At 46.1% G+C, this 55,262-nt stretch overlaps 1 protein-coding gene and 1 long non-coding RNA gene across 2 annotated transcripts; both read left to right on the top strand.

The window, feature by feature from the left end:
• The first annotated feature begins 14,942 nt into the window (after nucleotides 1–14,942).
• On the top strand, nucleotides 14,943–15,308 carry LOC149985335 (uncharacterized). The gene is made up of 2 exons (XR_016490847.1): nucleotides 14,943–15,043; nucleotides 15,146–15,308. It is a non-coding gene; the product is annotated as an uncharacterized LOC149985335 (long non-coding RNA).
• A 14,953-nt stretch (nucleotides 15,309–30,261) lies between these two features.
• lnp1 (leukemia NUP98 fusion partner 1) lies at nucleotides 30,262–53,494 on the top strand. The gene is made up of 4 exons (XM_090215913.1): nucleotides 30,262–31,835; nucleotides 46,998–47,255; nucleotides 47,644–47,727; nucleotides 53,035–53,494. Exons 1-4 carry the CDS (start codon nucleotides 31,647–31,649, stop codon nucleotides 53,212–53,214), a joined length of 711 nt encoding a protein of 236 aa, XP_090072039.1. The 5' UTR covers nucleotides 30,262–31,646; the 3' UTR covers nucleotides 53,215–53,494.
• The last annotated feature ends 1,768 nt before the right edge of the window (nucleotides 53,495–55,262 follow it).

The following is a 55,262-nucleotide window of genomic DNA, read 5'->3' as shown; positions in this document are numbered from 1 at the left end:
CAGCAATTCGCCCAAGCTTTCCCCATTTCTCCTTCTCCCAAATCCAGTCAGCTGATGTTCTGAAAGAGCTGCAAAATCTGGATCCCTACAAATCAGCCGGGCTAGACAATCTGGACCCTCTCTTTCTAAAATTATCTACCCGAAATTGTTGCCACCCCTATTACTAGCCTGTTCAACCTCTCTTTCGTGTCGTCTGAGATTCCCAAAGATTGGAAAGCAGCTGCGGTCATCCCCCTCTTCAAAGGGGGGACACTCTTGACCCAAACTGCTACAGACCTATATCTATCCTACCCTGCCTTTCTAAGGTCTTCGAAAGCCAAGTCAACAAACAGATTACCAACCATTTTAAATCTCACCATACCTTCTCTGCTATGCAATCTGGTTTCAGAGCTGGTCATGGGTGCACCTCAGCCACGCTCAAGGTCCTAAACGATATCTTAACCGCCATCGATAAGAAACATTACTGTGCAGCCGTATTCATTAATCTGGCCAAGGCTTTCGACTCTGTCAATCACCACATTCTCATCGGCAGACTCGACAGCCTTGGTTTCTCAAATGATTGCCTCGCCTGGTTCACCAACTACTTCTCTGATAGAGTTCAGTGTGTCAAATCGGAGGGTCTGTTGTCCGGACCTCTGGCAGTCTCTATGGGGGTGCCACAGGGTTCAATTCTTGGACCGACTCTCTTCTCTGTATACATCAATGAGGTCGCTCTTGCTGCTGGTGAGTCTCTGATCCACTTCTACGCAGATGACACCATTCTGTATACTTCTGGCCCTTCTTTGGACACGGTGTTAACAACCCTCCAGGCAAGCTTCAATGCCATACAACTCTCCTTCCGTGGCCTCCAATTGCTCTTGAATACAAGTAAAACTAAATGAATGCTCTTCAACCGATCGCTGCCTGCACCTGCCCGCCTCTGTCCAACATCACTACTCTGGACGGCTCTGACTTAGAATACGTGGACAACTACAAATACTTAGGTGTCTGGTTAGACTGTAAACTCTCCTTCCAGACCCACATCAAACATCTCCAATCCAAAGTTAAATCTAGAATTGGCTTCCTATTTCGCAACAAAGCATCCTTCACTCATGCTGCCAAACATACCCTTGTAAAACTGACCATCCTACCAATCCTCGACTTCGGCGATGTCATTTACAAAATAGCCTCCAATACCCAACTCAACAAATTGGATGCAGTCTATCACAGTGCCATCTGTTTTGTCACCAAAGCCCCATATACTACCCACCATTGCGACCTGTACGCTCTCGTTGGCTGGCCCTCGCTTCATACTCGTCGCCAAACCCACTGGCTCCATGTCATCTACAAGACCCTGCTAGGTAAAGTCCCCCCTTATCTCAGCTCGCTGGTCACCATAGCATCACCCACCTGTAGCACACGCTCCAGCAGGTATATCTCTCTAGTCACCCTCAAAACCAATTCTTTCTTTGGCCGCCTCTCCTTCCAGTTCTCTGCTGCCAATGACTGGAACTAACTACAAAATCTCTGAAACTGGAAACACTTATCTCCCTCACTAGCTTTAAGCACCAGCTGTCAGAGCAGCTCACAGATTACTGCACCTGTACATAGCCCACCTATAATTTAGCCCAAACAACTACCTCTTTCCCTACTGTATTTATTTATTTTATTTTATTTATTTATTTATTTTGCTCCTTTGCACCCCATTATTTTTATTTCTACTTTGCACATTCTTCCACTGCAAATCTACCATTCCAGTGTTTTACTTGCTATATTGTATTTACTTTGCCACCATTTTTTTTGCCTTTACCTCCCTTATCTCACCTCATTTGCTCACATCGTATATAGACTTGTTTCTACTGTATTATTGACTGTATGTTTGTTTTACTTAATGTGTAACTCTGTGTCGTTGTATGTGTCGAACTGCTTTGCTTTATCTTGGCCAGGTCGCAATTGTAAATGAGAACTTGTTCTCAACTTGCCTACCTGGTCAAATAAAGGTGAAATAAAACATAAATAAATAAAATAAATGATCAACATTCTCTGTATTTGATGACCCAGATGTGCTATCATTGAATCCCAGAGTGTGTGTCATGGCCTAGTTTCCATCTATCCTGGGTCACATTCCTTTGTGTAGCAGCCTGGTGCTGCCTGCCTGGTTGGACTGGTCTGGGAGGGCAACCGGCACAACCACTCGATCAGATCTCTGCCCTCGGGGCCATAAAGGCAGGCTGTCCTCAAACTCGACAGCACAGCAGCACCAACCTGCCATCAAGTCAACAAGGCTGTGTCCCAAATGGCTCCCTATTCCCTTTATAGTGGTCTACTTTTGACCAGGGTCTATAGAGCTATATAGGGAATAGACAGGGTGTTTCTTCGGACACACCCAGGGTCTATAGAGCTATATAGGGAATAGACAGGGTGTTTCTTCAGACACACCTAGGGTCTATAGAGCTACACTATCATTCAAACGTTTTGGGTCACTTAGAAATGTCCTTGTTTTTGAAAGAAAAGCAACTTTTTTGTCCATTAAAATAAGCGACTCCGGGATGCTGGCCTTCTAGGCAGACTTCCTCTCCAGTGTCTGTGTTCTTTTGCTCATCTTAATATGTTATTTTTATTGGCCAGTCTGAGATATGGCTTTTTCTTTACAACTCAGCCTAGAAGGCCAGCATCCCAGAGTCGCATTTTCACTGTTGACATTGAGACAGGTGTTTTGCTGGTATTATTTAATGAAGCTGCCAGTTGAGGACTTTTGAAGCCTCTGTTTCTCAAACTAGACACTCTAACGTACTTGTCCTCTTGCGAAATTGGGGGAAAAAGGGGTAAAAAAAATATATAATGCTATAACAATATACAGTGCCTTGCGAAAGTATTCGGCCCCCTTGAACTTTGCAACCTTTTGCCACATTTCAGGCTTCAAACATAAAGATATAAAACTGTATTTTTTTGTGAAGAATCAACAACAAGTGGGACACAATCATGAAGTGGAACGACATTTATTGGATATTTCAAACTTTTTTAACAAATCGAAAACTGAAAAATTGGGCGTGCAAAATTTTTCAGCCCCTTTAATTTCAGTGCAGCAAACTCTCTCCAGAAGTTCAGTGAGGATCTCTGAATGATCCAATGTTGACCTAAATGACTAATGATGATAAATACAATCCACCTGTGTGTAATCAAGTCTCCGTCTAAATGCACCTGCACTGTGATAGTCTCAGAGGTCCGTTAAAAGCGCAGAGAGCATCATGAAGAACAAGGAACACACCAGGCAGGTCCGAGATACTGTTGTGAAGAAGTTTAAAGCCAGATTTGGATACAAAAAGATTTCCCAAGCTTTAAACATCCCAAGGAGCACTGTGCAAGCGATAATATTGAAATGGAAGGAGTATCAGACCACTGCAAATCTACCAAGACCTGGCCGTCCCTCTAAACTTTCAGCTCATACAAGGAGAAGACTGATCAGAGATGCAGCCAAGAGGCCCATGATCACTCTGGATGAACTGCAGAGATCTACAGCTGAGGTGGGAGACTCTGTCCATAGGACAACAATCAGTTGTATATTGCACAAATCTGGACTTTATGGAAGAGTGGCAAGAAGAAAGCCATTTCTTAAAGATATCCATAAAAAGTGTCGTTTAAAGTTTGCCACAAGCCACCTGGGAGACACACCAAACATGTGGAAGAAGGTGCTCTGGTCAGATGAAACCAAAATTGAACTTTTTGGCAACAATGCAAAACGTTATGTTTGGCGTAAAAGCAACACAGCTCATCACCCTGAACACACCATACCCACTGTCAAACATGGTGGTGGCAGCATCATGGTTTGGGCCTGCTTTTCTTCAGCAGGGACAGGGAAGATGGTTAAAATTGATGGGAAGATGGATGGAGCCAAATACAGGACCATTCTGGAAGAAAACCTGATGGAGTCTGCAAAAGACCTGAGACTGGGACGGAGATTTGTCTTCCAACAAGACAATGATCCAAAACATAAAGCAAAATCTACAATGGAATGGTTCAAAAATAAACATATCCAGGTGTTAGAATGGCCAAGTCAAAGTCCAGACCTGAATCTAATCGAGAATCTGTGGAAAGAACTGAAAACTGCTGTTCACAAATGCTCTCCATCCAACCTCACTGAGCTCGAGCTGTTTTGCAAGGAGGAATGGGAAAAAATGTCAGTCTCTCGATGTGCAAAACTGATAGAGACATACCCCAAGCGACTTACAGCTGTAATCGCAGCAAAAGGTGGCACTACAAAGTATTAACTTAAGGGGGCTGAATAATTTTGCACGCCCAATTTTTCAGTTTTTGATTTGTTAAAAAAGTTTGAAATATCCAATAAATGTCGTTCCACTTCATGATTGTGTCCCACTTGTTGTTGATTCTTCACAAAAAAATACAGTTTTATATCTTTATGTTTGAAGCCTGAAATGTGGCAAAAGGTTGCAAAGTTCAAGGGGGCCGAATACTTTCGCAAGGCACTGTATGAGTACTAACAAGCTAGCAAGCAAGTGCTACGTATCAACAGCCATCGTCAGTCAATCCAGTAGGGGTTGGAAGCTATAATGAACTTCAAATAGTCTCTCATGTCGTGATATCGCATCCCGCCCTGTTCAGCTCCCTCGACCATGCTCGATTCGCTCAACGGTCCCCCGCCCACTCCGTTTCTCTCCCTTCCATTGAAAGTGAATGGCTTCCGATGTTTCACAGCGTGTAATGTAAATGGTATAAATGGCACTTGATGAAACATTTCAATAAAGGCATTATGTATGAGGAATACAATGTGTTGGGCTTTTCATTATGAGGACCAAAGTAAGCAGTAATTGTTTGCATTCCACTGCTGGCATACTTCTGAAGCTAAGCAGGGTTGGTCCTGGTCAGCAGCATACCACCCTGCATTCCACGGCTGGCTTGCTTCTGAAGCTAAGCAGGGTTGGACCTGGTTGGTCCCTAGATGGGAGACCAGATGCTGCTGGAAGTGGTTTTGGATGGCCAGTAGGAGGCACCCTTTCCTCTGGTCTAAAAAATATTCCAATACCGCAGAGCAGTGATTGGGAACACTGCCCTGTGTAGGGTGCTGTCTTATGGATGGGATGTTAAACGGGTGTCCTGACTCTCTCTGGTCATTGAAGATCCCATGTCCCTTATCATTAGAGTAGGGGTGTTAACCCCGGTGTCCTGGCTAAGTTCCCAATCTGGCCCTCAAAACCATCATGGTCACCTAATCATCCCCAGTTTACAATTGGCTCATTCATCCCCCTCCTCTCCCCTGTAACTATTCCCCAGGCTGTTGCTGTAACTGAGAATGTGTTCTCAGTCAACTTACCTGATAAAATAAGGGTTAAAAATATAAAGTAAAGATATATATGTAGTAGATAGGGTTGGACTGATATAATATCTTACAAGTAATCTCAACTACCTCTAACAATTTCACAACTACCTTATACACACAAGTGTAAAGGGATGAATGAGAATATGTACATATAAATATATGGATGAGCGATGGCCGAACGGCATAGGCAAGATGCAGTAGATGGTATAGAGTACAGTATATACATATGAGATGAGTAATGTAGGGTATGTAAACATTATATAAAGTGTAATTGTTTAAAGTGACTAGTGATACATTTATTACATTCAATTATTAATTATTAAAGTGGCTGGAGATTTGAGTCTGTATGTTGGCAACAGCCACTCAATATTAGTGGTGGCTGTTTAACAGTCTGATGACCTTGAGATAGAAGCTGTTTTTCAGTCTCTCGGTCCCAGCTTTTATGCACCTGTACTGACCTTGCCTTCTGGATGATAGTGGGGTGAACAGGCAGTGGCTCGGGTGGTTGTTGTCATTGATGATCTTTTTGGCCTTCCTGTGACATCAGGTGCTGCAGGTGTCCTCGAGGGCAGGTAGTTGAAGCGTTGTGTAGACTGCACTACCCTCTAGAGAACCTTACTGTTGTGGTCGGAGCAGTTGCCGTACCAGGCGGTGATACAACTTTCCACCTTCTCCACTACTGTCCCATCGATGTGGATAGGGGGGTTCTCCCTCTGCTGTTTCCTGAAGTCCACGATCATCTCCTTTGTTTTGTTGATGTTGAGTGTAAGGTTTTTTTCCTGACACCACACCCTGAGGGCCCTCACCTCCTCCCTGTAGGTAGTCTCGTCGTTGTTGGTAATCATGCCTACTACTGTTGTGTCGTCTGCAAACTTGAAGAGTGAGTTGGAGGCGTGCATGGCCACACAGTCATGGGTGAACAGGGAGTACAGGAGAAGGCTTAGAACGCACCTTTGTGGGGCCCAATTGTTGAGGATCAGTGGGGTGGAGATGTTGTTTCCTACCCTCACCACCTGGGGGCAGCCCGTCAGAAAGTCCATGCACGGCTATGATTATAATCGAAGAGAATTCCCTTGGTTGATAATGCGGCCGGCATTTAATTGTAAGGAATTCTAGGTCAGGTGAACAAAAGGACTGGAGTTCCTGTATGTTGTTAGGATTACACCACGACTCGTTAATCATAAGGCATACACCTCCGCCCTTCTTCTTACCAGAGAGATGTTTGTTTCTGTCGGCACGATGCGTGAAGTACTGACTCCGATAACGTATCCCGAGTGAGCCATGTTTCCCTGAAACATAGAATGTTACAATCTCTGATGTCTCTCTGGATGACAACCCTTGCTCAAATTTCGTCTACCTTGTTGTCAAGAGACTGGACATTGGCGAGTAGTATACTCGGGAGCGGTGAGCAATGTGCCCGTCTACGGAACCTGACCAGAAGACTGCTCCGTCTGCCCCTTCTGCGGTGCTGTTGTTTTGGGTCACCTACTGGGATCAGATCCATTGTCCTGGGTAGTGGTCCGAACAGAGGATCCGCAGAAGGGAAAGTCGTATTCCTGGTCGTAATGTTGGTAAGTTGACGTTGCTCTTATATCCAATAGTTCTTCCCGGCTGTATGTAAGACTGAAGATTTCCTGGGGTAACAATGTAAGAAATAATACATTAAAAAACAAGATAATGCAAAGTTTCCTAAGAACTCGAAGCGAGGCGACCATATCTGTCTGCGCCATCTTACCAGTCACATTCTCATTCACATCCTCATTCCAGTGGTTTTCCTTTATTTAGACTATTTTCTACATGGTATACTAATAGTGAAGATATCAAAACTATGAAATAACACATATGGAATAATGTGGTTACCAAAAAAGTGTTAAACAACAAATCTTGTGGACTACAGGAATAGGAGGACCGAGCATGTCCCATTCTCATCGACGGGGCTATAGTGGAGCAGGTTAAGAGCTTCAACTTCCTTGGTGTCCACATCAACAACAAACTAGAATGGTCCAAACACACCAAGAGAGTCGTGAAGGGGGCACGACAAAGCCTATTACCTCTCAGGAAACTAAAATGATTTGGCATGGGTCCTGAGATCCTCAAAAGGTTCTACAGCTGCAACATCGAGAGCATGACTGATTGCATCACTGCCTGGTATGTCAAGTGCTCGGCCTCCGACCGCAAGGCACTACAGAGGGTAGTGCGTACGGCCCAGTACAGCACCGGGGCTAAGCTGCCTGCCATCCAGGACCTATATACCAGGCGGTGTCAGAGGAAAGCCCTGAAAATTATCAAAGACCCCAGCCACCCCAGTCATAGACTGTTCTCTCTACTACCGCATATCAAGCAGTACCAAGTGCCAAGTCTAGGACAAAATGGCTTCTCAACAGTTTTTACCCCCAAGCCATAAGACTCCTGAACAGCTAATTCAATGGATACCCAGACTATTTACATTGTGTGCACCCCCAACCCCTCTTTTTACACTGCTGCTAATCTCTGTTTATCATATATGCATAGTCACTTTAATTATACATTCATGTACATACTACCTGAATTGGGTCGACCAACCAGTGCTCCCGCACAATGTTATCCGGGCTATCTGCATTGTGTCCCACCCACCACCCGCCAACCCCTCTTTTACGCTACTGCTACTCTCTGTTCATCATATATGCATAGTCACTTTAACCATATCTACATGTACATACTACCTCAATCAGCCTGACTAACCGATATCTGTATGTAGCCTTGCTACTTCTATAGCCTCGCTACTGTTATAGCCTCGCTACTGTATATAGCCTGTCTTTTTACTGTTGTTTTACTTCTTTACCCACATATTGTTCACCTAATACCTTTTTTTGCACTATTGGTTAGAGCCTGTAAATAAGCATTTCACTGTAAGGTCTACTACACCTGTTGTATTCAGCATTTCACTGTAAGGTCTACTACACCTGTTGTATTCAGCATTTCACTGTAAGGTCTACTACACCTGTTGTATTCAGCATTTCACTGTAAGGTCTACTACACCTGTTGTATTCAGCATTTCACTGTAAGGTCTACTACACCTGCTGTATTCGGCGCACGTGACAAATAAACTTTGATTTGATTTGATTTGAAAATATATTTCAGAATTTAGATTCTTCGAAGGAGCCACCCTTTGCCTCGATAACAGCTTAGCATACTCTTGGTATTCTCTCAACCAGCTTCACCTGGAATACTTTCCCAACAGTCTTGAAGTAGTTCCCAGATATGCTGAGCACTTGTTGGAAAGAAAAACCCTGGAATGAGTAGGTGTGTCCAAACGTATGAGTGGTACTGTATATCTAAAAAAAATCTTGCATATCTTAATTTAGTTCCACAATTATTCAAATAATATGCATAATAATGTTGTCAGTTCATATGAAGGGTTGTTACTTATAACCAGGATTGGCATTACAAATATGACATTGTTGTCAAGCAATTAGTATTTTGACAAACCATTGTTGTGATTCATCCTGTATTGTCCCCCCCCCCCCCCCCCCACACACACACACACACACACTCACTCCCTACCCTTCCCCCCACAAAAATCCACAGGCACAGACGTTCATGAATGGATATAGAGTTGTAGCTGTTTGAGAAGGCAGAGATTTGATTAACCAATGTCAAGTCCTAGCTGATGGCGCTAAGATACACCCCTCTACCCTGAAACACACACACGCTGGTCCCCAGTTGTGACCATTTTCCCAAAGCATCTCTGAGCAATCAGACCTTTTGATTATTATGTGCCACCAGGGCCATAATAATTTGCCCCCTCTCTGATTGTCTGAGTGTGACCCCCTCCCCATGAGTTACTGAAGCTAGTGTTGCCAGCACTGCCACCGGAATCCCCACCGGCTAGGTACAAGGTCATCAAGGTACTCATTAGCAGCATTGAGAAGTTCCTTGTATATTATGCTCATCCATCTGGGGGTTTTGGCTTTGTTGGACCAAGCCTGCCAGGCAGGCTGTCACGACCTGACCATATGGAGCCTTTCTATTCTCTGTGACTAGGGTGGGTAATCTATGTTTTTTTATTTCTATGTTGGCCTGGTATGGTTCCCAATCAGAGGCAGCTGTTTATCGTTGTCTCTGATTGGGGATCATATTTAGGCAGCCATTTCCCCACTGTGTTCTGTGGGATCTTTTTTTGAGTTAGTGCATGTGGCACCTCTGATGTCACGGTTCGCTGTTTGTTTCCTTTTTTTTGTTTGGAAATTTTGCGTAAATAAATATGTGGAACTTTAATCACGTTGTGCCTTGTTCCGTCTGTCCACACAACCGTGACAGAAGATCTCACCAACAAGGGACCAAGCAGCGTGAACATGAGGTGAGGAGGTTTTTCACATGGGAGGACATGAGAGGATGCGAAACCCTTCCTTGGCGGCAGACGGAAGAAAGGACCGTGACGACGCCAGGGTTTGCACCCACAGAAAGTCAAGGACAACCCCAACATGTTTTTGGTGGGGGCACTAGGGGTGGTCGGCGGAGCTAGCCGTCGAGCATAGGAGAGTGCCAGAGCATGTGTGGGAGTCGATAGAGGAAGGTAATGAGAGATACCGGAGAGAGGTTTTGGCAAGGAGTATGCTGCAGCGCTGGTGCACTGAAGAGTGCCTTCTCAGCCCGGTACTATCTGTGCCAGCTCCACACACCAGGCCACCAGTGCGCCTCCCCAGTCCAGTACGTCCTGTGCTTGCTCCCCGCACTCGTCCTGAAGTGCGTGTCACCAGTCCCGTGCCACCTGTGCTGGCTCCACGCACCAGGCTTCCGGCGACGGTTCACAGTTCAGAGCTTCCGGCGATGGTACCCATTCCAGAGCTTCCAGCGATGGTCCCCAGTCCGGAGCTTCCGGCGACGGTCCCCAGTCCGGAACCTCCTGCGACGGTCCACAGTCCGGAACCTCCTACGACGGTCCACAGTCCGGAACCTCCTACGGCGGATGCTGGCGGATCCGCGAGCGGAGTGGGTACTTCGCCCCACACTGGAGCCGACGCTGGACGCCCACCCGGATCCTCCCCTATAGAGTCAGGTTTTGCGGCCGGAGTCTCTGACCGCATTTATCTTTCTGTCTTCGCTAAATATAGGCTACTTGCAGTAGGCCTATAAAACAGATAAGGACTACTCTTTTGTGTGTGGGTCGCTCAGGTGGGTGTCTAGGGCACATGGTTGGGGACCGCTCCATCATGATAAGATAATAAATAGATAATAAATATAGTTTATCTATTTAAACAAAATAAAAATTTTTGCCTCATGTGAATACTTTAAAACAGGTTCTCCTCACCATCTCATTTCCTTCATCTGCACTGGTCTGAGGACACAGGACAGGTGTAGTATTTCACTGGTCTGAGGACACAGGACAGGTGTAGTATTTCACTGGTCTGAGGACACAGGACAGGTGTAGTATTTCACTGGTCTGAGGACACAGGACAGGTGTAGTATTTCATCAAACGAGACACTTCATTTTAACCAGTAGAGAATTTGAAAAGCTTTATTGAAAGAAGTTCATCACCCAAGTTTTATAAATACACAATACATGTATTATAAATATTATTATATTATATTATAAATGCAAGTTCAATCTGAACTGGTTGCATAATAAAAACAGGCAGAAAAAGGAGGTGGGAGAAAGAATGTCAAAGACACAAAGGGAAGAGATAAGAAGAACAGAGGAGCAGGGAACAGGTGATTAATTCATTACTAAACTTCATAATCTCTCAGTTCATCACAATTACATAATACCTTATCCTTATGGCTAACGTGACATGGTGTGATGAAAGAAACATACAGGAACTCAAATCCTTCTGTTCACCTGATTTAGAATTCCTCACAATCAAATGTAGACCGCATTATCTACCAAGAGAATTCTCTTCGATTATAATCACAGCCGTATATATCCCCCCCAAGCAGACACATCGATGGCTCTGAACAAACTTTATTTAACTCTTTGCAAACTGGAAACCATTTATCCGGACGCTGCATTCATTGTAGCTGGGGATTTTAACAAGGATAATCTGAAAACAAGACTCCCTAAATTTTATCAGCATATCGATTGCGCAACCAGGGGTGGAAAGACCTTGGATCATTGTTACTCTAACTTCCGCGACGCATATAAGGCCCTGCCCCGCCCCCCTTTCGGAAAAGCTGACCACGACTCCATTTTGTTGATCCCTGCCTACAGACAGAAACTAAAACAAGAGGCTCCCACGCTGAGGTCTGTCCAACGCTGGTCCGACCAAGCTGACTCCACACTCCAAGACTGCTTCCATCACGTGGACTGGGAGATGTTTCGTATTGCGTCAGACAACAACATTGACGAATACGCTGATTCGGTGTGCAAGTTCATTAGAACGTGTGTTGAAGATGTCGTTCCCATAGCAACGATTAAAACATTCCCTAACCAGAAACCGTGGATTGATGGCAGCATTCGCGTGAAACTGAAAGCGCGAACCACTGCTTTTAATCAGGGCAAGGTGTCTGGTAACATGACCGAATACAAACAGTGCAGCTATTCATTCCGCAAGGCTATCAAACAAGCTAAGCATCAGTACAGAGACAAAGTAGAATCTCAATTCAACGGCTCAGACACAAGAGGCATGTGGCAGGGTCTACAGTCAATCACGGATTACAGGAAGAAATCCAGCCCAGTCACGGACCAGGATGTCCTGCTCCCAGGCAGACTAAATCACTTTTTTGCCCGCTTTGAGGACAATACAGTGCCACTGACACGGCCTGCAACGAAAACATGCGGTCTCTCCTTCACTGCAGCCGAGGTGAGTAAGACGTTTAAACGTGTTAACCCTCGCAAGGCTGCAGGCCCAGACGGCATCCCCAGCCGCGCCCTCAGAGCATGCGCAGACCAGCTGGCCGGTGTGTTTACGGACATATTCAATCAATCCCTATACCAGTCTGCTGTTCCCACATGCTTCAAGAGGGCCACCATTGTTCCTGTTCCCAAGAAAGCTAAGGTAACTGAGCTAAACGACTACCGCCCCGTAGCACTCACTTCCGTCATCATGAAGTGCTTTGAGAGACTAGTCAAGGACCATATCACCTCCACCCTACCTGACACCCTAGACCCACTCCAATTTGCTTACCGCCCAAATAGGTCCACAGACGATGCAATCTCAACCACACTGCACACTGCCCTAACCCATCTGGACAAGAGGAATACCTATGTGAGAATGCTGTTCATTGACTACAGCTCGGCATTCAACACCATAGTACCCTGCAAGCTCGTCATCAAGCTCGAGACCCTGGGTCTCGACCCCGCCCTGTGCAACTGGGTACTGGACTTCCTGACGGGCCGCCCCCAGGTGGTGAGGGTAGGCAACAACATCTCCTCCCCGCTGATCCTCAACACTGGGGCCCCACAAGGGTGCGTTCTGAGCCCTCTCCTGTACTCCCTGTTCACCCACGACTGCGTGGCCACGCACGCCTCCAACTCAATCATCAAGTTTGCGGACGACACAACAGTGGTAGGCTTGATTACCAACAACGACGAGACGGCCTACAGGGAGGAGGTGAGGGCCCTCGGAGTGTGGTGTCAGGAAAATAACCTCACACTCAACGTCAACAAAACTAAGGAGATGATTGTGGACTTCAGGAAACAGCAGAGGGAACACCCCCCTATCCACATCGATGGAACAGTAGTGGAGAGGGTAGCAAGTTTTAAGTTCCTCGGCATACACATCACAGACAAACTGAATTGGTCCACTCACACAGACAGCATTGTGAAGAAGGCGCAGCAGCGCCTCTTCAACCTCAGGAGGCTGAAGAAATTCGGCTTGTCACCAAAAGCACTCACAAACTTCTACAGATGCACAATCGAGAGCATCCTGGCGGGCTGTATCACCGCCTGGTACGGCAACTGCTCCGCCCTCAACCGTAAGGCTCTCCAGAGGGTAGTGAGGTCTGCACAACGCATCACCGGGGGCAAACTACCTGCCCTCCAGGACACCTACACCACCCGATGTCACAGGAAGGCCATAAAGATCATCAAGGACATCAACCACCCAAGCCACTGCCTGTTCACCCCGCTATCATCCAGAAGGCGAGGTCAGTACAGGTGCATCAAAGCTGGGACCGAGAGACTGAAAAACAGCTTCTATCTCAAGGCCATCAGACTGTTAAACAGCCACCACTAACATTGAGTGGCTGCTGCCAACACACTAACACTGACTCAACTCCAGCCACTTTAATAATGGGAATTGATGGGAAATGATGTAAATATATCACTAGCCACTTTAAACAATGCTACCTTATATAATGTTACTTACCCTACATTATTCATCTCATATGCATACGTATATACTGTACTCTATATCATCGACTGTATCCTTATGTAATACATGTATCACAAGCCACTTTAACTATGCCACTTTGTTTACATACTCATCTCATACGTATATACTGTACTCGATACCATCTACTGTATCTTGCCTATGCTGCTCTGTACCATCACTCATTCATATATCCTTATGTACATATTCTTTATCCCCTTACACTGTGTACAAGACAGTAGTTTTGGAATTGTTAGTTAGATTACTTGTTGGTTATTACTGCATTGTCGGAACTTGAAGCACAAGCATTTCGCTACACTCGCATTAACATCCGCTAACCATGTGTATGTGACAAATAAAATTTGATTTGATTTTGATACCGTCTCTAGTGGTGTCTCCTAACCAGCCTTGGGCTCCCAGTCGGCCCGAAGGTTATCTTATAGCGGGTGAGGTGGCGATAACGGGACTGGGGGTTGGCATCCTCCCTCACGTCATAACATACCTGCAGACGAGAGACGGATGGAAAGAGAGAGAGAGAAAGGGAGGGGTTCACCATCACAGCTGATATAACCTAGAGGATTTAGGGAGAAGGGGTTCACCATCACAGCTGATATAACCTAGAGGATTTAGGGAGAAGGGGAGGGATTCACCACCACAGCTGATATAATCTAGAGGATTTAGGGAGAAGGGGGAGGGGTTCACCACCACAGCTGATATAACCTAGAGGATTTAGGGAGAAGGGGAGGGGTTCACCACCACAGCTGATATAACCTAGAGGAGTTAGGGAGAAGGGGTTCACCATCACAGCTGATATAACCTAGAGGATTTAGGGAGAAGGGGAGGGGTTCACCACCACAGCTGATATAACCTAGAGGATTTAGGGAGAAGGGGAGGGGTTCACCATCACAGCTGATATAACCTAGAGGATTTAGGGAGAAGGGGGGGGGTTCACCATCACAGCTGATATAACCTAGAGGATTTAGGGAGAAGGGGAGGGGTTCACCATCACAGCTGATATAACCTAGAGGATTTAGGGAGAAGGGGTTCACCATCACAGCTGATATAACCTAGAGGATTTAGGGAGAAGGGGAGGGGTACACCATCACAGCTGATATAAGATAGAGGACTTAGGGAGAAGGGGGAGAGGGGTGAAGTGAAGGAGAGAGGATGTTATTGAGAAAATAAGGTAGTTAAAACTTCTTATGGTGTCACGAATCCCGTTTCCAGAGTCTGTTTTTGCCTATGTTCTGTCCTGGAGAGTTTTTCCGGCGTCCTGGAACGCACCCTGTCTGGTTGCCGGGCAATGTAGCCAGTTGGGGTTTCTGATTACCCGCACCTGTATCCCATCAGCTATCTGCACACCTGGTCCTGATCATCATTCTCTCCTCTTTATAAGCCCGGACCTGACATCCATTCCCTGCCGGATCGTTAGCCATGAACAGTATGTTGTGCCAGAGTATCAGCCTCAAGTTGGATAGAAGTTGTTTTGTTGTTTGTTACGTATTGCTTGCCTTGAACTTACCTCTGTTTGTTCTGTCTTCAGTTACTCACCCGGATCATTTACCCCATTCCCGCCTGGTCGTCAGAAGATTCCGCTTCCCCATTGGATCCACCTATTTACTCCCATCAACTCATCACCGCTACCCGCTACACCACCTGGATATATCTACCCATTCACTTGTAAATAAATACTCACCTTTTTCCTACTCTCCTTGTCCTGGTCTGCTTCTGGGTTCGACTTTGAAGAATCGTGACAGAACGATCCGGCCAAGAATGAACCCAGCGGACCTGGATTCCGTTTGCCATGCCATTACCCAGCAGGGGAAGACATTGGGACAACACAAGACGGAGCTACAGGAGATAGCGGTTGCAATCCAGAAATGATCTGCTAGCTTGACACAGATCCAGGATCAGCTCAGTTTGCTGGCGATTCATTCACCACCTGTTTCACCCATCTCACCTGCCGTGCCTGATGCGTTTTCCTTCCGTGAACCCAAGGTACCGACGCCTGATAAATATGAAGGGGATTTGGGAAGATGCCGTTCGTTTCTTATGCAGTGTGGGTTAGTGTTTGATCTGCAGCCCCATTCTTACGCCACTGACAAGGCTAGGATAGCCTTTGTTATTGAACTGCTGCGTGGAAGAGCTCTGGAATGGGCTTCAGCCGTTTGGGAACGACAGGGGACCTGCATGTCTTCATACCAGGAATTCACGGGAGAGCTGAGAAGGCTTTTTGATCATCCAGTCCGAGGTAAGGACGCAGCTAAACGTTTGTTCACTCTTCGCCAAGGAGCTCGCAGTGTGGCAGACTTTATGATCGAGTTCAGGACATTGTCTGTGGAGAGTGGTTGGATTGAGGAGTCACTACAAGCGGCTTTTTACCAGGGGTTGTCGGAGCAACTCAAGGACGAGCTGATATCCTATCCAGAGCCTAGTGATCTAGACAGCTTGGTCACTTTATCTATTCGGGTAGATAATAGAGTCCGAGAGAGAAGGAGGGAGAAGCAGTGGGGCCCATCCAATCAATCAGCAACTCGGTTACCATTCGGTTCAGGAAGTGAACCAGAACGTATTGATCGTTATTCCCCACACGGGATTAGTGGAGGGGTCTTGCCACCAGATCCTGAACCAATGCAAGTGGGGCGACACGGGCTAACTAAGGAGGAGCGCCAACGTAGACGTGAGACCAACAGCTGTTTCTACTGTGGTAGCTCAGGACATTACATCTCCACTTGTCCACAGCGCTCGTTAAACTGCCCGGCTCGCTAGTTTTGGGAGGAATTTTAGCAAGCCAGATTCAACCTCTCCAGAATCCTGTCAGACCCCGTTTTCCTGCGACCCTTATGAATAAGGATCAGAGCTTAGAGATGAACGCTCTTATCGATTCAGGTGCCGATGGCAGCTTTATTGATGCCGACTTGGTGGAACAGCTGGGGCTTTCTAAGGAGCAATTGCCGGAAGCCATTGAAGCAACCACTCTGAACGGCAGTAGTCTGGCACGGATCACTATGAGGACTGAACCGGTTAAGATGTTGTTGTCGGGGAATCATTCAGAGTTTATCTCCTTCTTCATTCTGTCCTCACCCCATGTTCCTCTGGTTCTTGGTTACCCCTGGCTGAAGGAACACAATCCCTCGTTTGATTGGGTGACGGGTAAGGTAACTAGTTGGAGCATTGATTGTCATGCTAACTGTCTTAGGACTGCCTGTTCTCCTGCCATTTCCAGTCAGGTCAGTGACTCTGTTCCTCCTGATTTGTCCCTGGTTCCAGAAACATATCACGAGTTGGGTGAAGTATTCAGTAAACAGAAGGCTCAGTCCCTTCCTCCCCACCGACCTTATGACTGTGCGATTAATCTGTTTCCTGGAGCCTCCTTACCCAAGGGACGGTTATACAGTATCTCTCGACCTGAACGTGAGGCCTTGGAGACCTACATCAAGGAGTCTCTAGCTGCAGGTCTCATTCGGCCCTCGTCATCACCTCTGGGAGCAGGATTTTTTTTTGTGAGCAAGAAGGATGGCTCTCTTCGACCGTGTATTGATTATCAGGGTTTGAATGATATTACGGTCAAGAACAAGTATCCCCTGCCCTTGATGAGCTCGGCTTTCGATTCTTTACAGGGTGCTACGTTTTTTTACGAAGCTGGATTTACGTAATGCTTATCATTTGGTACGGATCAAGGAGGGAGACGAGTGGTTGACTGGGTTCAATACTCCGATGGGACATTTCGAGTACCAGGTGATGCCGTTTGGACTGACCAACGCTCCTGCTGTGTTCCAAAGTATGGTGAATGACGTTCTGAGAGATATGATTGGTATTTTTGTGTTTGTTTACCTGGATGATATCCTCATCTTCTCGAAGGAGCTTTCTAGCCACGTTCAGCATGTCAAGCAGGTCCTGCAGCGGTTATTGGAGAACCGTCTGTTCGTGAAGGCTGAGAAGTGTGATTTTCACGCCCACACGACGTCCTTCATCGGTTACATCATCTCCAGGGGAGAGATCAAGATGGACCAGAAGAAGGTTCGGGCGGTTCGGGATTGGGTCCAGCCCGGTTCGAGATTGCAGCTCCAGAGATTCCTGGGGTTTGCAAATTTTTATCGGAGGTTTATCCGTGATTACAGCCGGGTGGCCGCCCCTTTAACTGTACTGACGTCTTGCACCAGAAAGTTCTGTTGGTCTCCTGAGGCAGACCGAGCATTTCTAGATTTGAAGAGCCGATTCACCAATGCTCCGATTCTCTCTCAACCTGACACTTCCCGTCAGTTCGTTGTGGAGGTGGATGCGTCTGATGTGGGGGTGGGCGCCATCCTGTCCCAGCGTAGCTCCACTGACGGTAAACTCCATCCCTGCGCCTTCTACTCTTGTCGTCTTTCTCCAGCTGAAAGAAACTACGATGTGGGTAACCGGGAGCTCTCCAAGCTGCCTTCTGCCACTGAGACGTCCGAGATACTGGTTAGGGAGGTGTTTAGGGTCCACGGGTTGCCTTGTGACATTGTTTCTGACCGTGGTCCTCAGTTTACCTCTGCTGTCTGGAAATCCTTCTGTTTGGCCATTGGAGCTACAGTCAGTCTCACATCTGGATTTCACCCCCAATCTAATGGTCAGGCGGAGAGAGCCAACCAGAAGATGGAGTCCATGCTGCGTTGTCTTGTCTCCTCTGATCCCACCTCTTGGTCATCTCAATTACCCTGGGTCGAGTATGCCCATAATACCCTTCCTTCATCTGCCACTGGGATGTCCCCCTTCCAATGCCTGTACGGATACCAACCTCCCTTGTTTCCTTCTCAGGAGAGGGATCTTTCGGTCCCTTCTGTCCAGGCCCACATTCGTCGTTGCCACCGGACCTGGCATCGGGCCAGGAAGGTTCTCCTTAGAGTTTCTGACCGGTATCAGATCCAGGCGAATCGTCGCCGTATTCCTGCTCCCGCTTATACCATCGGAGATAAGGTGTGGTTGGCTACACGGGATCTTCCTCTACGGACTGAGTCGAGGAAACTGTCACCAAAGTTCATTGGTCCGTTCGTGGTGGAGAGAATCATTAACCCTGCTGTGGTCCGACTAAAATTGCCGGCAACGCTTCGAGTACACCCCACCTTTCATGTCTCCTGCCTCAAGCCGGTTCACCTCAGTCCTCTGTTGCCCCCTCCTCCTCGTCCTCCTCCTCCTCGGATGATCGGAGGTGGTCCTGTCTACACGGTGCGCCGCATCATGGACTCCAGACGGCGGGGTCGAGGATTCCAGTATTTAGTGGATTGGGAAGGATATGGTCCTGAGGAGAGGAGTTGGATTCCTCGGCGTCAGATCCTTGACGATGACCTGCTTCGTGACTTTTACCGCCTCCACCCTGGCGCTCCGGGTAGTCCGCCCGGTGGCGTTCGTCGGAGGGGGGGTACTGTCACGAATCCCGTTTCCTGAGTCTGTTTTTGCCTATGTTCTGTCCTGGAGAGTTTTTCCGGCGTCCTGGAACGCACCCTGTCTGGTTGCCGGGCAATGTAGCCGGTTGGGGTTTCTGATTACCCGCACCTGTATCCCATCAGCTATCTGCACACCTGGTCCTGATCATCATTCTCTCCTCTTTATAAGCCCGGACCTGACGTCCATTCCCTGCCGGATCGTTAGCCATGAACAGTATGTTGTGCCAGAGTATCAGCCTCAAGTTGGATAGAAGTTGTTTTGTTGTTTGTTACGTATTGCTTGCCTTGAACATACCTCTGTTTGTTCTGTCTTCAGTTACTCACCCGGATCATTTACCCCATTCCCGCCTGGTCGTCAGAAGATTCCGCTTCCCCATTGGATCCATCTATTTACTCCCATCAACTCATCACCGCTACCCGCTACACCACCTGGATATATCTACCCATTCACTTGTAAATAAATACTCACCTTTTTCCTACTCTCCTTGTCCTGGTCTGCTTCTGGGTTCGACTTTGAAGAATCGTGACATATGGATCCCTTCGCGCGCCAATCCCTTTAGCGGGATCGATTTGACAACACCCAGTGAAATTGCAGCACGCCAAATTCAAAAACAGAAATACTCATAATAAGACTGTGTTATACATCGGTTTAAAGATGAACTTCTTGTTAATCCAGCCGCAGTGTCAGATTTCAAAAAGGCTTTACGGCAAAGCAGACCATGCGATTAGCGACCATGCGAGCGACCATGCGACCATGCGAGGACAGAGCCCAGCATACCAACACATGAAAATCAGATTTCAAACAGGCAGGTGCTACACAAAAGTCAGAAATAACGATATAATTAATGCCTTACCTTTGAAGATCTTCTTCTGTTGGCACTCCAAAATGTCCCATAAACATCACAAATGGTCTTTTTGTTCGATAAATTGCTTCTTTATAACCCCAAAATGTCCATTTATTTGGCGCGTTTGATTCAGAAGAACACCGGTTCCAACTCTCCCAACATGCCTTCAAAGTATCTAATAAGTTACCTGTAAACTTGGTCCAAACATTTCAAACAACGTTCCTAATCCAAATGTATGTATCCTAAAGCGTAAATAATCTATAACATTTAAGACGGGAAATACTGTGCTCAATACCGGACGAAAACAAAGTGAAGCACGTTCCAGGTCGCGCACACCAAAACATTAGAGTGCACCTGGAGTGACACATGGAAAGAACAGGACTACTTCGTCATTTCTCAAAGGAAAAACATCAACCAATTTCTAAAGATTGTTGACATTTAGTGGAAGCCATAGGAACTGCAAGCATATTTATATTAAAAAGGGATTGCCATAGAAAACTAATGGAAAACAGATTGGCCTCAAATCTTTTTTCGCCTGGATGGATTATGCTCTGGGTTTCGCCTGCCAAATCAGTTCTGTTATACTCACGGACATTATTCAAACAGTTTTAGAAACTTCAGAGTGTTTTCTATCCAAATCTACTAATAATATGCATATCCTAGCTTCTGGGCCTGAGTAGCAGGCAGTTTACCTTGGGCGTGCTTTTCATCTGGACGTGAAAATACTGCCCCCTAGCCCAAAGAGGTTTTAAAGAGTGTTCATCACTCTCTTTAATAGTGTCTTACTATTCTCCATGGTTGGTCCTCTTGCCTATTATTTGAAGGTGGAAGGAGCCGAAGTTATACACCTGAGCCTGTTTACTGCGCAATCCATCAATCAGATTTATACACGTGGATGTAGGTGTGGGTTGTAGGGTGTCTAATTGTTCAAATTCTTTCAATATGGGTGTTTTGTTTTTGCACAGACTTCACCCTTACCTAAACATCACCCTCACCTGAGAAGTAAAAATCAAAGGGAGAGAAACTGGGAATTGAACTATATTCTATATTCTATATTCTATATAGAATATATATTCTATATTCTATATTTTTCATCGGTCTGCGGTGGTATTTTTCATATACCACCGCAGACCGATGCTGGCACTAAGACCGCACTCGATAAGCAAACAGGAAAAAGCTCATTCAGAGGCAGCGCTCCTAGTGGCCGGGGACTTTAATGCAGGGAAACTTAAATCAGTTTTACCTAATCTCTACCAGCATGTTAAATGTGCAACCAGAGGTAAAAGTTTCTAGGTGAAACTCACAGCAAAACAAGAACAATAAATCTCCACACGAAACGTGACACAATAGTGCTAACAGGCAACTATCCATAGTCAAGATCCCACAAAGTACAAAGGGGAAATGGCTGCCTAAATATGATCCCCAATCAGAGACAACGACAAACAGCTGCCTCTGATTGGGAACCATACCTGGCCAACATAGAAACATAATCCCCTAGATGACCCACCTCTAGTGGTACTTCTATGGTACTTTTGCCACTTTCTTGGCCTGCCAAGGCCCCGACAGTGATGCCGTTTATCAATAACTGTGGTACAGTCCCCTCTCTAAGGGGGGCATGTAGCTTACACCCAGTCTCTAAGCTGTTAGCATCCTGGGACATTACTTTTGTGCTTACAATCCTTTATCAGCACACTTTAACTTCTTCGGGGTAGGGAGCAGTATTCGGAAGTTTGGATGAATGAGGTTCCCAAAGTAAACTGCCTGTTACTGCTAGGATATGCATATAATCTGATATTATTGGATAGAAAACACTGTAAAGTTTCTAAAACTGTTAAAATAATGTCTGTGAGTATTACAGAACTGATATGGCAGATGAAAACCCAAGGAAAATCCATCCAGATTTTTTTGTTGTTGAGATCACCACTGATTATAATGGGTCTCTATGGGAATTTAAAAAGAATACCTCCCACTACAAATAATCTGCGTAGCCGCTTGATTAGCTGTTCAGAAGTCTTATGGCTTGAGGTAGAAGCTGATTAAATGCCTCTTGGACCTAGACTTGGCGCTCCAGGACCACTTGCCGTGCAATAGCACCCGTAACATTGCAAAAATCAGAAACTTTCTGTCCAAAAATGATGCAGAAAAATTAATCCATGCTTTTGTCACTTCTAGGTTAGACTACTGCAATAGTCTACTTTCCGGCTACCCGGATAAAGCACTAAATAAACTTCAGTTAGTGCTAAATACGGCTGCTAGAATCCTGACTAGAACCAAAAAATGTGATCATATTACTCCAGTGCTAGCCACTCTACACTGGCTTCCTGTCAAAGCAAGGGCTGATTTCAAGGTTTTACTGCTAACCTACAAAGCATTACATGGGCTTGCTCCTTCCTATCTCTCTGATTTGGTCCTGCCGTACATACCTACACGTACGCTACGGTCACAAGACGCAGGCCTCCTAATTGTCCCTAGAATTTCTAAGCAAACAGCTGGAGGCAGGGCTTTCTCCTATAGAGCTCCATTTTTATGGAACGGTCTGCCTACCCATGTCAGAGACGCAAACTCGGTCTCAACCTTTAAGTCTTTACTGAAGACTCATCTCTTCAGTGGGTCATATGATTGAGTGTAGTCTGGCCCAGGAGTGGGAAGGTGAACGGAAAGGCTCTGGAGCAACGAACCGCCCTTGCTGTCTCTGCCTGGCCGGTTCCCCTCTTTCCACTGGGATTCTCTGCCGCTAACCCTATTACAGGGGCTGAGTCACTGGCTTACTGGGGCTCTCTCATGCCGTCCCTGGAGGGGGTGCGTCACCTGAGTGGGTTGATTCACTGATGTGGTCATCCTGTCTGGGTTGGCGCCCCCCCCCCCCTTGGGTTGTGCCGTGGGAGAGGTCTTTGTGGGCTATACTCAGCCTTGTCTCAGGATGGTAAGTTGGTGGTTGAAGATATCCCTCTAGTGGTGTGGGGGCTGTGCTTTGGCAAAGTGGGTGGGGTTATATCCTTCCTGTTTGGCCCTGTCCGGGGGTGTCCTCGGATGGGGCCACAGTGTCTCCTGACCCCTCCTGTCTCAGCCTCCAGTATTTATGCTGCAGTAGTTTATGTGTCGGGGGGCTGGGGTCAGTTTGTTATATCTGGATTACTTCTCCTGTCCTATTCGGTGTCCTGTGTGAATCTAAGTGTGCGTTCTCTAATTCTCTCCTTCTCTCTTTCTTTCTCTCTCTCGGAGGACCTGAGCCCTAGGACCATGCCCCAGGACTACCTGACATGATGATTCCTTGCTGTCCCCAGTCCACCTGGCCGTGCTGATGCTCCAGTTTCAACTGACCTGAGCCCTAGGACCATGCCCCAGGACTACCTGACATGATGATTCCTTGCTGTCCCCAGTCCACCTGACTGTGCTGCTGCTCCAGTTTCAACTGTTCTGCCTTATTATTATTCGACCATACTGGTCATTTATGAACATTTGAACATCTTGGCCATGTTCTGTTATAATCTCCACCCGGCACAGCCAGAAGAGGACTGGCCACCCCACATAGCCTGGTTCCTCTCTAGGTTTCTTCCTAGGTTTTGGCCTTTCTAGGGAGTTTTTCCTAGCCACCGTGCTTCTACACCTGCATTGCTTGCTGTTTGGGGTTTTAGGCTGGGTTTCTGTACAGCACTTTGAGATATCAGCTGATGTACGAAGGGCTATATAAATAAATTAGATTTTTTTTGATTTTGAATAGCAGAGAGAACAGTCTATGACTAGGTTGGCTGGAGAATTTGACCATTTTTAGGGCCTACCTCGGACACCGCCTGGTATAGAGGTCCTGGATGGCAGGAAGCTTTTCCACAGTGATGTACTAGTCCCGTTCGCATTACCTTCTGTAGTGCTTGCGGTCGGAGGCCGAGCAGTTCCCGTACCAGGCAGTGATGCAACAGGTCAGGATGCTCTCGATTGTGCAGCTGTAAAATCTTTTGAGGATCTGAGGACACATGCCAAATCTTTTCAGTCTCTTGAGGGAGAATAGGTTTTGTCATGCCCTCTTCATGACTATCTTGGTGTGCTTGGACTATGTTAGTTTGTTGTTGATGTGGACTTCAAGGAACTTGAAGCTCTCAACCTGCTCAATTACAGCCCCTTCGATGAGAATTGGGGCGTGCTCGGTCCTCCTTTTCCTATAGTCCACAATCTCTTTTGTCTTGATCACGTTGAGGGAGAGGTTGTTGTCCTTGCACCACACGGTCAGGTCTCTGACCTCCTCCCTATAGGCTGTCTCATCGTTGTCAGTGATCAGGCCTACCACTGTTGTGTCATCGGCAAACTTAATGATGGTGTTGGAGTCGTGCCTGGCCGTGCAGTTATGAGTGAACACGGAGTACAGGAGGAGACTGAGCAAGCACCCCTGAGGGGCCCCTGTGTTGAGGATCAGAGTGGCGGATGTGTTGTTACCTACCCTTAGCACCTGAGGGTGGCCCGTCAGGAAGTCCAGGATCCAGTTGCAGAGGGAGGTGTTTAGTCCCAGGATCCTTAGCTTGGTGATGAGCTTTGAGGGCAATATGGTGTTGAACATGGAGCTGTAGTCAATGAATAGCATTCTCACATAGGTGTTCCTTTTGTCTAGGTGGGGAAGGGCAGTGTGGAGTGCAATAGAGATTGCATCATCTGTGGATCTGTTGGTGCGGTATGCAACTTGGAGTGTGTCTGGGTTAATGGTGTTGATGTGAGCCATGACCAGCCTTTCAAAGCATTTCATGGCTAAAGACATGAGTGCTACGGGTCAGTAGTCATTTAGGCAGGGTACCTTAGTGTTCTTGAGCACAGGGACTATGCTGGTCTGCTTGAAACATGTTGGTATTACAGACTCAGACAGGGAGAGGTTGAAAATGTCAGTGAAGACACTTGCCAGTTGGTCAGCACATGCTTGGAGTACACGTCTGGTAATCCGTCTGGCCCAGCGGCCTTGTGAATGTTGACCTGTTTATAGGTCTTACTCACATCGGCTGCCGACGGCGTGATCACACAGTCGTCCGGAATAGCTGATGCTCTCATGCATGTTTCAGTGTTACTTGCCTCGTATCGAGCATAGAAGTTATTTAGCTCTTCTGGTAGGCTTGTGTCACTGAGCAGCTATCGGCTGTGCTTCCCTTTGTAGTCTGTAATCGTTTGCAAGCCCTGCCACATCTGACAAGCATCGGAGCCAGTGTAGTACGATTCAATCTTTGTCCTGTACTGACGCTTTGCATGTTTGATGGTTCGTCGTAGGGCATTTCAGGATTTCTTATAAGCTTCCTGGTTAGAGTCCCGCTCCTTGAAAGCGGCAGCTCTACCCTTTAGCTCATTGCAAATGTTGCCTGTAGTCCATGGCTGCTGGTTGGGGTATGTACGTACAAATGCATCTTGATTTAGTATTAAGGCTAAAGACGATAATTCTAATGCTAAAGAATAAAGCATTGTCTGCAATATTCTGTCCATCCCAAATATCTTGAAAGATTTCCTTGTCAGAGATGTGAGCGTGTTTTCTCATATTGTGTCTTGAATGTCTCTGACTCAAAAAGGGCACCACGTATTTTATTTATAGGGACATACTGGTGTCGTGGCTGAATCAGAATTAGTTAGGTAACATTGATTCATAAGTATGCTTATGTGAGTAAAGTCACTTGGGGCCCAGAGAGGGGACAGGTCAGGCTTGTCTTCATATGTCAATGTATCTGTTAACCTCTCTGAGTTTTCAAAATAGAAGCCACTTCCTGGTTTGATTTTTCTCAGAGTTTCACCTGCAATATCAGTTCTGTTATACTCACAGACAATATTTTGACAGTTTTGGAAACTTTAGAGTGTTTTCTATCCTAATCAATTATATGCATATTCTGGCATGTGGTCCTGAGAAATAGACCGTTCCAAATATAAAAATAGTGCCCCCTAGCTTCAAGAGGTTAAACCATGTGATGCTATGAAGAATATCAGAAGGGGAGGAAGACAGAATGGAGGCTTGTCTTCTTATGGGAATGTGTCTGTAACTATTGTATGTCCCCTCTGAGGTTGCCCTTATCTTGACCTAGTATATGACCTAAGAGGCTCACTTTCTCCGTGAGCTTGTCCAGGAGGAATGGTATTTGAGTTGCGAGTATCTAGAACTGACGATTGATATATGCCATTGGATGAGGTAATGGTTTGGTAATATGAAGTACCAAGAACGAGAAGTAGAACCGCGTTTTAGGAGAGCAAACTGAACGATAATTTATAGCCAATGCTATCTAGCTATGGGATACTCCTCTTTCAAGTAAAAGGCCCTTTGTAATGTTCCTAAGATCTGTTATTCGTCATGTGAGTTGAGATGGGTGTGTCTTGGCTATAAATTATACAAATAATTGTTTTGTAAGCACTCTCAGAGAATTCATTTATAGACACTGAATTGATCTGAGAGTCAAAGGGCTATGGTGGAGCTCATATATAATTAAAGATGGACTTTATAATATAACTCTGACTTGTGTGTGGTTTGCTCTCTCAATGTTTAGTAATACAGGAAATTACCACGACACTGGGCAAAGCACTCTTTCCCAGATTCATTAGTGCCTAAATACAAGGGCACAGGTTAAACATAATTGAAGGTGTTTTTAAAGATAGTCTTCGGACGCTGATCTGTTCGTAAAGAACCATTACACGCCTTGAGAAGATCATCCTTTTGGAGCTCTTCAATTCCAAGTTTTATATAATTCTCAGGAATGCCAAGTACACCCAACTTCTCATTGAGCTTTGAAAGAAGATGTGATTGACCAAGGTCATGAATATCTTGAAATTCTTCAATAATAGACTGAATGACAGGGACAGGTAACAATAACTTTGCCTGAATAACTTTGCCTGAACTTTGCCTGAAGCTTTAAATAAAACCGTGTAAGATCAACACTGTCCAAGGTCCTGGGAAAAGACATTGTCTGTAGAAACACCAGGTGTCACGTTCGTCGTAATGAGTAGACCAAGGCGCACCGTGCATAGAGTTCCACATATTTTAATAAAGTGAAACTCACCAAACAAAACAATAAAGAACAAACGAAACGTGACGCTTCTGGTATGCACTCAGGCAACTCAATGTAGACAAGATCCCACAAACACAAATGAGGAAATGACTACCTAAATATGATCCCCAATCAGAGACAACGATAAACAGCTGTCTCTGATTGGGAACCATATCCGGCCAACATAGACATACAAAAACCTAGATGACCCACCCTAGTCACTATCACACCCCAACCAACATAGATAATAAACAGCTTACTATGGTCAGGGCGTGACAGTACCCCCCCCCCCAAAGGTGTTTGGCCTGGTATGGTTCCCAATCAGAGGCAGCTGGCAATCATTGTCTCTGATTGAGAACCATACTTAGGCAGCCTGTTTTCCCACTATGGGTGTGGGTAGTTGTTTTCTGTTTAGTGTTTTTGTTGCACCTTGCAGAACTGTTAGTTTGTCGGTGTGTTGTTTTTGTTCCAGTATTCATTTTTATTGAAAGTATTATGAATACATACCACGCTGCACTTTGGTCCTCTTCTCCTTCAACGACAATCATTACAGAACTCAGTGTTGGGCAATTCTAAATGTTGTCTGCTGGTTGAAATTTAGCACTTTTCATAGATATTTGATATCCCTTGTGGTCACTTATGTAAGTGAGACTTAAAAGCAGTAAATTGCCTGAATGTAAGGGAACATTTGGGCACAACTAAAAGAGAAGTTGGGTGCATTTCTATGAAGTTACTGTATACACGATTTGCACTGAAACATTTGAATTGTGTAATGTTGATTCTGGATAATAAAAATAATAAAAAATAAATCAGCAATCTCAGTTCAAGCTGCAGTTGCCTGTACTTATTTCAGAATCAAATCAAATGTATTTATATAGCCCATCTTACTTCAGCTGATATCTCAAAGTGCTGTACAGAAACCCAGCCTAAAACCCCAAACAGCAAGCAATGCAGGTGTAGAAGCACGGTGGCTAGGAAAAACTCCCAAGAAAGGCCAAAACCTAGGAAGAAACCTAGAGAGGAACCAGGCTATGTGGGGTGGCCAGTCCTCTTCTGGCTGTGCCAGGTGGAGATTATAACTGAACGTGGCCAAGATGTTCAAATGTTCATAAATGACCAGCATGGTCAAATAATAATAATCACAGTAGTTGTCGAGGGTGCAACAAGTCAGCACCTCAGGAGTAAATGTCAGTTGGCTTTTCAAAGCCGATCATTAAGAGTATCTCTACCGCTCCTGCTGTCTCCAGAGAGTTGAAAACAGCAGGTCTGGGACAGGTAGCACGTCTGGTAAACAGGTCAGGGTTCCATAGCCGCAGGCAGAACATATAATATGTTAATATAATATGATATATAAGATATAACCACACCCACTTTGCAAAAGCACAGCCCACACACCACGAGAGGGATATCTTAAACCACCAACTTACCATCCTGAGACAAGGCCGAATATAGCCCACAAAGATCTCCGCCACGGCACAACCCAAGGGGGAGGGGTACCAACCCAGACAGGAAGATCACGTCAGTGACTCAACCCACTCAAGTGAATCCAAATCAAAATCCCCAAAATAGAAGTTATATAAACAATTAAATTCAGAATAGTAAGCTAACGTTTGTGGTTGAGAATAGTTCACCTAAATTCACCACAAATGACCGCTATAATGCAGCTAGCTCGCCAACGGACAGAAAGATTGATTACACATTTGAACCATCAAGCCATAACGGACATTAGGAAAATACATCTAGGGAGGGCACAGCTAACTATTAGATTACTTACAAAAACATTTGGGGAAAACAGAACATGGAATAGGCTATTAATTATAACAGTTTTAGATTGAAGGCTCACAGAGTCACTTGACTCCGAACTGATTCACGGGCTCCCGATGCAACATTTTCTCTCAAAATTCAACAAATTTCATGTATCCTACTGACCGCAATTGCAGATGTTCGCCTGGGCATGTGGAATGCTTGATGTACCCAAGTTGCCAATTTGTTACAATAGGCTGTGTGATTCTGTAGGCTATTTTACCCTGGGAGCCTTAAATTAGTGAGAAATCGTCTTCTCATTGTATGGCTGACGAATGTAAAATATGTTTTAACCCGCATGATGGCTGCTTCAGTGTAGAGGAATTCACCCGAAAAGTCAGCACAATCCCATAATACAATGGGTCTAGGACTAACCGTAATTAGCTGTAAATCATCATGTCTATATTTTTGCCTTCCCTAGAAGGGCATCCAGTATCTGTGGTTTGCATCTACTTGGACTGTAGGAGAGCTGGGGCAAGGGCGTCACGTTCTTCGCTCATTGGGACATGTCTCATTAAACTGGGTCTGGACGGGCCCTCTCCTACAGACTTTACCTCTTGGGTACTGTTTTTGGGACATGTCTCATCAAACTGGGCCTGGTGTCTCTACGCCTTGATGGTGCATACCTCTGAGGCTGATGTTGACCCTGTTCTGCCCTGCCCTGGCCTGCCAGGATGCCCTGTCCTGGCCTGGCCTGCCCTGGCTTCAGAGAGCATGTTTCCTGCGATACAGGAGTCAGCCATATCCCCACACGTGATACATTGAAGTAAGTATTGGAAAGAGAACTTCAGGTTACTTGCGTAACCCCGGTTCTCTGATATTATGAGTGAGATGTATCACCGCATTCCCCTACTCACGAGAGTGTGAGAATAACCAGAATGGAGGAGAGTGGATCCATTTATGGAAGTGAGGTCCTCACCTCATTTGCTACTATACTTATCTGTCTCCAACAGATGCTTTTGATTGGTTCTTATGAGAGTAGGCGGTCCTAGCTGTTCGCACATGTGATATATCTCACTCATATTACCAGAGAACTGGGGTTAGGGCTCCCGAGTGGCGCAGCATTCTAAGGCACTGCATTTCAGTGGAAGAGGCATCACTACATTCCCTGGTTCAAATCCAGGCTGTATCACATCTGGCCATGATTGGGAGTCCCATGGCGCACAATTGGCCCAGCGTAGTCCGGGGTAGGCCGTCATTGTAAATATCAATTTGTTCTTAACTGAATTTCCAAGTTAAATAAAGGTTCAATTAAATAAAAATAAATGCAAGCAACCTTAAGTTTTGTAATTAAGAAATATTGAGTCATTACCCTAGCAAAAGTCCCCCTACTGCCCTTCGACTGCCGCTCCCACCCTGACCTGTATTCTACCCGCCCCAGGCCACCAGCACAACAACAGCACAGGGGAGACAGAGTAGCCTGTGCTCCATAACTATTGACAGGTTTGGTTTGATGAGCCCAGCCAGTGGAAAGTATGGGAAAATTGGAGTTTCTGGGCAGTCCACCCCTCAGGGCCTGGGTCTGTAATGGAAAGATTCAAACTCTCCCTCCTCCCTCTCACTCTCTCACAGCGATGCTAAAAAGCTTACAGAGGATTCACTGGTTTAAAGACACGGGGTGAAAGCTGTGTGGTTAATTTTTGTCTTAGCTGAGAATACCGAACTACACTGACGAGGGTTAGAGGACTGTTGGGATGGAAGTTGAGTAACTTTACCTCTGGTTTCTGGGACAATGTGTTGGGAGGTCTGAGGTCTCATCAGTGTGGTAGTCGATAGACGGGCAGTTTGGGAGCACATCGCACGGCGCAGTACAGTCTGAACTGAGAGACAGCCCAGATCAGTAGACTTTCAGTTTGGGAGCACATCGCACGGCGCAGTACAGTCTGAACTAAGAGACAGCCCAGATCAGTAGACTTTCAGCTTGGGAGCACAAAGCACACAGCAGAGAGCAGCCTCAACCAGGAGCCTGACACAGCCCAGAGGCCAACACCGTCCAACCAGACCAGGAGCCTGACACGGCCCAGAGCACACCACCGTCCGACCAGACCAGGAGCCTGACACAGCCCAGAGCCCAGCACCGTCCGACCAGACCAGGAGCCTGACACAGCCCAGAGCCCAGAGCCCTGCACCGTCCAACCAGACCAGGAGCCTGACACAGCCCAGAGCCCAGCACCATCCGACCAGACCAAGAGCTTGACACGGCCAAGAGCCCAGCACCGTCCGACCAGACCAGGAGCCTGACACAGCCCAGAGCCCAGAGCCCAGCACCGTCCAACCAGACCAGGAGCCTGACACGGCCCAGAGCACACCAACGTCCGACCAGACCAGGAGCCTGACACAGCCCAGAGCCCAGAGCCCAGCACCGTCTGACCAGACCAGGAGCCTGACACAGCCCAGAGCCCAGAGCCCAGAGCCCAGAGCCCAGCACCATCCAACCAGACCAGGAGCCTGACACGGCCCAGAGCACACCACCGTCCGACCAGACCAGGAGCCTGACACAGCCCAGAGCCCAGCACCGTCTGACCAGACCAGGAGCCTGAGACAGCCCAGAGCCCAGAACCGTCCAACCAGACCAGGAGCCTGACACGGCCCAGAGCCCAGCACCATCCGACCAGACCAGGAGCTTGACACAGTCCAGAGCCCAGCACCGTCCGACCAGACCAGGAGCCTGACACAGCCCAGAGCCCAGAGCCCAGCACCGTCCAACCAGACCAGGAGCCTGACACAGCCCAGAGCCCAGAGCCCAGCACCGTCCAACCAGACCAGGAGCCTGACACGGCCCAGAGCCCAGAGCCCAGAACTCAGAACCATCCGGCCAGACCAGGAACCTGTCACGGCCCAGAGCCCAGCACCGTCCGACCAGACCAGGAGCCTGACACAGCACAGAGCCCAGAGCCCAGAACCATCCGGCCAGACCAGGAGCAACTAAAAGAAGGATAACCTCTCTCTCTTTTCTTATTTTGCTCACCACCTGCCCGCTGCCTGCCACCATGGCTCTGAGGCTGCTCCCGGCCTTCTCCAACGAAGACGAGGATGATGATGGGAACTTCACCAACTGGATGAGCAGCTACTGGGGCCATGGAGCTAGAGAGGGAGGAAATAGAACTTCAGAGAGAAAACGCAGCTTCAGGAGACCAGCACGGCCGCAGACTGACCGCCGAGCCTCGCTCCCCTGTATGGTAAGGACCTGGGTCGGCACTATTTGGCTGCCTGTGGAGGGAGGGCTGGGGGTGAATAGCTGACTGTAGGTGGGAACTGTGTGGAGGGTTGGGGGTGACTAGCTGACTGTAGGTGGGAACTGTGTGGAGGGTTGGGGGTGACTAGCTGACTATAGGTGGGAACTGTGTGGACTGCTGTGGGTGACTAGCTGACTGTAGGTGGGAACTGTGTGGATGGCTGGGGGTGACAAGCTGACTGTAGGTGGGAACTGTGTGCAGGGCTGGGGGTGACTAGCTGACGACTGTAGGTGGGAACTGTGTGGAGGGCTGGGGGTGACAAGCTGACGACTGTAGGTGGGAACTGTGTGGAGGGCTGGGGGTGACTAGCTGGCTGTAGGTGGGAACTGTGTGGAGGGTTGGGGGTAACGAGCTGACTGTAGGTGGGAACTGTGTGGAGGGCTGGGGGTGACTAGCTGGCTGTAGGTGGGAACTGTGTGGAGGGTTGGGGGTGACTAGCTGACTGTAGGTGGGAACTGTGTGGAGGGTTGGGGGTGACTAGCTGACTGTAGGTGGGAACTACACCTACAGTGTAGGTGGGAACTGTGTGGAGGGCTGGGGTGACTAGCTGACTGTAGGTGGGAACTGTGTGGAGGGCTGGGGGTGACTAGCTGGTTGTAGGTGGGAACTATGTGGAGGGTTGGGGGTGACTAGCTGACTATAGGTGGGAACTGTGTGGAGGGCTGGGGGTAACGAGCTGACTGTAGGTGGGAACTGTGTGGAGGGCTGGGGGTGACTAGCTGACTGTAGGTGGGAACTGTGTGGAGGGTTGGGGGTGACTAGCTGACTGTAGGTGGGAACTGTGTGGAGGGCTGGGGGTGACTAGCTGACAGTAGGTGGGAACTGTGTGGAGGGCTGGGGGTAACGAGCTGACTGTAGGTGGGAACTGTGTGGAGGGCTGGGGGTGACTAGCTGACTGTAGGTGGGAACTGTGTGGAGGGTTGGGGGTGACTAGCTGACTGTAGGTGGGAACTGTGTGGAGGGCTGGGGGTGACTAGCTGACAGTAGGTGGGAACTGTGTGGAGGGCTGGGGGTAACGAGCTGACTGTAGGTGGGAACTGTGTGGAGGGCTGGGAGTGACTAGCTGACTGTAGGTTGGAACTATGTGGACTGATGAGGTTGACTAGGAGTGAGACACTGTTTGAAGGGATTGAAAGGAGACAGTGTTTACCTGACGTTTTTCCGGGCTCCATTTCTAAATGGTACAGGATTGGTGCAACTATAATGTTCTGAGGATGAAGTGATTATTGGGTTGATTGTACTGTAGGTTTCATCTAATGGATAAAAGCCCCTGCTATGGACGATGACTGAAAAATGGAAGATGTACAGTAAATCTTTATCTTTACACCATAACCCCAGGCTTAATGGAAGTAGTGTATCTACCACATTATGAATATGTGTCAGTTTGTGCTCCAGAAAATGGTTACTGGATAGTGTGTATGTGTCCTAAAATCTATGCAGTGTGTAAACTGAAGGGGAAAGTAGATCACGTGACAAGCAGAATGACTGACATTAGAATGCTGTTATAGAGTGTTTGATTAGAGGTTATGACCGTTTATCAATTAGTGCCCTACTTCAACTCTGCATCACAAAAACACATACACACACGCAAACATGCACGCTTGATATCACCCATGCACGGCACACATATGTAACGGATGTGATCGTTACTCTCTCGTGTTGTTTATTAAAAAAAGTCAGCCAATGGTCCCAGTTGATTTGTAGTTTATTCTGACAAAGAATAGGAGACCGTACATTAGATGTGCAAAGCTCTATGATGTTGATGGCTGCCCGTTCAAACTCTTTTCTACATTGTAGAATAATAGTGAAGACATCAAAACTATCAAATAACACATGAAATCAGTTAGTAACCAAAAAATTGTTAAACAAATCAAAATATAGTTAATATTTGAGATTCTTCAAAGTAGCCACCCTTTCCCTTGATGACAGCTTTGCACACTCTTTGCATTCTCTCAACCAGCTTCATCAGGTAGTCACCAGGTATGCATTTCAATTAACAGGTGTGCCTTGTTAAAAGTTAATTTGTGGAATTTCTTTCCTTCTTAATTTGTTTGAGCCAATCAGTTGTGTTGTGACAAGGCAGGGGTGGTATACAGAAGACAGCCCTATTTGGTAAAAGACCAAGTCCATATTATGGCAAGAACAGCTCAAATAAGCAAAGAGAAACGATAGTCCATTGTGACTTTAAGACATGAAGGTCAGTCAATTTGGGAAATTTCAAGAACTTTGAAAGTTTCTTCAAGTGCAGTCGCAAAAACCATTAAGCGCTATGATGAAACTGGCTCTCATAACTACGGCCACAAGAAAGGAAGACCCAGAGTTACCTCTGCTGGAGAGGATCATTTCATTCGAGTTACCAGCCTCAGAAATTGCAGCTCAAATAAATGCTTCACAGAGTTCAAGTAACAGACACATCTCAACATCAACTGTTCAGAGGAGACTGTGTGAATCAGGTCTTCATGGTCGAATTGCTGCAAAGAAACCACTACCAAAGGACACCAATAATAAGAAGAGACATTCAAGGCACACAACCAGCATGGCTACCACAGCATTCTGCAGTGATACGCCATCCTATCTGGTTTGCACTTATTTAAAAAAATATATATATATTTCACCTTTATTTAACCAGGTAGGCCAGTTGAGATCAAGTTTCCATTTACAACTGCGATCTGGCCAAGATAAACGCAAAGTAGTGCGACACAAACAACAACACAGAGTTACACATGGAATAAACAAACATACAGTCAATAACACAATAGAGAAAAAAGAGTGTGTGCAAATGGCGTGAAGAGGTAAGGCAATAAATAGGCCATAGTAGCAAAGTCATTAGAATTTAGCAGATTAACACTGGAGGGATAGATGAGCAGATGGTGATGTGCAAGTAGTAATACTGGTGTGAAAAAGAGCAGAAAAGTAAATAAAAACAATATGGGGATGAGGTAGGTAGATTGGATGGGCTATTTACAGATGGACTATGTACAGCTGCAGCGTTTCGGTTAGCTGCTTAGATAGCTGATGTTTAAAGTTAGTGAGGGAAATATAAGTCTCCAGCTTCAGCGATTTTTGCAATTTGTTCCAGTCATTGGCAGCAGAGAACTGGAAGGAAAGGCGAGGTGTTGGCTTTGGGGATGACCAGTGAGATATACCTGCTGGAGCGCGTGCTACAGGTGGGTGTCGTTATCGTGACAAGGGAGCTGAGATAGCATAGATTTATAGATGACCTGGAGCCAGTGGGTCTGGCAACGAACATGTAGCGGGTGCCAGCCGACTAGAGCATACAGGTCGCAGTGGTGGGTGGCGGGGGCTTTGGTAACAAAACGGATGGCACTGTGATAGACTGCATCCAGTTTGCTGAGTAGAATATTGGAAGCTGAGCTGAGCTGAGTAGAATATTGGAAGCTATTTTGTAGATGACATTGCCGAAGTCAAGGATCGGTAGGATAGTCAGTTTTACTAGGGTAAGTTTGGTGGCGTGAGTGAAGGAGGCTTTGTGTCACGGCCGTTGTAAGAAAAGGACCAAGGTGCAGCGTTGTGAGCGTACATATTCCTTTATTTAAGTGAATACGCCGACAAAACAATAAACACTACAAAACAAACCGTGAAGCTAAAGACTATGTGCCCTAAACAAAGTAAACTTCCCACAAAGACAGGTGGAAAAAAGGGCTACCTAAGTATGTTTCTCAGAGATAACGATAGAGAGCTGTCCCTGATTGAGAACCCTACCCGGCGAAGACATAGAAATACAAATAATAGAATATAGAATACCCACCCCAACTCACACCCTGACCAAACCTAAAAAGAGACATAAACAGGATCTCTAAGGTCAGGGCGTGACACTTTGTTGCAAAATAGGAAGCCGATTCTAGATTTGATTTTGGATTGGCGATGTTTAATATGAGTCTGGAAGGAGAATTTACTGTCGAGCCAGACACCTAGGTATTTGTAGTTGTCCACATATTCTAGGTCAGAACCGTCCAGGGTAGTGATGCTAGTTGGGCTGGCAGCGAACAGTTGAAGAGCATGCATTTGGTTTTACTAGCTATTAATAGCAGTTGGAGGCCACGGAAGGAGTGTTGTATGGCATTGAAGCTCGTTTGGAGGTTAGTTAACACAGTGTCCAAAGATGGGCCAGATGTATACAGAATGGTGTTGTCTGCGTAGAAGTGGATCAGGGAATCACCCGTAGCAAGAGCGACATCATTGATATATACAGAAAAAAGAGTCGGCCCAAGAATTGAACTCTGTGTTACCCCCTTAGAGACTGCCAGAGGTCCAGACAACAGGCCCTCCGATTTGACACACTGAACTCTGTCTGCAAAGTAGTTGGTGAACCAGGCGAGGCAGTCATTAGAGAAACCAAGGCTATGGAGTCTGCCGATAAGAATACGGTGATTGACAGAGTCAAAAGACTTGGCCAGGTCTATGAAGACAACTGCACAGTACTGTCTTTTATTGATGGCGGTTATGATATCATTTAGTACCTTGAGCTTGGCTGAGGTGCACCCGTGACCAGCTCGGAAACCGGATTGCACAGCGGAGAAGGTACGGTGGGATTCAAAATGGTCGGTGATCTGTTTATTAACTTGGCTTTCGAGGACTTTAGAAAGGCAGGGCAGGATGGATATAGGTCTATAACAGTTTGGGTCTAGAGTGTCACCCCCTTTGAAGAGGGGGATGACCGTGGCAGCTTTCCAATCTTAAGGGATCTTGGATGATACGAAAGAGAGGTTGAACAGACTGGTAATAGGGGTTGCAACAATGGCGGCGGATAGTTTTAGAAAGAGAGGGTCCAGATTGTCTATATTGTCTAATAACCAGGCATCCTCTACTGTCGGGATGAGGTCAATGTCGTTCCAGGATACCCCGGCCAGGTCGATTAGAAAGGCCTGCTCGCAGAAGTGTTTTAGGGAGCGTTCAACAGTGATGAGGGGTGGTCGTTTGACTGCGGCTCCGTAGCGGATACAGGCAATGAGGCAGTGATCGCTGAGATCCTGGTTGAAGACAGCGGAGGTGTATTTGGAGGGCCAGTTGGTCCAGTAGGAATCAGTCCAGTCCAGTAGAGTACAGTCCAGTCCAGTAGAGTCCGGTTCAGTAGGAATTAGTACAGTCCAGTAGGAATCAGTCCAGGTGTCCAGGGCACAGCTGGGAGCTGAGGGGGGTCTATAACAGGCTGGTTCGTTTGCTCGCAGACCCATTACGGATATCTATGAGGGTGCCAGTGTTTACGGATTTGGGGTTATATCTGGTAGGTTCATTGATAAATTGTGTGAGATTGAGGGCATCAAGCTTAGATTGTAGGATGGCCGGGGTGTTAAGCATGTCCCAGTTTAGGTCACCTAGCAGCACAAGCTCAGAAGATAGATGGGGGGCGATCAAATCACATATGGTGTTGAGGGCACAGCTGGGGGCAGAGAGTGGTCTATAGCAAGCGGCAACGGTGAGAAACTTGTTTCTGGAAAAGTTAATTTAGTAGAAGCTCAAATTGTTTGGGTACAGACCTGGATAGTAAGACAGAACTCTGCAGGTTATCTTTGCAGTAAATTGCAACACCGCCCCCTTTGGCAGTTCTATCTTGTCGGAAAATGTCATAGCTAGGAATGGAAATGTCAAGGTTTTTGGTGGTCTTCCTAAGCCAGGTTTCAGACACAGCTAGGGCATCCGGATTGGTGGAGTGTGCTAGGGCAGTGAATAAAACAAACTTAGGGAGGAGGCTTCTAATGTTAACATGCATGAAACCAAGGCTTTTACGGTTGCAGAAGTCAACAAATGAGAGGGGGGATGGGAGTGGAGGTAGACACTGCAGGGCCTGGATTAACCTCTACATCACCAGAGGGACAGAGGAGGAGTAGGATAGGAGGCTGAAGAAATTTGGCTTGTCACCAAAAGCACTCACAAACTTCTACAGATGCACAATCGAGAGCATCCTGTCGGGCTGTATCACCGCCTGGTACGGCAACTGCTCCGCCCTCAACCGTAAGGCTCTCCAGAGAGTGAGGTCTGCACAAAGCATCACCGGGGGCAAACTACCTGCCCTCCAGGACACCTACACCACCCGATGTCACAGGAAGGCCATAAAGATCATCAAGGACATCAACCACCCGAGCCACTGCCTGTTCACCCCGCTATCATCCAGAAGGCGAGGTCAGTACAGGTGCATCAAAGCTGGGACCAAGAGACTGAAAAACAGCTTCTATCTCAAGGCCATCAGACTGTTAAACAGCCACCACTAACATTGAGTGGCTGCTGCCAACACACTGACACTGACTCAACTCCAGCCACTTTAATAATGGGAATTGATGGGAAATGATGTAAATATATCACTAGCCACTTTAAACAATGCTACCTTATATAATGTTACTTACCCTACATTATTCATCTCATATGCATACGTATATACTGTACTCTATATCATCGACTGTATTCTTATGTAATACATGTATCACTAGCCACTTTAACTATGCCACTTTGTTTACATACTCATCTCATATGTATGTACTGTACTCGATACCATCTACTGTATCTTGCCTATGCTGCTCTGTACCATCACTCATTCATATATCCTTATGTACATATTCTTTATCCCCTTACACTGTGTACAAGAGAGTAGTTTTGGAATTGTTAGTTAGATTACTTGTTATTCCTGCATTGTCGGAACTAGAAGCACAAGCATTTCGCTACACTCGCATTAACATCTGCTAACCATGTGTATGTGACAAATAACATATGATTTGATTTGTGTGGCTTCAGGCAGCTAGCGGCATGGGGCTAGCAGGCTAACAGAAAGTCTTTAGAGGGATGACGCGACGGAGGGAAGTCTGTTGTGGCCCCCTCGTGCAGTTACATCAGGGGACGGATCAGCAGGGCTCCGTGTGGTAAACCAGGCCAATTGGCAAAATATGTATAGTGGCCGAAGAAATATTTCCGAAGGGCCTCTCTCTCTGCTAGCAGGCCGCAGATTAGCGGCTGTGCATTCAAGGGTCGTTAGGGTCGCTATAATTCCAGGTGGAAAAAATAAATAAAAATAATCATAATAAAAAATGTCATAAAAAAAAAAAAATATAGGTTCAGAGCTTATGGTAAGAATAAGTCCGACTAGCTCTGGTTTGAGTCACGCTGTACAGACTAGCGAGAGTTGTCCGGGATAAAGGTAGCTGATGACCGCTAGCAAAGGATAGCTGACTGCTAGCTAGTGGCTTCGGTATGTATTCGATGGGCCTCGTAAGCCAACAGTCCGTTGTGCTCTAGACAGCTAGCATTCAGGGGATGTTAGCTGCGAAGTTCGGAAGGTGATAAGGTTCAGAGCTTGCGATAGGAATCCGGGGATATGGAGAGAAAAATAGGTCCGTATGCTCTGGTTGAAACGTGTTGTACAAACTGGCGAGAGCTTTCCGAGCTAGAGGTTAGCTGATGATCGTTAGCTGGCTAGTTAGCTGGCTAGTTTATGTTGGAGAGATTCCAGTAAGAGGCAAAGAAAAATACGTTAGAGAAAAAGCAGGTCCACACCACATTGGATGAGGCGGGTTGCAGGAGAGTATTTTGAAGTAAGGGTTTAGAAAAATATAAAAAGATATGCAAAGAAAAATATACAGTATAAAAATGTATATATATACGTGGGACACGACAAGACGAAGGACAAATACGTCTGACTGCTACGCCATCTTGGATTTCTGCCAATAACAGTGTCCCTAAACTTTTTGGAGTTAGAGCTACAGGATGAAAATTTCTGTTTGAAAAATCTAGCCTTTGCTTTCCTGACTGACTGTGTGTGTTGGTTCCTGACTTCCCTGAACAGTTGCATTTCGCGGGGACTATTCGATGCTATTGCAGTCCGCCAAGGATGTTTTTGTGCTGGTCAAGGGCAGTCAGGTCTGGGATGAACGACGGGCTCTATGTGTTCTTAGGTCTACATTTTTTGAAAGGGGAATGCTTATTTAAGTTGGTGAGGAAATTACTTTTAAATGAAGACCAGGCATCCTCGACTGACGGGATGAGGTCGATATCCTTCCAGGATACCAGGGCCAGGTCGATTCGAAAGGCCTGCACACAGAAGTGTTTCAGGGAGTGTTTGAAAGTGATGAGGGGTGGTCGTTTGACCGCGGTCCCATAGCGGATGCAGGCAATGAGGCAGTGATCGCTGAGATGCTGATTGAAAACTGCAGAGGTGTATTTGGAGGGCAAGTTGGTCAGGATAATATCTATAAGGGTGCCCACGTTTACAGATTTAGGGTTGTACCTGGAGGGTTCCTTGGTGATTTGTGTGAGATTGGGGGCATCTAGCTTAGATTTTAGGATTGTAGGACTGCCGGGGTGTTAAGCATATTCCAGTTTAGGTCACCTAACAGAACAAACTCTGAAGATAGATGAGGGGCAATCAATTCACATAGTGTCCAGGGCACAGCTGGGAGCTGAGGGGGGTCTATAACAGGCTGCAACAGTGAGAGACTTACAGTGGGGCAAAAAAGTATTTAGTCAGCCACCAATTGTGCAAGTTCTCCAACTTAAAAAGATGAGAGGCCTGTAATTTTTAAGATTAAAAATCCTACAATGTGATTTTCTGGATGTTATTTTCTAATTTTGTCTTTCATAGTTGAAGTGTACCTATGATGAAAATGAAAGGCCTCTCTCATCTTTTTAAGTGGGAGAACTTGCACAATTGGTGGCTGACTAAATACTTTTTTGCCCCACTGTATTTCTGGAGAGATTCATTTTTGAAAGCACTGGGGCAAAGCTGCCTGCCATCCAGGACCTCTACCCAGGCGGTGTCAGAGGAAGGCCCTAAAAATTGTCAAAGACCCCAGCCACCCTTCGTCTCTCCCAAGCCCGTACGGAAGTTGCAGCGATGAGACAAGATAGTAATTACTAACAATTGGATACCACAAAATTGGGGAGAAAAGGGGGCCCTCTAGCCACCCCAGTCATAGACTGTTCTCTCAACTACCGCATGGCAAGCGGTACCGGAGTGCCAAGTCTTGGACAAAAAGGCTTCTCAACAGTTTTTACCCCCAAGCCATAAGACTCCTGAACAGGTAACCAAATGGCTACCCGGACTATTTGCATTGTGTTCCTCCCCCCCAACCCCTATTTTACGCTGCTGCTACTCTCTTTTCATCATATATGCATAGTCACTTTAACGATATCTACATGTACATACTACCTCAATAAGCCTGACTAACAGGTGTCTGTATATAGCCTTGCTACTCTTTTTTCAAATGTCTTTTTACTGTTGTTTTATTTCTCTACTTACCTACACACACACACATACCTTTCTGTAAGTAAGCATTTCACTGTAAGGTTTACTCCTGTTGTATTCGGCTCACGTGACAAATAAACTTGGATTTGATTTGATTTGTTTGGACATAGACCTGGAAAGTATGACTGAACTCGATCACAGAGAAGGAGAGGGGGGCGCAGTCCTTGTTAGTGGACCGCGATGGTCTATGATGGCGCTGAAGAGGTTGGCTGACGTTTTTACATGCTCCTAACCAACTCTGCAATTTTTATTTTTTTTGCATTGTTTGTAACTTATTTTGTACATAATGTTGATGCTACCATCTCTTATGACCAAAAATAACTTCTGGACATCAGAACAACGATTACTCACCTCGATCTGGAAGAAGCTTTTTCCTTTAAGGAGTCCGACGAGAAGGATATGCTGCTTTCCCGGGAACAGGCCCAAATCCATGTCATTTGCGTGAAGAAAAGACGGAGAAAAAGGGGAAGGAGGTCGGGCTGCCTTCTGAGAACTCGTAGGCGAGTGAGTAAACTCCCATTGTCATCCGTTCTATTGGTTAACCTGCAAACATTGGAAAATAAAATTGATGACCTACGATTAAGATTGTCCTAACAACGGGACATTAAAAACGAATATCTTATGTTTCACAAAGTCGTGGCTGAACGACAACACGGATAATATAGAGCTGGCTGGATTTTCCAATGCACCGGCAGAACAGAGAAGCTATGTCTGGTAAGGCGAGGTGTGGTGGTGTGTCTATTTGTCAATAACAGCTGGTGCACGTCGTCTAATATTAATGTTGCGACTCTAGGGGCAGTATTTTCATTTTTGGAAAAAAAACTTTCCCGTTTTAAACAGGATATTTTTTCAGGACAAGATGCTAGAATATGCATATAATTGACAGCTTAGGATAGAAAACACTCTAACGTTTCCAAAACTGTAAAGATATTGTCTGTGAGTATAACAGAACTGATGTTGCAGGCGAAAGCCTGAGAAAAATCCAATCCGGAAGTGCCCCAGGTTTTGAAAGCGCTGCGTTCCAATGAGTCCCTATTGGGCTGTGAATGTGCTATCAACTAGCTTACGCTTTCTACGTATTCCCCAAGGTGTCTACAGCATTGTGACGTAGTTTTACGCATTTATGTTGAAGAATAGCCGTATGCGGCTACATTGCGTAAGTGGTCACCTGATGGCTCTCAGGGTGACTCTCGCGTAAAATACAGAGGTAGCCATTACTCCAATCGATCCTACTGAAAAACGAATTGTCCCGACGGATATATTATCGAATAGATATTTGAAAAACACCTTGAGGATTGATTATAAACAACGTTTGCCATGTTTCTGTCGATATCATGGAGCTAATTTGGAATATTTTTCGCAGTTTTCGTGACTGCAATTTCCAGGCGATTTCTCAGCCAAACGTGAAGAACAAACGCTATTTCGCCTACAAAAATAATATTTTGGGAAAAAATTAACTTTGGCTATTTACCTGGGAGTCTCGTGAGTGAAAACATCCGAAGTTCATCAAAGGTAAACTATTTAATTTGATTGCTTTTCTGATTTTTGTGACAAGGTTGCCTGCTGCAAGCGAGGCATAATGCTATGCTAGGCTATCGATAAACTTACACAAATGCTTGTCTAGCTTTGGCTGTAAAGCATATTTTGAAAATCTGAGATGACAGGGTGATTAACAAAAGGCTAAGCTGTGTCTCAATATATTTCATTTGTGATTTTCATGAATAGGAATATTTTCTAGGGATATTTATGTCCGTTGCGTTATGCTAATTAGTGTCAGGCGATGATTACGCTCCTGCATGCGGGATGGGGAGTCACTGGAGGATTTATTAAAGAAGTCTCGAGGTATTGCTCGCCTAAGGTAGAGTACCTTATGATAAGCTGCAGACTACACTATCTACCAAAAGAGTTCTCATCTATATTATTCGTAACCATCTATTTACCACCACAGACTGATGCTGGCACTGACACCGCACTCAACCAACTCTATAAGGCCAAACGCAAACAAGAAAATGCTCATCCGGAAGTGGCGCTCCTAGTGGCCAGGGACTTTAAAAATCCCGCTATACCCTCAGACAAACCATCAAACAAGCAAAGCATAAATAAAGGATTAAAATTGAATCCTACTACACCGGCTCTGATGCTCGTCGGAGGTGGCAGGGCTTGACAACTATTACGGACCTACTAGACGAGCTAAGTACCTTTTATAATCGCTTCAAGGCAGGCAAAACTGAAGCATACATCAGAGCACCAGCTTTTCTGGATGACTGTGTGATAACGCTCTTGGTAGCCAATGTGAGCAAGACCTTTGACCAGGTCAACATTCACAAAGCCACGGGGCCAGACGGATTACCAGGACGTGTACTCAAAGCATGCGCGGACCAACTGGCAAGTGTTTTCACTGACATTTTTACCTAGTCTATAGTACTTACATGTTTCAAGCAGACCACCATAGCCCCTGTGCCCAAGGAAACAAAGGTAACCTGCCTAAATTATTACCGCCCCATAGCACTTACGTCGGTAGCCATGAAGTGCTTTGAAAGGCTGGTCATGGCTCACAACAGCATCCTCCCAAATACCCTAGACCCACTCCATTTCACATACCGCCCCAACAGATCCACAGATGACGCAATCTCAAGCGCACTCCACACTTCCCTTTCACACCTGGACAAAAGGAACACATACAGTATGTGAGAACGCTGTTCATTGACTACAGCTCAGTGTTCAACACCATAGCGCCCACGAAGCTCATCACTAAGCTAAGGACTCTGGGACTAAACACCTCCCTCTGCAACTGGATCCTGGACTTCCTGACGGGCCGCCCCCAGGTGGTTAGGGTAGGCAACAACATGGCTGCCACGCTGATCTTTAACACAGGGACCCCTCAGGGTGGTGTCCTTAGTAGTCCCCTCCTGTACTCCGTGTTCACCCATGACTGCGTGGCCAAACACGACTCCAACATCTTCATTAAGTTTGCTGATGACCCAAAAGTGGTAGGCCTGATCACCGACAACAATGATACGGCCTATAGGAAGGAGGTCAGAGCACTGGCAGTGTGGTGCCAGGCCAACAACCTCTCCCTTTAATGTGATCAAGACCAAGGAGCAGATTGTGGACCACCTGAAAAGGCGGGCCAAACAGGCCCCCATTAACATCGACGGGGCTGTAGTGAAGCGGGTTGAGAGCTTCAAGTTCCTTGGTGTCCACATCACCAACAAACTATCATGGTCAAAGCACACCAAGACAGCCGTGAAGAGGGCACGACAACACTGTTTCCCCCTCGGGAGACTGAAAAGATTTTGCATGGGTCCTCAGATCCTCAAAAAGTTCTACAGCTGTTCCATCGAGAGCACTCTGACCTGTTGCATCACCGCCTGGTATGGCAACTGCTCGGCATCTGACAGTAAGGCGCTACAGAGGGTAGTGCGAACGGCCCAGTACATCTCCAAACTTCCTTCCATCCAGGACCTATATAATAGGCGGTGTCACGAACCGGCTCAGAGTTCGTAACAAAAAGGGAGACAACGTGGAGATAAGGAATAACAAAATATATTTATTAACTTAAGTAAACTAATTACAATTAACAATGATGTGTGTAGTCAGTAATCAGTAGTGTAAGTGAGTGTTTGCGTGCACAAGTAAACAAACGGCCATAACCAAAATCTGTGTCTGCATGGAGAGTCTCCTCAATGAATGGGGAAGTGGTGCCTTTATCCTGGGACAGACCCGGGCCCAGGTGTGTCCCATGTCGCTGACGACCCTCCCGGCTCCGCCCACTGACATCCTATTAAGGAAAACAAGAGCAAAGAGAAAGAATACGGCAGACAGAGTGGGAGGTTCGTCACAGAGGAAAGCCCATAAAATTGTTAGGGACTCCGTCACCCAAATCATAGACTGTTTTGCATGGCAAGCGATACCGGAGCACCAAGTCTAGGACCAAAAGGCTCCTTAATAGATTCTACCTTCAAGCCATAGGACTGCTGAACAATTAATCAAATGGCTACCGGACTATTACATTGACCCCCCCCTCCATTTGTTTTGTACACTGCAGCTACTCTCTGTATATTATCTATGCATAGTCACTTCACCCCTACCTGTACAAATGACCTCTAACCTGTACCCTCGCACACTGACTTGGTACCGGTGCCCCCTGTATGTAGCCTCGTTATTGCTATGTTACTTTTATAATTTTTTATTTTAGTTTATTTGGTAAATATATAACTCTTTTTGAACTGCACTGTTGGTTAAGGGCTTGTCAGTCAGCATTTCACTGTAAGGTCTACACTGTTGGTTAAGGGCTTGTCAGTCAGCATTTCACTGTGAGGTCTACACTGTTGGTTAAGGGCTTGTCAGTCAGCATTTCACTGTGAGGTCTACACTGTTGGTTAAGGGCTTGTCAGTCAGCATTTCACTGTGAGGTCTACACTGTTGGTTAAGGGCTTGTCAGTCAGCATTTCACTGTGAGGTCTACACTGTTGGTTAAGGGCTTGTCAGTCAGCATTTCACTGTGAGGTCTACACTGTTGGTTAAGGGCTTGTCAGTCAGCATTTCACTGTGAGGTCTACACTGTTGGTTAAGGGCTTGTCAGTCAGCATTTCACTGTGAGGTCTACACTGTTGGTTAAGGGCTTGTCAGTCAGCATTTCACTGTGAGGTCTACACTGTTGGTTAAGGGCTTGTCAGTCAGCATTTCACTGTGAGGTCTACACTGTTGGTTAAGGGCTTGTCAGTCAGCATTTCACTGTGAGGTCTACACTGTTGGTTAAGGGCTTGTCAGTCAGCATTTCACTGTGAGGTCTACACTGTTGGTTAAGGGCTTGTCAGTCAGCATTTCACTGTGAGGTCTACACTGTTGGTTAAGGGCTTGTCAGTCAGCATTTCACTGTAAGGTCTACACTTGTATTCGGCGCATGTGACAAATAAAGTTTGATTTGGAAGCGTTTTGCCCTGGTTACCACAGTTTCCCTGTGAGTTTGAGCCTCGGGTTGCTGTGGTTCATAACTCTGGTCGATGCGATGCAGTGTACGTGTGCGCTTCATCAAGTCACCTTGGTGTTTTGTTGTTTTGGACTTACAGTTCCTTGTACGAGTTCTGACATTTTAGGCTAGCAAGGCAAGTATTATTCTTGGAACCGTGGGGTCTAAGGACTTGGGCAGTCAGTGCGCATAGCCAAGTTGCAGCAGGTTCTGGATATCTATATGGGTATCTGACAGTTTGGAGCCGGTGGAACCTGTGTGTGCTTGGGTGCTGTGGGCCTCCTAGGAGTGTAATTGTATGTCCCCAAGGTATGTTATACTGTGTGACCGAGTGAAAGGGAACGTACAGTTATGAATATAACTACTGTTTCCCGAAGGAGGGAATGAGGTATAACTTATTTTGCCACCACCACGCCCTCAGGTGGTTTAGCCTGAAGGGTGGTACTGAATTGAGGAAATATTAAATATTATATTATAACCAGTTGAATAGGTATGTGATACCACGTTCCCTCCTTCAGGGAACAGTATATATATTCCTAACTGTACTTTACTCACACATGTTGTCAACACCCTGAGGTAATCAACTGGTTGACGGGAAATCAATATTACTGAACATGAATCCATTGTGAAATGCAATGGGAGGTCGTTTTATTGGAAGATCTTTTTTTAGACAGTGGACTAGATTAACAACAGTATTAGAGAATGAAGAGTCAATATTAATATTGACACGTGTTTTATATTCACCATGGGTATAAACAAACTGTGTACAAGGACTAACCCTAACCGTATCCCTGTGCACAATGACTGACCCAGGAAGCAAAGTGACATTGAACCAACTCTCTGACATAAGCAGCCAACCATGACCCTTCTCTGCTCTCCTCAGTCCCAACTAAACGTCATGCAGCTGAGTTGTCTCCATGCAGCAGCCGCCGACACTATGGCGCCTACGCCCGTCCACATGAAACCCCTGGAGGAAAAGGGGTCAGAGGTAAGGAACCACCCCCGAGCTCGCCGTGCGTCCTCCGACGGAAACAACAGGGTCAAATCGGCCCTCCAAGAGAAGCGCATCACCACCATCCCAGAGCTGGCCGAGTCCTTCAAAAGGAGACTGAGGCTCCACAACAAGAAGGTCATGTCCACGGTAGGTACAGAGACAGTAGAGGGATATAACTATAATGTATATGGATTAATATAGATGGACGGGTAGCAAATGGCCTGTTCCATCAATGACTGGGCACTGTTCCATCATTGACTGGGCACAGTTCCATCATTGACTGGGCACAGTTCCATCATTGACTGGGCACTGTCCATCAATGACTGGGCACTGTTCCATCATTGACTGGGCACTGTTTCATCAATGATGCTGCTGCTGTTGTTTTATCAGTGATGATCAATAAAAAACACGTGAGATTGTTTGATAACTCATATCAAGCCCAGTGATACTTTCATACTAATTTGCAATAAGATGCAGTATTGAACGTTTTCAATAAGGAAAATTGCATTACTAATGTAACTGTAATCCATTCCAGAGGGAAGCGGACAGCCATGAAGACATAGGAAATGGAGGAGGAGGAGTCCAGGAGTTGCAATGCTCACACCGCTTCCACAAAGAGGTGAGGTCACAACACACTCCTACAGTGCCTTGCGAAAGTATTCGGCCCCCTTGAACTTTGCGACCTTTTGCCACATTTCAGGCTTCAAACATAAAGATATAAAACTGTATTTTTTTGTGAAGAATCAACAACAAGTGGGACACAATCATGAAGTGGAACGACATTTATTGGATATTTCAAACTTTTTTAACAAATCAAAAACTGAAAAATTGGGCGTGCAAAATTATTCAGCCCCTTTACTTTCAGTGCAGCAAACTCTCTCCAGAAGTTCAGTGAGGATCTCTGAATGATCCAATGTTGACCTAAATGACTAATGATGATAAATACAATCCACCTGTGTGTAATCAAGTCTCCGTATAAATGCACCTGCACTGTGATAGTCTCAGAGGTCCGTTAAAAGCGCAGAGAGCATCATGAAGAACAAGGAACACACCAGGCAGGTCCGAGATACTGTTGTGAAGAAGTTTAAAGCCGGATTTGGATACAAAAAGATTTCCCAAGCTTTAAACATCCCAAGGAGCACTGTGCAAGCGATAATATTGAAATGGAAGGAGTATCAGACCACTGCAAATCTACCAAGACCTGGCCGTCCCTCTAAACTTTCAGCTCATACAAGGAGAAGACTGATCAGAGATGCAGCCAAGAGGCCCATGATCACTCTGGATGAACTGCAGAGATCTACAGCTGAGGTGGGAGACTCTGTCCATAAAACAACAATCAGTCATATATTGCACAAATCTGGCCTTTATGGAAGAGTGGCAAGAAGAAAGCCATCTCTTAAAGATATCCATAAAAAGTGTTGTTTAAAGTTTGCCACAAGCCACCTGGGAGACACACCAAACATGTGGAAGAAGGTGCTCTGGTCAGATGAAACCAAAATTGAACTTTTTGGCAACAATGCAAAACGTTATGTTTGGCGTAAAAGCAACACAGCTGAACACACCATCCCCACTGTCAAACATGGTGGTGGCAGCATCATGGTTTGGGCCTACTTTTCTTCAGCAGGGACATGGAAGATGGTTAAAATTGATGGGAAGATGGATGGAGCCAAATACAGGACCATTCTGGAAGAAAACCTGATGGAGTCTGCAAAAGACCTGAGACTGGGACGGAGATTTGTCTTCCAACAAGACAATGATCCAAAACATAAAGCAAAATCTACAATGGAATGGTTCAAAAATAAACATATCCAGGTGTTAGAATAGCCAGACCTGAATCCAATCGAGAATCTGTGGAAAGAACTGAAAACTGCTGTTCACAAATGCTCTCCATCCAACCTCACTGAGCTCGAGCTGTTTTGCAAGGAGGAATGGGAAAAAATTTCAGTCTCTCGATGTGCAAAACTGATAGAGACATACCCCAAGCAACTTACAGCTGTAATCACAGCAAAAGGTGGCGCTACAAAGTATTAACTTAAGGGGGCTGAATAATTTTGCACGCCCAATTTTTCAGTTTTTGATTTGTTAAAAAAGTTTGAAATATCCAATAAATGTCGTTCCACTTCATGATTGTGTCCCACTTGTTGTTGATTCTTCACAAAAAAATACAGTTTTATATCTTTATGTTTGAAGCCTGAAATGTGGCAAAAGGTTGCAAAGTTCAAGGGGGCCGAATACTTTCGCAAGGCACTGTATAACCCTGACCCTAACACTAACCTCCATGTCCCCTATATACCCTCTGTACTGGAGTTATTTGTTAGTTAACCTGTTTACAGTGTGCCCCAGCAACCTGCATGTCCCCTATATACCCTCTGTACTATACAACACTGGAGGCTCCTCAGAGAAGGAGGTGGAGATCCATCCTCCTCAGTGAATTTAAAAAAACAAACATTTAAGAAGTAAAAAAAAAAAAAAACACCACACTGATGGTGCTAATCACCATCAACACACTGATGACGCTAATTCCCACTACCACTCTGATGATGCTAATCCCCACCACTCTGGTGATGCTAATCCCCACCACCACACTGATGATGCTAATCCCCACTACCACTCTGATGATGCTAATCCCCACCACACTGATGATGCTAATCCCCAGGAGGAATGGGAAAAAATTTCAGTCTCTCGATGTGCAAAACTGATAGAGACATACCCCAAGCAACTTACAGCTGTAATCACAGCAAAAGGTGGCGCTACAAAGTATTAACTTAAGGGGGCTGAATAATTTTGCACGCCCAATTTTTCAGTTTTTGATTTGTTAAAAAAGTTTGAAATATCCAATAAATGTCGTTCCACTTCATGATTGTGTCCCACTTGTTGTTGATTCTTCACAAAAAAATACAGTTTTATATCTTTATGTTTGAAGCCTGAAATGTGGCAAAAGGTTGCAAAGTTCAAGGGGGCCGAATACTTTCGCAAGGCACTGTATAACCCTGACCCTAACACTAACCTCCATGTCCCCTATATACCCTCTGTACTGGAGTTATTTGTTAGTTAACCTGTTTACAGTGTGCCCCAGCAACCTGCATGTCCCCTATATACCCTCTGTACTATACAACACTGGAGGCTCCTCAGAGAAGGAGGTGGAGATCCATCCTCCTCAGTGAATTTAAAAAAACAAACATTTAAGAAGTAAAAAAAAAAAAAAACACCACACTGATGGTGCTAATCACCATCAACACACTGATGACGCTAATTCCCACTACCACTCTGATGATGCTAATCCCCACCACTCTGGTGATGCTAATCCCCACCACCACACTGATGATGCTAATCCCCACTACCACTCTGATGATGCTAATCCCCACCACACTGATGATGCTAATCCCCACTACCACTCTGATGATGCTAATCCCCACCACTCTGATGATGCTAATCCCCACCACTCTGGTGATGCTAATCCCCACCACTCTGATGATGCTAATCCCCACTACCACTCTGATGATGCTAATCCCCACCACTCTGATGATGCTAATCCCCACCACTCTGATGATGCTAATCCCCACCACTCTGGTGATGCTAATCCCCACCACTCTGATGATGCTAATCCCCACCACTCTGATGATGCTAATCCCCACCACTCTGGTGATGCTAATCCCCACTACCACTCTGATGATGCTAATTCCCACCACTCTGGTGATGCTAATCCCCACTACCACTCTGATGATGCTAATCCCCACCACTCTGGTGATGCTAATCCCCACTACCACTCTGATGATGCTAATCCCCACCACTCTGATGATGCTAATCCCCACCACTCTGGTGATGCTAATCCCCACCACTCTGGTGATGCTAATCCCCACCACTCTGGTGATGCTAATCCCCACCACTCTGATGATGCTAATCCCCACCACTCTGATGATGCTAATCCCCACCACTCTGGTGATGCTAATCCCCACCACTCTGGTGATGCTAATCCCCACCACTCTGATGATGCTAATCCCCACCTCTCTGATGATGCTAATCCCCACCACTCTGATGATGCTAATCCCCACTACCACTCTGATGATGCTAATCCCCACCACTCTGATGATGCTAATCCCCACCACTCTGATGATGCTAATCCCCACCACTCTGATGATGCTAATTCCCACCACTCTGGTGATGCTAATCCCTACCACCACACTGATGGTGGGTAATCCCCACCACCACGATGATGATGTTAATCCCCACTACCACACTGATGGTGCAAATCCCCACTACCACACTGATGATGCTAATCCCCACCACTCTGATGATGCTAATCCCCACCACGCTGATGATGCTAATCCCCAGTACCACACTGATGATGCTAATCCCTACTACCACAGTGGTGATGCTAATCCCCACTACCACAGTGGTGATGCTAATCCCCACTACCACACTGATGATGCTAATCCCCACCACCACGCTGATGATGCTAATCCCCACTACCACACTGATGATGCTAATCCCCACCACCACACTGATGATGCTAATCCCCTATACCACACTGATGATGCTAATCCCCACCACCACACTGATGATGCTAATCCCCACCACCACACTGATGATGCTAATCCCCTATACCACACTGGTGATGCTAATCCCCACTAATCACTCACTGACTTGTTCTCCTGATTTGAAACATGATCAATACGGGTCCGAAAGCATGATAACTGACCCCAACACCAGAAGCATGATACCTGACCCCAACACCAGAAGCATGATACCTGACCCCAACACCAGAAGCATGATACCTGACCCCAACACCAGAAGCATGATACCTGACCCCAACACCAGAAGCATGATACCTGACCCCAACACCAGAAGCATGATACCTGATCCCAACACCAGAAGCATGATACCTGACCCCAACACCAGAAGCATGATACCTGACCCCAACACCAGAAGCATGATACCTGACCCCAACACCAGAAGCATGATACCTGACCCCAATACCAGAAGCATGATACCTGACCACACACCAGAAGCATGATACCTGACCCCACACCAGAAGCATGATACCTGACCCCAACACCAGAAGCATGATACCTGACCCCACACCAGAAGCATGATACCTGACCCCACACCAGAAGCATGATACCTGACCCCAACACCAGAAGCATGATACCTGACCCCAACACCAGAAGCATGATACCTGACCCCAACACCAGAAGCATGATACCTGACCCCAACACCAGAAGCATGATACCTGACCCCAACACCAGAAGCATGATACCTGACCCCAACACCAGAAGCATGATACCTGACCCCAACACCAGAAGCATGATACCTGACCCCAACACCAGAAGCATGATACCTGATCCCAACACCAGAAGCATGATACCTGACCCCAACACCAGAAGCATGATACCTGACCCCAACACCAGAAGCATGATACCTGACCCCAACACCAGAAGCATAATACCTGACCCCAATACCAGAAGCATGATACCTGACCACACACCAGAAGCATGATACCTGACCCCACACCAGAAGCATGATACCTGACCCCAACACCAGAAGCATGATACCTGACCCCACACCAGAAGCATGATACCTGACCCCACACCAGAAGCATGATACCTGACCCCAACACCAGAAGCATGATACCTGACCCCAACACCAGAAGCATGATACCTGACCCCAACACCAGAAGCATGATACCTGACCCCAACACCAGAAGCATGACACCTGACCCCAACACCAGAAGCATGATACCTGACCCCAACACCAGAAGCATGATACCTGACCCCAACACCAGAAGCATGATACCTGACCCCAACACCAGAAGCATGACACCTGACCCCAACACCAGAAGCATGATACCTGACCCCAGTCTCCCAGCTGCCTTGTTATCATCATAAAGCATTAAACTAATGCTGTTTTTTGATTGGCTGTTTGGAAGGTGGCCAGCAGACTGGATGCGGGGCGTCCCCGGAGCGGGAGCACAGCCGGAGTGTGTGATAGGAGGAAGTCTGTGACTGGAGGAGAGGAGAGGCGGAGCTCAGGCGAGGAGCCGTTCAGCAAGGTGCAGGAGGACTACTGTATCCCCCGACGCCAGCTCTCCCTCAGGAGACAACGCTGAGAAGGGACAAAAAAAGTTCTCACAATTCCCAGGTTTTCCAGAAATCGTGGTTGGAGGTTTACGGATTTCCTTCTGTTGTTCTCCGAATTCCGGGGATCCTCTAACCAGGATTTCTGGAAAACCTGGGTATTTTGATAAAGTTACCTTCATTTTGGAAACACTAATGCCGAGACAACACTGAAATAACTAACACAGCAACGTCTAACATGCTGATCACACTGCTCGCGCACGTGCGTCCGCGTGCGTCATCGCGGGCATGTTGATTTTGTCCACCCACACCAGATGTGATCAGGACACACAGGTTGAAATATCAAAATTAACTCTAACTATATTAACTACATTAATTTGGGGACAGGTCGAAACACATGACACATTGATGGACATTTAGCTAGCTAGCTTTAAATCTTGGGATATAAACATTGGGTTGTTATTTTACCTGAAATGCACAAGATCCTCTACTCTGACAATTAATCCACAGATAAAAGGGTAAACCTAGTTAGTGTCTAGTAATCTCTCTTCCTTCGGGCTTCTTCTTCTTCTTTGGACTTTATGTGGCGGTTGGCAAACAACTTTAAGGTGCATTACCACCACCAACTGGACTGGAGTGTGGACCTCAGTTAATCTTTCAATCACCCACGTGGGTATATGCTCCTAAAAACCAATGAAGAGATGGGAGAGGCGGAACTTGCAACGCATCAAGCGCCACAAATAGAACTAGGTTCTATTTTAGCGCCTGGCTATGCAGATGCTTGCATGCCATGTGGGTGCAATGATTGAATAACATGCATGTGTACATTTATTTTGCAATGTTTGCGCAAACGATGCACGCAGTGATGTGGTCAGCATGTAAGCCAAACACACATTCAACTCTCCTTGGACCAAATGGCAGGCTACTATTTGACCTTTCCAACCTAACAGACAGTGAACCAGAGGAACTCACTTTCCAAAAGGTATGGGCCCGTATTCACACAGTGTCTCAGATTAGGAGTGTACTCAGATCCCCTCTGTCTATATAACCTAGGCCTGGTCTGATCCCAGTCTTAGACTTCATCTTTTCAAAATGGTTGATGTGTCCCTTTCAACATAACTCTCTTCACTAGACTTACAATGGATCCCTAATGTTTAAAAAGAAGATACAGAACTGATACAACAGAGATGATACAACAGAGATGATACAACAGGACTGATACAACAGGACTGATACAACAGAACTGATACAACAGCACTGATACAACAGAGATGATACAACAGGACTGATACAACAGCACTGATACAACAGAGATGATACAACAGGACTGATACAACAGAGATGATACAACAGGACTGATACAACAGAACTGATACAACACAGATGATACAACAGAGATGATATAACAGGACTGATACAACAGCACTGATACAACAGAGATGATACAACAGGACTGATACAACAGCACTGATACAACAGAGATGATACAACAGGACTGATACAACAGAGATGATACAACAGAACTGATACAACAGGACTGATACAACAGGACTGATACAACAGGACTGATACAACAGCACTGATACAACAGAGATGATACAACAGGACTGATACAACAGCACTGATACAACAGAGATGATACAACAGGACTGATACAACAGAGATGATACAACAGAACTGATACAACAGGACTGATACAACAGGACTGATACAACAGCACTGATACAACAGAGATGATACAACAGGACTGATACAACAGCACTGATACAACAGAGATGATACAACAGGACTGATACAACAGAGATGATACAACAGAACTGATACAACAGGACTGATACAACAGGACTGATACAACAGTACTGATACAACAGAGATGATACAACAGAACTGATACAACAGGACTGATACAACAGAGATGATACAACAGGACTGATACAACAGGACTGATACAACAGAGATGATACAACAGAACTGATACAACAGGACTGATACAACAGGACTGATACAACAGTACTGATACAACAGAGATGATACAACAGAACTGATACAACAGGACTGATACAACAGGACTGATACAACA

The sequence above is a fragment of the Oncorhynchus mykiss genome, chromosome 1, assembly GCF_057628025.1.
Source record: "Oncorhynchus mykiss isolate SJ-2025 chromosome 1, ASM5762802v1, whole genome shotgun sequence".
In the NCBI taxonomy this organism is placed as follows: domain Eukaryota; kingdom Metazoa; phylum Chordata; class Actinopteri; order Salmoniformes; family Salmonidae; genus Oncorhynchus; species Oncorhynchus mykiss.
This window is presented reverse-complemented; position numbering and strand designations above follow the sequence as displayed.

Coding starts and splice junctions, on each gene's coding strand:
- lnp1 (XM_090215913.1), top strand. CDS start 31,647: ATGGCTCTGAGGCTGCTCCCGGCCTTCTCCAACGAAGACGAGGATGAT. Junction 47,256..47,643: donor ACAAGAAGGTCATGTCCACG/GTAGGTACAGAG, acceptor AATCCATTCCAG/AGGGAAGCGGACAGCCATGA. Junction 47,728..53,034: donor CACACCGCTTCCACAAAGAG/GTGAGGTCACAA, acceptor GCTGTTTGGAAG/GTGGCCAGCAGACTGGATGC.